The 72,089-nt window shown below is 38.4% G+C and overlaps 1 protein-coding gene across 1 annotated transcript; it reads right to left on the bottom strand.

The window, feature by feature from the left end:
* Window positions 1-12,590: 12,590 nt before the first annotated feature.
* KIF14 (kinesin family member 14) lies at window positions 12,591-69,510 on the bottom strand. Its single transcript, XM_045456570.1, has 30 exons — window positions 69,171-69,510; window positions 65,340-66,567; window positions 63,172-63,426; window positions 62,359-62,446; window positions 60,990-61,088; window positions 60,154-60,206; window positions 58,412-58,442; window positions 57,734-57,841; window positions 56,762-56,878; window positions 56,170-56,285; window positions 54,672-54,844; window positions 52,913-53,060; window positions 52,588-52,651; window positions 49,952-50,136; window positions 46,045-46,147; window positions 44,855-45,015; window positions 42,701-42,848; window positions 42,006-42,158; window positions 40,223-40,346; window positions 37,469-37,562; window positions 36,750-36,882; window positions 35,293-35,393; window positions 29,773-29,867; window positions 25,700-25,924; window positions 25,035-25,219; window positions 22,047-22,205; window positions 21,347-21,469; window positions 17,554-17,628; window positions 15,101-15,239; window positions 12,591-14,730 (listed from the first exon to the last, which is right to left on the bottom strand). The coding sequence occupies exons 2-30, from the start codon at window positions 66,452-66,454 to the stop codon at window positions 14,351-14,353; spliced, it is 4,950 nt and encodes a 1,649-aa protein (XP_045312526.1). The 5' UTR covers window positions 66,455-66,567; window positions 69,171-69,510; the 3' UTR covers window positions 12,591-14,350.
* Window positions 69,511-72,089: the final 2,579 nt, after the last annotated feature.

Raw genomic sequence — 72,089 nt, 5'->3', positions numbered from 1 at the left:
TACCTAACTCATAAGGCTGTAGTGAGGATTAAGTGAAATAACATAGTAGTATCGAGAGTCACCAGAGAGAGTCTTGAGGGTCACCAGAATATTTTTTCCATGTCTAGTCAGAAGCCATCAGGTATATCTGTGGGACAGAACAAAGCCTCTGATTTCCTGAACACCAAAGATAACTATGTGTCCCCTGATTTGGATTGTAATTTATTTGAACCACGTGTCAGCATCTGGTCATTGTACCTCGTATACCTCTGTTCCTCTGCCTGATCGCTACAGTTCTTATCACCAAAGTCTCGTAGAAGTTGTTAACAATGTATGTATTGCAACTGCTGCTTTGTTACCCAAACATTAGGTCAAGAGCAAGATCCTCTGAGAATGCAGCTCCAACCAACTGAAACAGATGGCAACTGAACCTTGCAGAGGCCCACTCACCTCATATTTATTTACCTGGCAGGCAGCAGAATGAGCCCGTTTTGCTTTATGTGCAAAACTTTCCTCCCAGGCCAATTTTCTGGTGCCCCCAATGACTTATCACAAAATGAAATAATAGTATCAAGACCAGTAATTTATTCCTAAAATATATCTTCCAAGAGCTACAGATATCTACCATGTCGACCTCTCTTAGCCTGAACCTCAGCTGTCACCCACATTAAATTACTTTCTAAATCAGAGGTAAACTTTATATCATAAAATACCATTCATAGCCACATCAATCCAACCTGAAATCTGCATTACTCTCCTGACCCGAACTTCTAGATATCCACAATTCACAGATCGACCAGCTTTGCTCTATCAATATGCCTCACCCTGATGGCGTATTACACTAATAGATTCCCGGAGCTGTGGCTCACTGTGTTGATGTATAAGAGCAATACTTTAAGAAGTCCCCCGCTCACCTGGATGATGTATAGTTGAAATGGTCGTCTGGGGGAAGCATGCAGGTGATGTATGACCCTAACAAGGGCACCAACGGGGAGAGAACAAGTTCAAAGTGGGTTGGGTTTAGCTTGTAGAGACATAGAGAGACACCATTTGGATTCCACCAGGCCACATCCCCACTGACCCTGCAAGGCCTCATGATTGCAGGAAAGTAAGCATCTGCACACACAGTTAAAGAGCCAGTCCTTAACCACTTGGGTCTTAGAATTATTCATACATGTGCAATTAATATTAATCTCTCTAGAGGCTTGAATGAAAACAAAGGCATATAGATGTTACTTTTCCTTTTTGGGTATATGATATCTTTTATAATAAAATGGTTAAAGGAAATGGCCTGAGGACCTTCCATCTATTAATTTTTAAAATTTTGAGCCATTGGGAAACTGTCAGTGTGGGCACCAAAAGACCTTCTCACATATGTTCGTATCAACTTTACTGTAATAATAAAGCACAGAATAAAACAAATTGCATCAGATAGACATGGCATGATATGGCAGCACAGAGTGCCAACTAACCGTGGACCCATAATCTCCATGGCAAACAGAAACTGCATTTTTTTAGCTCATAATGGTATGGTCAGGTGATCTAGGCTGGGCTCTCCGAGGCCAGAGAGGAGGCACCGCGTCACTTCTACTAAGACCCTCTTAGGCAAAGCGAGTCACATGGCCAATGCCACGGCAGGGAACTACACCTGCCTCACAGGCATGTGTACCAGGCACTAGCAAACGAACCAACTAAGCTGTATGGCTACAGGGAGGGTGGGCAATATGCAAATTATCCATCGGTGGATAAACAAATTGTAATATGGTAATTGCAATATAGTGAAATACTATATAGCAATGATAATGAATGAATTACTGCTACATACTACACCACGAATCTTGCAAACATAACACTGAGCAAAAGAAGGTAGACCTAAAATGATTCAGATACAATTCTACTTCTATAAAGTTCAAAAACAGGCACAGTTAATGGTGGCGTTAGAGGTCAGGGTAGAGGTCCCCTGTGGGGGGGCAATGACGAGGAGCAGGCATGAAGGAGGGCTTCTGAGTGTTTGGAATATTCAGTTTCTTTATCTAAGTAGTGGCTATATTGATTCATATAGTGAAAATTCTTGCAGGACACATGATTTGTGCATTTTATGTATTTGTTACGCTTCAATTGAAAATCGAATTATTTAAAGAAAATTCAGCCTGCCAGGTAGTGTGTCATGCTTAGGGAAGGTAAAAAAAAAAAAAATTAAAGGGCATTTAGGAACAAGCAGACATTTAAAATATGAATATCTTAAAGTTCACGATTTCATGATGGTATACAGAATGACAAGACAGCTATTCAGAGAAGCAAAGAAAGAAAGGGTCTTCCCACAGGGAGCTGGTGTAGTCCTGCCCACATACAGTCTTTAAAAATGCTTGCTGACTAATTATGGACTCAAATGAAACCAGGGAGGTTCTAAGTCTGGGAGCAGCATTGACATTTGCACAGTAGTGCACTAATTAGCACAGAGCCTCAAAAATTTTTTTTAATTTTTTTAATGCTTATTTATTTTTGAGAGAAAGACAGAGCACAAGTTGGGGAGGGGCAGAGAGAGAGGGAGACACAGAATCCGAAGCAGGCTCCAGGCTCTGCGCTGTCAGCACGGAGCCCAACACGGGGCTTGAACCCACAAACTGTGAGATCATGACCTGAGCCAAAGTCGGTTACTTAACCGACTGAGCCACCCAAGTGACCCTCAGAGCCTCAAAATTTTTAAACAGAGCTGAGTTCTAATCTCAACTCCACTCCTTTCCTCACCCAATAGCCCTAGGAGAATTACTGGCCGGCCCAAGCCTTGGTTTCTCCAGCTAGTCCTGTAGGGATAACAATACTATCTCCTTCATAGAATTGTTTGATGACTAAATGCATAGTTGTATAAACTCTACTTGGCCTGAGCCTCTTAGTTTGAGAATTTCCCCAGAGGAAGTGCTCAACAAATGCAAGCTCTTGTCATTGTCCATCTCCCCATCCACCCATTTATTCACCCAGACAGACAGACAGAGACATCCCTCTAACTATCCATCCTTCCATCCACACACCTGTTTACCCATTCATTCCCCCCATTCATCATCATCCAACCCTCTCTTCATCTCTCCACCCTTCCACCATCAAGCTTTATTTAAAAAGTGTGATATTAGGAGTTTAAAAATCTGTATCTGAGGCCTAATTCTAATTATTTCTCCCTGTGTGATCTTGGACAGATAGTTTAAATTTTCTAAATTTTTTGTTTATTCTTCTGTCAAATGGGAGAAAGCCTTTATCCTTACATTAGTAAACTCCTGGCTGTGAGAACTAAAGGATTCATTAAGCCCCTCAGGCAACATGTCTAGGTAGGGGCAAAGTCTACATGAAAAGGGGAAAGATATACCACAGCACGAAAATATAAAAGACCAATAAAGCAGCATCGTCTCACCCTTCAGACTCATATTGTCAACTTTCTACTGGATAACATACCTTGAATGTGCCAAGATCCCTCAAATCAATGGATCTACAACTAAGCTTGTTATGCCTCCTGTTATGGGTTGAATTGTTGTCTTCCTCCATCCCGTATTCAGATGTTGAAGTCCCAATCTCCAGTACCTCAGAACGTGACCTGATTTGGAAATAAAGTCTTCACAGAGGTAATCTCCTAGAGATCACAGCCTCACCAGCCTCTCCCTCACCAATCTATTCTCCATGTTACAAACAGAGCGATCTTCCTAGAATCCAAATTCAAAATCACTTCCTGGCTTAATATCCTTCAGTGGCCAAACTCTTTGATACAGCTTACAAGTGTCTCCCTGAAGTCCTCCTTCTGAGGATGTCTCCTGCCTCTGTCTCTCCACTCAGCCCTGCCTCCATCAGCCCCAGCCCCACTGGCCGTGCATCCAGCTCTGTCTCCCCTCCAGGTCTTTGTACATGCTGTTCTTTCTGCCTGAGATATTCAGCATCCCGCCTCCTCACCTGGCTGACGCCCCCTCATTTTCCAGGTCTTGCATATCACATCTGAACCTGTGGGCTAGGCACTTCCTCTACATCCCCTGTCCAGACCACCGGTCGCACCATATTGTCATCACTGCAGACTTGTCTGTCCCTCCCCTAGGATAGGAGCTCCATGGGAGGAGGTCCTGGGCCGTCTTCCTTGTCATTCTATCCTCACTGCCTCAGTGCTCTGCCTGCCACACCAACAGCATTCAATTAATATTTGAGTGAGAGGGGTGCCTGAGTAGCTCAGTCAGCGAAGCGTCTGACTTCAGCTCAGGTCATGATCTCACGGTTTGTGGGTTCAAGCCCCGCGTCGGGCTCTGTGCTGACAGCTCAGAGCCTGGAGCCTGCTTCCGATGCTGTGTCTCCCTCTCTCTCTGCTGCTCCCTGGCTCACATTCTGTCTCTCTCTCTAAAATAAATAAACATTTAAACATTTTTTAAAAATATTTGAGTGAGAGATTTTCATAAAGTGAGAGATTCCTTTGAGGGGTGGCTAGGCCTTGATGAAGTGGCATGTCAGCCAAAACTTGGGGCCAGAATTCACGAGGTTCATCTGGGAGGCACTGAGTAGGTCATAGTTCGGAAGAGTATGATTATAAAAGGAGTGAAGTGCCAAGCTCTGTATTTGGGTGCCAATCTGTAAGCAGAAGAAAATATTGAAATTCTTTGTAGAAGGAGATGGAAAAAAAATAAATTCAGAGATTTAAGAAGACTATCCTGGAAATGGCAGGCAGGGGAGAATGGAACTGGAGAATCGAGGAGTAAAATCAATCACTAGCAGCCTCTAGGCACAAGGTGACAGAGATTTAGAGTTCTATCAGTGGGAAAAGAAGGAAAGGGACAAGGGCACCTGACTGGCTCAGTTGGTACAGCATGAAACTTTTGATGTCCGGGTCATGAGTTCAAGCCCCATGCTGGGTGTGGAGCCTACTTAGTTAAAAAGAATTTTTTTTGTTCAATTAAAAAAATACAGAGGCAAATGTGAGAAGCTTTGTTGAAGAAGAGTCAATAGAATGGGTATCCAGTTGGATGATGGGAGACATAGAGAGACAGAGTAAAGACTAAGATTCTGGAATTGTGAGGCAGTGACAAGCAAGTCAGGTGCAAATGAAGTTTGTGGAAGAAAAAAATATGTTTGAGGAGACAGGTGGGGATGAAAAGTTGGAATGTGGGAGCCTGTTGAGCTGAGAGATGTGGAAAACCCACATAGAAAGTGCTTGAGGTCCTTGAGGGAAAGGTGTAGAGAAAGGAGAGAGAGAGAGAGAGAAAGGAGGAGAGAGAGAGAGAGAGAGAGAGAGAGACCAAGCCCCGAGCTTTGGGGACCACAAGAGAAATGTGACAGAGATCACATGGGACAGAAGTAGGAAGGGACTGGAACAGTGTTCAGGGAATGGAAGCCAGGGAGGCATTCTGCAAGGGAGGCAGGGGGATAATGAAAGCATTTAATACTACAGAAAGATCCAGGAGAATTGGAAGGCCCAGAGGTTATTCACTTTTCTTGAGAAAACCTTACTAAAAGCACCACTCTGCAAATAACTCTGAAACTCCTTGCTGATTTGCACATGGGTTATAAAGAGCTTGGGTTGCTCTGCTGTAAATTTCCCTTGATGTCTAGCACGCTTTAGTTTACTTCAGGTGGAATTTCCCAAAATCTAAGCTGTGTGGATACGACCTGAGTGCTTATGCTTTTGACAAGTTTCAGGTCCCATATGCCAGACCCATGTGAACTTGGCAATGGGGATGCATTCTTCACATTTCTCAATCCCCTAGCCTGATGATAAACTGGGGGTGTGGCTAGGGAGGATATAGAACCTGAGGGAAATGAAAAGAACGGAGATCTCTATTATGTGCAAAATTTCAAACTAGTGTGGGACTCTTGTGTTATTTTAAGGATTCTGCAAAACAGTACTCTTGCCTCTAACATGTAATTGGCGTAGGAGTGAGGGCACAGAAGCCAGACTTGAACATAAATGGCCAACTGGAACAGCGTAAGGCAGTGGCAAAGAATAGAGGCTTTAGTAATCAGGAATCTAGAATTCCAGGACTTGTGCCTCCTCCAGCTGTGTGATCTTGTGCTAGTTACTGAACATCTCTGGACCTTAATTTTGTTATCCTTAGAGTGGTGGCAATAACGGTACATTATTTGTTACTTTGAACATGAAATATGATCATGCTTGTGAGGCACTGAGTGCAACGTCCTTACTCACTAAGGTTAGAGTACAAGCTCACGGGAGGCGTTGGCTGTGATTCTATTTGTTAGAATCTGAAACCATGGCCAGAAGGGAAACGTCTAACATGTTGGTGTGTCCAGTGACTTCTAAGAAGAAACAATGACCATTGCACTTTGCAGACAAAGCCAGACTAATAAGTGGCCAGAGGCTGTGAGGAGGTGCCATCAGGGAGGCAAAGAGCCCATCCCAGGCCTGAGGGTGGAAATTGGGTAGATAACATTAATGCGTTCATAATAATGACACTAATAGGGGCGCCTGGGTGGCGCAGTCGGTTAAGCGTCCGACTTCAGCCAGGTCACGATCTCGCTGTCTGTGAGTTCGAGCCCCGCGTCAGGCTCTGGGCTGATGGCTCAGGGCCTGGAGCCTGTTTCCGATTCTGTGTCTCCCTCTCTCTCTGCCCCTCCCCCGTTCATACTCTGTCTCTCTCTGTCCCAAAAAAAAAAAAAAAAAAAAAAAAAAGTTGAAAAAGAAAAAAAAAATTGTTAAAAAAATAATGACACTAATAATAACCGCTTCTCACTGAAACCCATGTACCAGGCCCTGGCCTAACAATTTCAACTAATCTCACAACAGCCCCTGGGAGGAGGTGTTATTATCTGTGGGTGTGATGAGGAAACTGAGGCACGGGGCTACCCACCCCACCCCCACCCCCTGCCGCCCTCTCTTTGTGGGTATTTTTAAGATTGAGGTGTTAGTTTTTACCCTCTGCCTTTTTCTGTCTTTCCTCCTAGCTGTTTGGGCAGCCCAGGCCCTACCCCTGTGTTCTCCAGCTTCTCATGTGTTCTTTTTTAGCTTCTCCCCAAACTCATATATTCACCTTTTAAAGAGTGAAGACAAGGAAGTATTTGAAAAAAATTGTTAAATGCTTAAATCTATGAAAAGTGACTTATGTCAACTTCAGCGTCACCCAAATGACCGTCCAGAATCCTCTCACAATGTCAAAGCGTCGTCCCAGATGGATGATAAGCACATGTCAGAGTTTGATTTCAAAGTGGCTACCAGGGAAGAGGCCTTCGAGCAAGTCAGTGCCAAGAGACCTTTTTGGTGGAGAAATTTCATAGGGAAGAGAATGGTTAAAGAATTACTGGTTTAAAAAAAAAAAAAAAGTCTCTTTAAAGAGGATTCGGTTAGTCAGTCAGCTGAGTAACCCTAGCTTCCCAGAAGTTTATAATCTCATTTTGTTCTAGCACACATTCTTCAAGCACTTTATCAGGAATGTTAATCCCTTCCCAGAAGGTGGTTGTGAATCATATGGAAAAAGTTGTGCCCTAGACTAGGCTTGAGATAATTTTCTTCTGCTATTCTTTTTTTTTTTTTTTTTAATTTTTTTTTTCAACGTTTATTTATTTTTGGGACAGAGAAAGACAGAGCATGAACGGGGGAGGGGCAGAGAGAGAGGGAGACACAGAATCGGAAACAGGCTCCAGGCTCTGAGCCATCAGCCCAGAGCCCGACGCGGGGCTCGAACCCACGGACCGCGAGATCGTGACCTGGCTGAAGTTGGACGCTTAACCGACTGCGCCACCCAGGCGCCCCTTCTTCTGCCATTCTTAAGTGACTTCATTATTCACTTGAACCAACTTCTGTCCTCAGTTATGTGGTGGGGAGGGGGCTTTGTTCCAGAGAAGCAGGGAAAGAATATGAACTCACGTCTAGGAGCTTTAAGAAGTCTTTCTTCCTTCTCTGTTCTTGAGTAGTAAATAGGTTAGGTTTATCTAAGACCCCTCAGGGTTTGTCCTCTGGGGACGTTGCCTGGAAGGTACAGAAGATAGTGTCCTGAGTGCTTGCAGGGGCTGTGGGTTCTGGGCAGGAAGTCAGTGGGCCCAGGAGTGGCACAGAAGGAAGGGGACGTGTGGAGGCACGAGTAGAAAACACAACAGGGACATGGGAAGCCTCGATCCTGCTGACAGGGGAGGCCTAGTGGAGACGTTAATGGAAATGACTTAAAGTCTGGAAGGATAAGATGCAAGAAGAACCCCTTTCAATCCCAAAATTAGAGCTTGAGCAAAGTCCCACCCTGAAATATAGAAAAATAGGAGATCCATGTGGGCAAATAGCCAGACTGGAAAGAACTCCCGTGTCCATCCACAGGGGAAGGGCTAATCCATTCGACACTCCTGAGCTGAAGGGCTGAAGGGCTGAGTCACATTCCAGCCTGGAGGAAGTGCAAAACATTTTGCTGAGTGAAAGAAACCAAACACACACACACACACACACACACACACACACACACACTGTGCGATTCCATTTATACGAAGTCCAAGGACAAGTAAAACTACCATGTTGGGCTAGAAATCAGTTACTCATTTGTGAAATGATGATAAGAACAGTACCTACCTGACAGAGTCCTGGAAGTGAGGGTTAACAGGCAATACAGCTACAGCACTTAACTGGAGAAAAGTCAGACACTATTACTGACTGACTTCATCGACTTGAGCAGTTTTAACCACCATGTATGAGCTGATACTCCCAAATTAACATCTCTTTCCCTTGAGCACTCTTACTCAGCGAGTCTACCTGGTAGTACTACAGCCCCCTTAAATTTAAATGTATCTAGGGGCGCCTGGGTGGCTCAGTCGATTAAGCGTCCAACTTCGGCTCAGGTCATGATCTCATGTGGTCCATGGGTTTGAGCCCCGCATTGGGCTCTGTGTTGATAACTCAGAACCTGGAGTCTGCTTCGGATTCTGTCTGCCTCTCTCTCTGCCTCTCTCCTGCTCGTGCTCTGTCTCTCTCTCAAAAAATAAATAAGCATTTAAAAAAAAAAAAAGAAAAATTATTAAAAAAAATTTTATGTATCTAAAAAATTACCTCATCCCCCTCCCCCTTTTAGATCTAATTCTTCCTATATTCCTCATCTTAGTGGAAAGCACCACCATCCACTAAGTCATCTAGGACAAAAACCTTATGCTCGCTGTATACTTTCTACCTCTGTCAAGGGAGCAGGCAGGAAGCAGGGGAGTGATCGGCAAAGCCTCTGGAACCTGTATCCTCAACAGCTACATTATTCAGCTGTCCTCAGGGAACGCCAGTAGACTTCATAGAGGAGGTCACTGGGCACAGAATCCTCAAGAACACTAGTATTTAAAAGAATAGGTGGATGTCAGAATGGCATTAACAACTCAGGCAACAACAGATGTTGGCGAGAATGCAGAGAAAGGGGATCTCTTTTGCAGTGTTGGTGGGAACGCAAACTGGTGCTGCCATTCTGGAAAACAGTATGGAGGTTCCTCAAAAAACTAAAAATTTAGAACTACCCTATGACCCAGCAATTGCACTACTAGGTATTTATCCAAGGGACACAGGTATGCTGTTTCGAAGGGGCACATGCACCCCCATGTTTATAGCAGCATTATCAACAATAGCCAAAGTATGGAAAGAGCCCAAATGTCCACCGATGGATGAATGGGCAAAGAAGATGTGGTATATGTATACAATGGAGTATTACTCGGCAATCAAAAAGAATGAAATCTTGCCATTTGCAACTATGTGGATGGAACTGGAGGGTATTATGCTAAGCGAAATTAGTCAGAGAAAGACAAATATCATATGACTTCACTCATATGAGGACTTTAAGAGACAAAACAGATGAACATAAGGGAAGGGAAATAAAAATCATATAAAAACAGGGAGGGGGACAAAACAGAAGAGACTCATAAATATGGAGAACAAACTGAGGGTTACTGGAGGCGTTGTGGGAGGGGGGATGGGCTCAATGGGGGAGGGGCATCAAGGAATCTACTCCTGAAATCATTGTTTCACTACAGGCTAACTAACTTGGATGTAAATTTAAAAATTAATTAATTAATTAAAAAAATAAATAAAAGAATAGGTGAAGAATGAGAAATACATGGAGGTGAAAAAAAAGGAAAAACCAATCCAAGAGGTAGAAGCCAGAATTTTCTGTTACAGGGGACACAGAAGGAAAGAATTTCTAAAGAGAGGGAGCAACCAAGTAAGATGAAGACTGAAAAATTGCTTTGGGCTTTGCAGTTAGAAGACGGCCAATGTGGGGCGCCTGGGTGGCTCAGTCAGTGGAGCGTGTGACTTCGGCTCAGGTCATGATCTCGCGGTTTGTGAGTTTGAGTCCCACATTGAGCTCGCTAATGTCAGCCTGTCAGCAAAGAGCACACTTTAGATGTTCTGTCCCCCTCTTTCTGTCCCTCCCCCACTTGCATTCTCCCAAAAAAATAAATAAATATTTTAAAAAAAAACAAGATGACCAACAACCTTAGAGCAGTTTCAGGAAGTGGGGGCGGGGGGGGGGGGCAGCAATGGAGTTGCTGAAAGAGAAGGAAAGGGAAACCGTGAATTCACAGCCCAACATCCAAAATGGAGGGCTTAAAAGACAGAGAAAAGTCAAAAGAAGTGATATCTATTTTCAAAATTTCAGAGATTCCCCGTCTTTTTAGTGGACAACTCAATCTGTTCATCTTGAAAATGAGGCAGGGCAGATGCTTAATGGTGTAGACAAATTCAGACATTTACACCAAAAATTAGCCAGAGAAACAAAAGCATGACTCGTTCCCAAAAAAGACTCAATTTCCTCTTATATTCTTAAAAATCTATAAGCATCTGAATTCAGGGGGATTCAGTGATAAGAAATGTGAATAGCCAGGTGCTTAACCAAAATGGTGTCTTCCTGAATTCTTTCTTGCACCAGTCAGTGGTGTTCTGGTGGTTCTCATGTACTTCGACATTAGTGTGTTGACATCTTTTGCACTGATGAGAAGGCATAGTGTTGTGAACAACTGGGGATCCAACAAACTGGGTCTTTCACAAGTCCCGGATTTGAGGCAATCTAAGCTTTTTTTCACGTTTCTATGACTTTGCACTAGAAGTATGGCTGGCTTTAAATAAATAATTATTGGAATAAGTGGAATGAACCTGGTTATCAGATGATATTAAACTAAATGCCCATACTCCTCTTCTAAAAAGCCCATAAACCAATAATGGCTAAAGGAAGAAAGATGAGAAAATCCAGTCTTGATTATATCCTACAATGACTGTAACTTGCACACTCCAGAGTGCAAGCTTCCCTGCTGAATCACCCACAAGAAGCTGAACGGATCAACCTTCTCTTTTTCTTTTTAATTTTTTTTAACGTTTATTTATTTTTGAGACAGAGAGAGACAGAGCATGGACGGGGGAGGGTCAGAGAGAGGGAGACACAGAATCTGAAACAGGCTCCAGGCTCTGCACTGTCAGCACAGAGCCTGACGTGGGGCTCGAACTCACGGACCGCGAGATCATGACCTGAGCCGAAGTCGGCCGCTTAACCGACTGAGCCACCCAGGCGCCCCCAGATCAACCTTCTTTTAACTGAACCACACTGACACCTTTCCCCCTCCTCTGTGATAAATGAATTCTTACTTTCCATATTCGATAAAGCCACAAAATCATTATCGGCACATAGTTAGGCACTGCAAATTTAAAACTGCTAATTCCCAGGGCACCGGGGTGGCTGTCATTTGGGAGCCCACCTTAGGCTTGGGTCACGATCTCATGGTTTGTGAATTCGAGCCCCGCATCGGCGTCACTGCTGTCAGTGCAGAGCCTGCTTCGGATCTGTCCCCCTCTCTTTCTGCCCTTCCCCTCCTTCTCAAAAATAAACATTAAAAAAATTAAAACGCTAATTAGTTAACTAAACAATATTTCGCTAAACCTTTCAGAAGGACCTCAGGAAGGGCACACCTATGTCCTACTCTACCTTCCTGAAGGCTGGCGAGATCTTGTTTAGTGCTTTCATTATCACAGAACCTAATGGCAGATCTGTTTTCAAGTATGCCATGTTTAAAGCATTGGAGTACAACTCAGTACATGGGCAGAATATTGCAAGTGGCATAGGCTTGCACCAAACGTGATCCTGTATGCATCGTGACAAGGGCTTAGTTGCTAGTAATGGAAGGAGGGACAGACACTAACATTTACTAACAATCCACTACATGCCAGGACTTACTCCTACATTTTTCTCATTTAATGCTCAGGTAGGCTATGAGGAGGGGTAATACTTTTCTTGCTGCGAATGAGGAAATGGGTAAGAAGATAGCAAGCAACTTGTCTAAGGTCATACAGTTACTAAATAGCCTTGTTGGGATTCATACTCTAAATGAATGAAAAATGTGTCAAACTCCAAAGCTCATGCTCTTTCCACTACAGCACATGGGGATAAATCTATTCCAGACAACCAACTGCAAAGAGGCAGAGCAATGTCAAAAAAAAAAAAAAAAAAAAAAAAAATCCAAGTAGTTGTCCTAATATTATTTAGTATTTCCTAATTGTTTGATTTGAGATACCAGTATAAATATAATCACAGTTACAAATAAAACTATTAGGTAACTAGTATAACTATTATCAAGGCAGAGCTACTATAGCAATTTTGAGTCAGAAATAAAGTAAATGAAGAAAACCAATAGACTAAAAATACCTTAGGCCAAGAGATAATTCTGAAGCCAACAAGATTTATTAAAGGCATTCTCTTTATAACATTCTTATCAGTGCACATGATTCTATAGCAAATATACGTTTTATCATTCATTCAAATACTGCATAACAATTTACTTGAAAGTATAAATATATATATATACATATGCAAAATTTTACAACACTAACAGATTTCTGACCAATGAACTTATGAGTTTAGAAAGCAGAGGGTAAAGATAAAGTACCAAACATTAAGATGAAAACTACTGTACTGATACTTTAGAAAATTCTTCAAAGAAGTACAACCTTCAAGAAAAGTTCTTTAATGTACATCTAAGCGATAAACTTTATAAAACTTGATCGCAGAAGTGCTACTTGGCAGAGCATTGACTATGAAAAGTATGTTTAGAACTTCAGAAAGAATGCAAGCTCAAATGCCAAAAATAGAAGGAAAAAAAAAAAAAAAAGAAAATGAAAGCAAACTTTGCTACTCTGCACCATTTGAAAGCACCTGGCAACACAGCACATGGTTTATTAACATTGTTCTGGCTACGATAACCAGTATTTATTTACAGTCTCTCCCTAACAAAGAAATGATCAAATTTACTTATGGTATTAACATCTGATTTTCACTAGTCGTGTCAAATGTGCAAGTGGTACCTGCAAGTGAAAAGGGCAAATGCAAGAATCAGGTTATTTACAAGAATTATTCTCAAGGAACTACTCGTTATCATCTAAGCAGAACCATTAGGTATCTTTCCAAATTACACATATGTGTGTGGTCAAAAACCTCAAGTCAGTTCCTTAATGAAAGATCCCCAAAGTAGAATATTCTCTTTATTACTTGATTGCAAATCAAAAGTGTTTTAAGCTGTGAGATATAATAAAGATCTTTCATCTTTACCAAATCATGTACAAACTCTTTCATTACGTATTTAACAAAACAAGCATTATCAAGAAAAGGCCCAGCCTCTGATTTCCTAACCCCATTCAGTAAGTGTGATTCTGTCAATATTTAATAGGTTTTTAAATTATATTCATACAGCCCTCATTATGGAACAGAGATAACATAGTGAATTATTATGCCAGCAAGTCATATTAATATATAATCATACTATATTTAGGGAGCTACTTATAATTTGCAAAGAAAAGGAAACTATGCCTTGAACACACTATTCAAAATGGCAACCAGTTAACCTTTCAAGAAAAGAGTTTTAGATTTAACAATGTAAGTTAAGTTGCCCTAGTTAAACAAACACATTGGCAACTTGCCCACAAACCTCATTGTAGCTACTTGCAGAGGAGAGAAGGCACAGGCACAAAGGTAGCTGATTGTTCACGTTTCCACTCATGAGAAAATAACTTATAATAACTATAGTAACCATTTACAAACAAGCTAAAGAACCAACCAGAAATAGTACATCAATATTAAAAACAAACACTTAAAATTCAAGGCAATGAAAACTTGGAGAAGAGACCATTCACTTGTTTTCAAACTCCTAATTTCATTCTATTGCCACCATGTTCCAATACAGAACATGTCTATTCGAAATTGTCTCAGAAACTTCTGAATGCACATTCTGAAATCAGGATTCCATGCTGCTTATGCTGTCCCTGCCCAGTGGAAGACCACCAACACACAAGCACTTCTTTGAAACATTTATGCTGGTTTCCTGCTTTTTATATTCTATGTGAGGAAAATTGCCTGCCCAGTGTTCTCTCTCTTGGATGGATGGGCGTAAAGTGCCTACGTAGCAGAATTCATACCCACTGAATCCTACTGGGTGTGCTTTCCTCTGACGCCACTGCTGGGTATGAGCCATGGAGTTCATAGACACGCTTTGGTACACCTTTACTCCTCACGGAGTCAGTCCTGCTTGATTTAGATTGTTGTCCTTCTTCTCCGGTATTCTGATTACAAGTTTCCCAGGGTTTCAACAAATTAGGACTTTCTTCAGATTCAAAACAGAAGAGGAGTGACTTGACTAGAGACTCTAGCCCCCTGTGGCTGCCCTGAGGCATTCTCTTCTCACAGCTGTCAAGAGAAGCAGAGTGAATGCTGAAGTCATCATGAAAATCCTTGGTCAAGTTGCACAGGCTTTCAACACAATTCTTGAGAAGATTTTTGTCACTGTGGCATCCTATGCAAGGAAAAGAAAAAGTTAATTAACCTTTTCATTTTTTATCATGTATTTATTACTGTTATATGACTGTAAATATCTTTTAGGTCAAAGTAACCCTATCAAGACAAATCTAAACTAATTAAGATTACTCAGTTTATCTGCTAACTAAGCACCTGGTTTTTTAGGATCTAATTATTTAGGCAATGTACTTATATATATTAAGTGGGAATGCAACCATTCAAGTTCCTATATTGGTAATTAATGTCAAGGAAGTAGCATTAATTAGACTTAGATTAATGAATTAAACTAGAAATTAAAAGAACAGATGTCTGAGAGTCTTTATACTATAAAATTTTGATTAATTACAAATTCCATCTGGAGCATATACCTCTCAGTGCAGAAATAATAATTTGGATAGTTTGCTCTAAGCAATGTTTTAACTTCAAGAATTTTGGAGCAAGATTAACCATCTTCTTCAAATCTTGGTATCCAGAATTTTCTTGCTGTAGTTCGCTTCTGCAACTTTTCTGTAAATAAAATTGATATTTTTAAAACCACACAATAGACTACATGACAGTAAAGCTTAGTCAATATGATTTTAATCACCAGAATCTTATGTTCAAGAAAGAGTTACTTTCCTCACGAATGCTTAATTCTGTTTCCACAAGCAAGACCAAATACAATATTAATAATTACTGTTTTCAAAAGAAATAAGAATTTTATTTTTTTAATTAAAAAAAGTTGGTTTTTAAATTTTTTTTTATTTTTCTTTTTTTTTTTGAGAGAGAGAGAGAGAGAGAGAGAGAGAGAGAGACAGAGCATGAATGGGGGAGGGGCAGAGAGAGAAGGAAACAGAATCCAAAGCAGGCTTCTGGGCTCTGAGCCGTCAGCACAGAGCCTGATGCAGGGTTGAACTCACAAACCAAGAGATCATGGCCTGAGCAGAAGTCAGACACCTAACCAACTGAGCCACCCAGGTATCCTCCACAAAAAAAGTTTTTTTTAAGTAAGCTCTACATCCAATGTAGGGCTTGAACTCGTGACACTGAGAGCAAGTCACATGCCCTACCGAATGGGCCAGCCAGGTACCTCAAGAATTTTAAATTAATTTTAAATCAAAATCCAGTCATTCTATTACATGGGAATGAAATAAAACCTTAGTACCCTTTATTACCCAATATCATAAACGATAAATTTATTTAATTTTTTAGAGTTCAACTTAGTATCTCCTATTTATTTTTATTTAAGTAAAAATTTTTAGGACATAGATATTTCCCGCCTTTTTAACACATTGATTATATACTTAGTTTATATTTTTCTATTTACTTGTCATATGAAAATAAAATAATTTGTCTAATTCACCTATATTTTAAAATCTTTAAGCATATTATTAAACACATTTTTCTAACCTTTAATGTACTTTATTGTTTTTCTTTATTTTTTTAATTTTATTTTTTATTTTTTAAAATTTACATCCAAATTAGTTAGCATATAGTGCAACAATGATTTCAGGAGTAGATTCCTTAGTGCCCCATACACATTTAGACTATCCCCCCTCCCACAACCCCTCCAGTAACCTTCAGTTTGTTCTCCATATTTATGAGTCTCTTCTGTTTTGTCCCCCTCCTTATTTTTATATGATTTTTGTTTCCTTTCCCTTATGTTCATCTGTTTTGTCTCTTAAAGTCCTCATATGAATGAAGTCATATATTTGTCTTTCTATGACTAATTTCACTTAGCATAATACCCTCCAGTTCCATCCATGTAGTTGCAAATGGCAAGATTTCATTCTTTTTGACTGCTGAGTAATACTCCATTGTATATATATACCACATCTTCTTTATCCGTTCATCCATCGATGGACATTTGGGCTCTTTCCATACTTTGGCTATTGTGGATAGTGCTGCTATAAACATGGGGATGCATGTGTCCCTTCGGAACAGCACGCCTGTATCCCGTGGATAAATACCTAGTAGTGCAATTGCTGGGTCGTAGGGTAGTTCTAAATTTTTGGTTTTTTGAGGAACCTCCATACTGTTTTCCAGAGTGGCTGCACCAGCTTGCATTCCCGTAAACAAAATTTTTTAAAGTTTATTTATTTTGAGAGAGAGAGAGAGAGAGAAGGATGGGGGGAGGGACAGAGAGGGAGGGAGAATGAGAATCCCAAGCAAGCTCTGTGCTATCAGCCTGGAGCCTGACAGGGGCTCACTAGGTCTCAGGAACCATGAGATCATGACCTGAGCCAAAATCAAGAATTGGATGCTTAACCTGCTGAGCCACCCAGGTGCCCCTATTAAACACAATTTTTCAGCCAATGACTATCTCAGCAAAAGCTGACAGTTACTAAACTAAGAAATAGATAAAATACATCAATATTAATCAATTTCTATATAATATCTTATGTATTACTAAAACAAATAAGTTATGACATCCAAGAGGAAGTAGCTAGGGAGCTACTGTACGTGCTTCAACTAAACATGCACAAAGGAATTATCTGGCTAAGGATAAAAACAGAAATAGGGGCACCAGGGTGGCTCAGTTGGTTGAGCATCTGACTTCAGCTCAGGTCATGATCTCATGGTCCGTGAGCTCGAGTCCCACGTCAGGCTCTGTGCTGACGGCTCAGAGCCTGGAACCTGCTTCAGATTCTACGTCTCCCTCTCTCTCTGCCCCTCCCCCGCTCACACTCTGTCTCTCTCTCTCTCTCTCAAAAATAAATAAACATTTAAAAAAATTAAAAAAAAACATAAATAAACATATCATATCTACACTTAAACCAAATGAAATGATAAAATACACCAAGGAAAAGTAAACACAAAAACAATTTAAAGCTTCTCTTACTGTTTTCCACTCAGCAAAGATGTTTTCAAGAGATCCAATCAATCCCATGGCATTAGCTTTCATCTGTTTGGTAACCTATAGAGAATGTTAACATATTTTATTACACAAATAATTATTTAGAAGTTCAGAAATCCTAGAATTCTATGGGACAAGACAGGGAAGAATTTTCGTCTAAGAAGACAAAAGACTCGAGTTCTTTTATTGGGACTATAATTAAACAACTGGGGTACCTAAATCATGTGAGCAAAATTTCTTTCAAAATAAATTGCATATTGATTCTATATTAAATATAGATACCCTCTGATGTTTGTTATAATAATAGCATTTTGCCTTATATTTAAATATTTATAGGAAGGAAATTTCCAAGACTTCCCTTGGAAGAGTATGAGATAACTAATACAAAGCAAATATTATGCTCTAAGAACTACAAATACATTTCCCCAGTTTTATTAAAATATATTTGACAACTAACATTGGATTAGTTTAAGGTGTATAACATGATCCAGTATACTGCAAAATGACCACCATAGTGAGTTTAGTTAACATTCATTACCTCATATAGTTACAATCCTTTTTCTTGTGATGAGAACTTTTAAGATCTATTCTCTTAGCAACATTTAAATACACAATATAGTAGTACTGTTAACTATAGTCACTGTGCTGCATTTTGCATCCCCAGGACTTACCTTATAACTGGAAGTTGGTACTTTTGGACCACCTGCACCCATTTCACCCATCCCCACCCTCTGACTGGTAACCGCTAGTCTGTTCTCTGTTTCTATGATTTAAGCTTTATTTTTAGATTCCACATATAAATGAGATCATATAATACTTGTCTTCCTGTGTCCAAGTTATTTCACTTACATGTTTTATTATTTGCTTCTCCATTACAGCCCTATGCTGCATACGCAATTGTCCTCCTTTTACAAATAAGAAAACAGATCCCGCGCTCCTACGACTCAGAGCCAGGGCCGGAACCCCAGTGTAAATTCTAAGCCTTTGCTTTTGTGCTGCTCAATGTTGCCCCCTAAGGTGTCTTCTCACTTAATTTCTGCCAGGGGATTCTATTTTAAGAATTTAATTGGCTTTACCCACACAGCTCTTCCCTAGGTCTTAGATTTCCTGTATCTGGTTGAAAAAAAAAAATCTTTTTTCCCCTTGACTCCAGCTTTACAATTATAACTCCTATGCCTTATGTTTGAGCCTATTTTCTATTTCTTCAGATTCTTTGCTTTCCTTCCATAGGTTCTTGAGTTTTAACTTCTAAGAATACGATAAGCTAAAACCCCACCATGACTAAATAAATAGCTGCGGCATACCACAGAGAGAAAATGAGAGGAAGGGAGGTAGAGGTCTGCATGAAATGCAGATAATATGAATTTTATGCAAGATGGGCCTGACTCATTTGCTGTTTATTTCCTCAAAACGATAGCAAAGCTAACATCCACACCCTGCTTTGCTACTTGCTACGCACATTCACATGCATTACTTCATCTCTGCTTTTCATTAACTTATTCTATAGCCTCTTGCACTTACTGCCAGCAGACATTCAATCTGCAAACAGTGATAGTGTTTCAGTGATAAATGTGCTGCTGAGCAAAACCAAGCTGAAGATGTCAGCAGTGGCCAGTGGGAGTCCACTTTCTTCAAAGTTGCATTATAGAACTGAAATCAGCCTCATGTCTCCTACAATATGATTAGACCCAGATCTAGTGACAAAATGAGCTCCTTTTGAAGGAGTTTTTATTTTAAAAACAAAATAAAAGCACAAAGTGAGAGAGGCAAACATCCACAGAGAACAAGACCAAGCGAGCTGAGGGACCTGACTTGCCTGGCACATAATCCTCAGAACAATTTTACGAAGTACCTATGAACATCTTCACATTTTAAATGAACAAGTGGGGCTCAGGCAAGCAGCTCAAAGCTACACAGGAAGTGGGAGAGCAACTTAATGTTCAGGGTCTTTCTCCAGTTCTGAGACGGTTCGGACAGTGATTAATCTATAAAGCCCTTTAGTCTGAGGAAAGGAATGGAGATCCCCTCTGGCTTATATGGAAAGTTTCCCCCCAGAAAGATAAGCTAGACATATATTAATGAAAAAAAAAATTAACTTACTCTATGCCTTCCTGGAAACAACTAGCCAGAGGGGTGGAAGCTAACAGTCTTCCGCCGGATTTACTTCCCTAGGTAAATCAGTATGTATGTAAATGATATCCCTCTTAAGGGGGATGATCTCAGGAACCAAAACATCCCCAGAGAGCTCCATCCCAGCTGACTGACTCCAGAAAAAGAAAGGGAATGGGCAGAGATGGTTTTAACAAGAAGTTGTTACAATGTGACTGCTGAACAGACACCTCTCTGAAACTCACTGTGGTAAGATTTGAACTTACCTTCTGAATCCCCAATTCATTACTAGTAACTCTCAGTGAAGAAAATTAGTGCCTGAACAATGGCTTACAAAACTTATTTAGTTAGCGTTCTGAGCTTCGGAGTCAGGTGGGTAGAATATAAAACCCTGGCTCGAGACTGGACAAGGTTCTCCAGCTCAATGAAACGCATAGGAAGACGAGTAATTCCTACCTTGCAAGTGGGGAGGTTCACCACTATTACACATAAAGCATCAGTCCTGTAATTGTCACTGAGAGATGATTTAATAAGTGACTTAATAAATTTAATAAATAATGTCACAACCTAGGACATAGGTATTATTACATAGGACACGTGAGGAAACAGAGTCAGAGCACTGACTTGATGAATGATTGCTGGAGAATAACAGAGACAGGTTTTAACCACAGTGCCACCTCTAAGACAGCATTGCTTTTATGCTTCCATGTTAGTTAGCTGGAGGAGGTGGGGAGGAAGCATATTTTAGGAAGTCACTCAAATCTGTGTTGGTTCTGTGTCTTAATATGAAATAACAGAGGTGAACGCCTCTGTCAAAATATTTAGTTTAAAATATTGGATCAATAAATGGTAGTTTCTATTCTTTTTTTTTTTTTTAATGTTTATCTTTATTTTTGAGACAGAGACAGAGGATGAGCAGGGGAGAGGCAGAGAGAGAGGGAGACACCAAATCGGAAGCAGGCTCCAGGCTCTGAGCTGTCAGCACGGAGCCCGACACGGGGCTCCAACTCGTCAACTGCGAGATCATGAACTGAGCCGAAGTCGGACGCTCAACCGACTGAGCCACCCAGGTGCCCGGGTAGTTTCTATTCTTAAGTGGACAAGTAGAGACCTAACCAAAGAGCAAGAAGAAAAAGACAAGCAGAAAGTGAACACTAGGTGTCAGCGCCACACTCCATTCTGCTCTGGAGTGTATCCACAGGCTGAATTTTCATGGATAATAACTGACAAAATTATACAACAGAGGCTGCAGTAACTCAAGAGTAACTTGGGAAAATATCACCATGACATAATGATAGCATCAGCCTTTTCAATAAAATAATTATTCAACACAAATTAAAATACATAAATCTATAAGAATCCAATTTATTGAACTAATTTTTAAAAAATTTTTTGGTGTTTATTCATTTTTTGAGGGACAGAGAGACAGAGTGCAAGTGGGGGAGGGGCAGAGAGAGAGGGAGACACAGAATCTGAAACAGGCTCCAGGCTCTGAGCTGTCAGCACAGAGCTCGACGTGGAGCTTGAACTCACAAACCGTGAGATCATGACCTGAGCTAAAGTCAAACACTTAACCAGCTGAGCCACCCAGATGCCCCAGAACAAATTTTTTTAAATCCCCTTTACAGACCATCTGGTACTATGTAGAATGTTCTTTCATTCCTCTTACCTCATTTTGGGTACACTGCCTTAAGAGTCCATGCTGAAGTTCTTTTGCTTTTTCTAGTCCAGAATCTAATAGAATCTTCACTCCTAAGTCTACACCATCACAAAGAGCATCCATGAAATCCTCCTAGAAAAAGTTTTTAAGCATTAACTGGAAAACTCGGGTTTTACATTTTTTTAAAAATTATCAAACAACTAATTTTATTTTCTGCTTATTGTAGGATTATAAGTTCCAAGTTTATTAAATTCAGCTAAAGCTGGGATAAGATCTAACAGTCTATAAGAAAGGTAGCAAACCTGTAATTTAGCATTCCACATATAACGTGCTATAAAGAATGTCTATCATCTTAGGCAGGACAATACATTCCTAGAACACAGTAACATTCTATTACTATGTTTTCAATGGCATGAATACTTAAAGCAAGCAAATACAAATTTTCTAGAATTATAGAGTTCTTCATATGTTCATTGGCTAAGAAGGTGGCTATCATGAAAGCAAAGATCCAAAAAGTAAAATGAGGATTTCAGAATTATCCAGTACATTTAGCCAACGCAGATTGAAACCATTTTAAATTATATTGCTAAACTATTAAAAGTATGAGCTTTTTTCAAATAAAAACAACTTATCATGTTTAGTGATACTATTATCAGGAGTCTACTGTTCCCTCAGATGAAGTCTTTCAAAACTAATATCACCAAATTACCTGAACACTGGTAGCCCTATTGCTACTGTTTTCCAGAAAATGTAGCTCGCTCCCTTTAAGAACTGCTAACTGTCCCACATACTTCACCGCTTGTTGTACAATTTGGATAATTTTGTTTTGAGCTTCTTTTACCATTGATGAGATATCTGAACAGCATCCCTATAAAATAAAAATGGACCAGTACATAAGATACATGAGATTACACAGGGTGGTAAAGACAAGACAAGAAAAGCAATTTGAAGAAAACAAATTCTGCATTCATCGATATGGTGACTATGCTTCATAAAAATCTCAGTCAGAGCCAGAAAACATGCAACCCTATAGCTCCTAACGAGGATAAAATGACTAGGATATAGTCTCTACCCTCAAAGACCTTACACACTAATAGGAGACATAAGACAAGCATGCAGTTAACTAATATAAGAAAGAAGTGATAAGTGAAAGTCCCCCACCCCCCAAGAAGGAACAAAACCATGGCGCTTTTGCCTTTCAACTTTTCCTGTCCCGGAAGCCATCTGACAGATGGTGGGCAAAGATATTTTTTTTTATCAGGGGAGAAGGAAGAAGAAAGGGAAGGAAAAGGGGGGAAGACCACCCTCCAAACAAAAGGCTTCTCCTGCACCAGAGTGCACATGCCCAACGAGGAGGTAGGTGTTCCCCGAGCTTTTCTTTCTGTTACCTGCCAACTACAGTGATTCTCTTCAAAATACTTCTCTTGGCCTGCTTTCTGGGACATGCTTATAATACTGCTAAAAGGTAAGACTTCTGACACCATACTTAGCTAGTAAGCGTAATCACTAAATTCAGTTGTGCCAACATAACGCAAGTGTCTCCTGAGCTCTAACTTCCCCTCCAGGTCACCTGTTCTCTCCATCCTCGATTCCTATAAAACATTTCCCATAGAGCTGTAGATCGCAACCCCTAAGTTCAGAGTGGTCTTTCCAGAGAATGAAAAGAAGGAAAGAAACTACACACCAGTTGCTCTAATAGGTACCTTCTTATCACATCCATCCATCTGATCCTCATGGCAATCTTGCCAGACAGGCCTTATTTTTATTTTCCCGGTGACAAAATGGGAGACTCAAAAAGTGAAGCAGCTTGCCCAAGGACACAGAACTAATTCAGCATGGGTTCAAACACTGGTTTTCCAAATGCCAATAGTGGTTTTTTTGTTTTGTTTTGTTTTTTTCTGTTCCTGAACTGCCTCTCAAACCTAAGAGCCAACTAAGTATATTTCAAACTCTCTTTTCCACCACAGACCACCCCTCTGCTAGCTTCCTTTTCCAGGCTCAAGCATAAGTCAGATCCTCAGGTTTTGGCTCCCCAGCTTTCTGGCCAGCGTTCCCTCTCATCTTCATGGCCCTGTGCTCAGAGCATCTTCTTCACCTAATACTTCACCCACACCTGTTTGCAGTCCACCTGTCTGTCTTAGGGTCATTCTGTTTCCTCACCACTTATATCCCAAGTGATCCTTCATCCAGTGTGAATTTTTCATTACCTCAATAACAAGTATCCAAACAAGCAGCTATCATATGATGAGTCCTTGTGAAAAAAGACCCACTGTCCCTCTAACTACTCAAAGCTTACTCTGCCCAATGAGGTATGCAAGCCTGTAAATATGATATATTAAAGGGCATAACAGGTGAAGTACAGGCCTAACAGAAAAACAAATAAGAGAAATGTCTAACCAAGTCATGGGGAGACCCAGAAAGACCTCCTAGGGAAGAATAATGGATAATTAAAAATAAACATTCGATTTCAATTTGACTAGATTACTCAACCAAATAAACATTTCCAAATCCTATCAATAAATAAATAGCCCACTCAGGAAGTATTTGATACAACTAACCTTCTACTACAATAGTAGAATGTAGAAAGTCTCTTGGTGGGTGCTATAACATAAGATTTGTTCAAATATTCTAGAACATTTTGTCAAGAAGCCAAGTTACCCATTTTAAAAAGTGAAACCTATCCCCTTTGGTATTTTCATAACTACTTCCCTCAGACAGTCAAGGAATTCTTAAGGAAGAGTTCACTGATATGGCAGATGACTAGGTATTAACCAGAATCAAATTCTCTACTTCTTCCATGGTAATAGAACTCTTGATTTTTCACTAGGTACACAGCTGTCCAGAATAAAAAATAATTTCCCAATAATACTTGTGGCTAGATGTGGTCATGTAATGAAGTCCTGGCCAAAGATTTATAAAGAGAAATGTCATATGGAAATTTCTAGAACCTACCCTTAAAAGAAGGCCCATTTGGCCTTTCCCTTCTTTGTCACTTCTTTCATCCTGCTGCACTGAATTCAGACAGAGCTCCACCACTAGGGTGGACCATGAAATAAAGGGCATGCATTAGGCTTGGCAGAGGGCACATTAGAAGGAGCTTAGCTCTCAAGGTGTGGAACAGAGCCACCATGCCTCCTTCCAGATTTTATGTGACAGCCAAGAAGCTTTTATCTTACTTCTTCTTCACAGTCATGCCTAATCTCACTTGATATAAGGTAAACAGGAAAAAAAAAATTACTTTTCTTGACCATATACCGGTGGGCTTGTGATTCGACTCATTCAGCACAAGTTGATACCCAATATATAACAAAGCAAGACTCCGCCTTTCTTCCCAATAGCCATTATTGAGGACTAGCATAGTATAATATGTTACTGGTTATAAAACAGGAAAGACTACATATCCTGTGCCTCCATTTCTTCATTTATAAAATGGTGATTAAGAAAAGTACCTACTTCTAAAGTTGTTAAGAGAATTGAATGAGTTAATATTTGTCAATCACTGAGAATTCTCAGTGCCTGGCACAGAGGCAATAAATAATAAACAATCATAGAAAACCACACTTTCAGAATTGCAAAACAGAAATCACCTCTGAAAATCCTACAGATCTAATTTTAGGGAAGATGCAGACAGTAGAAGGTCAATAAATACTTGCTGAATAAATGACTTCTTCAAATGACAATCAGCAAATCAACTTACCTGCAAAAATAACTGTAAGTAGCCTCCTAGTTTTTTGACCTCTTGTCTCAGTTCATCTTCAAGTCTTGCTGTGCTGGTACAAGGTAGAATATCATCCAGCCAGTGTTTGATTAGAACCACAAGCTGCTCAAAAGCACATGTGACCTGGATAGTAAGTGACTGGGTTGCTCGATCAGAAGAGAACACTTCGAAAGAAGAAGGAAAATTATTGGAAGAAATAATCTCCAAATAAAAGATTATTCTAGTCTAGGGGCACCTGGGTGGCTCAGTCAATTGAGCATCCGACTTCGGACGCTTTGACTTAGGTCATGATCTCACAGCTCGGTGAGTTCGAGCCCCGTGTCGGGCTCTATGCTGACAGCTCGGAGCCAGGAGCCTGCTTCGGATACTGTGTCTCCCTCTCTCTCTGCCCCTAACCCACTCTCATTCTGTCTCCATCTCTCTCAAAAATAAATAAACATTTAAAAGAAAAATTTATTAAAAGAAAAAAAAGATTATTCTAGTCTAGGATTCAGGTTAGGGTTAAGGTTAGGATTTAAAATGTTTAAGAAACATTTTACCATAGTCAGAAAATGCATGCCAAATGTGGCAGTCATTCAAAAGCAAATGTAATGTGCAGAAAATAGTCATTCATGTAAGTTAATAAAAGCAGTAAGGTTGCTTACAGTTATCTTGACTTTCTTCATCTTGTTCTTCATGAGCTTTGGAAATGGCAAATAGCCCATGATAAATTTTAAGAAAATTATTAATCAGGCTGTCTGCCATGCTTTTTTCTTCATCATAACTCTGTCCAAGAAAATCTAACGATGACCCAATCAATTCTTTGCAAATTCCAGGAAGAAAAGATTCTGCTGAACTTGGGGAAATGGTGCTCGATTTCTCCAGTAAGCCTATATCGGCAGAAAATAGCCATGTTAAGCCTACTTTTCAGGCACAACACTTTCCAACAAATACATTAATGCAAGCATATTATGGACTCATTCGTCACTAATTTCAAAGCAGGCTGTTCTTATTTCAATACACCCTTACTTCTATATGCCAAAGTGAAAACACAAGTCCATAAAGGAAGTCAATTAATCTTTCAATGGCATCAATCCATAGGTTAGTAGTTCAACAATATAAATAACAGACAATTCAAATAAACTAAATAACCACTGGTTCAATCTCCTTCTTTATTTACTTTTTGGGAACAGCTAAGAAACAGTGAATTGGTGGAAACAATGGCAGTTACATGAAATAAAATAATATAAAAATAATAAATATAAATATCATAATGTAAAGTTAATTTAATTCATAAGCTGGAAACATAGGCAATAATAAAGGAAACTATATTAAGAGGAATGTCTCAATAGCTCTACTTTTAATAGTTCCATCTCTAAGTATACTATAATCAAAATAGGCTAAAGCCAATTATCTACAGTTAATATATCACATCTCTGGGAGACAGACTTTCACCATAATTTTCTAAGCACTATCCAAACCAGAAGTAAATGGAAAAGCTTGAAAGAGCTCATTTGGACCCTCTGGAAATAACTTTATACTAGAATGCTAACTCATGAGTATAATGATTCTCATTTAATAAATAAGATTATTTTTTTGATACAGTTCATAGGCAATACAAACAGCAAACTAAAAGGAAGGTAAGGGGCGCCTGGGTGGCGCAGTCGGTTAAGCGTCCGACTTCAGCCAGGTCACGATCTCGCGGTCCGTGAGTTCGAGCCCCGCGTCAGGCTCTGGGCTGGTGGCTCAGAGCCTGGAGCCTGTTTCCGATTCTGTGTCTCCCTCTCTCTCTGCCCCTCCCCCGTTCATGCTCTGTCTCTCTCTGTCCCAAAAATAAATAAACGTTGAAAAAAAATTAAAAAAAAAAAAAAAAAAAAAAGGAAGGTAAAATGAGGGCAAAGGATGGGGACTCTTAAGAGTCTAGAACAGGGCACGTAGCTGGCTCGGTCAGTAGAGCGTAAGAATCCTGATCTCGGGATCAGCCCCATGTTGGGGGTAGAGTTTACTTAAAAAACAAAACAAAACAAAATAAAAGTATTTAAAAAAAAAAAAAGAGTCTAGACCAAAGATGAATTTGATTTGGGAAGAGAAAAAGCTCTACACTGCAGGGTAATAATATCATGATAATAATGATTATAATCTAGTCATCATAAATAGTTACCAATATATTCTCTGTTTAAGAACGTAATGATGTTAATGCATTCTAAAATCCAGCATCAGGGCACCTGGGTGGCTCAGTTGGTTAAGTGTCCGACACTTGATTTGGGCTCAGGTCATGATCTCATGGTTGATAGAAAGCTACATGCACTGACAACACAGAGCCTGCATGGGATTCTCTCTCCCTCTTCCTCTCTCCCTCCCCCACACATCCCACCTCATGCTTGCATGCTCTCTCTTGAAATAAATAAATAAATATTAAAACAAAACAAAACATAACAGTAGCAGGGAGCCTGGGAGGCACAGTCAGTTAAGCATCCAACTTTGGCTCAGGTCATGATCCCACAGTCTGCAAGTTTGAGCCCCGTTTGGGGCTCTGTGCTGACAGCTCAGAGCCTAGAGCCTGCTTCAGATTCTATGTCTCTGTCTGCCCCTCCCACTCACAATCTGCTTCTCCAGCTCTCTCAAAAATAAATAAACATTTAAAAAAAATTTTTTTAACTGGCTAAAAAGAGTCTCTTATGGTTTGTTTCCTGTCTTTAAATAAATTAATAGGGGCGCCTGGGTGGCTCAGTCGGTTGAGCGTCTGACTTCGGCTCAGGTCATGATCTCACAGCTCATGGTTTCCAGCCCCGTGTCGGGCTCTGTGCTGACAGCTCGGAGCCTGGAGCCTGCTTCTGGTTCTGTGTCTCCCTCTTTCTCTGCCCCTCCCCTGCTCATGCTGTCTCTCTCTCTGTCTCAAAAATAAATAAAACATTAAAAAAATTAAAAAAATAAAATAAAATAAAAGTAAAATAAAATATATAAATAATTTTTTTAAATAAAATAAATAATAAATAGATAAAATCCAGCATCAACATTTTACAAAGCCTTGCAAAACCCTAGTTTAAAAATATGGCCCTGGGTGCCTGGGAGGCTCAGTCGGTTAAGCGCCCTACTCTTGATTTGGGCTCAGGTCATGGATTCACAGTTCGTGAGTTCAAGCTCCACACTGAGCTCTGCTGACAATGCAGAGCCTGCTTGAGATTCTCTCTGCTCCTACTCCACTTGCCGGTGTGCACGCTCCCTCTCTCAAAATAAATAAATAAACTTACATTTTTTTTTCATTAAAAAAATATAAATATATGTCCCTTAAGGTGAGAAGTTAAGACATTTGCTCAACTTCCCAGAGCTGAAAAGTGCACCCTCCAGAACCCGCAGCCCAGACGAGTCCATACTAAATGCAGATGGGGGTTTCTGTTTCCCTCTTTGAAAACTGCGAACAAGCAAAGACCTTTTGTATTTTACTTAATTTTTAAATATGGCCCTTAAAAAGGCAGCTTTAATTCATCTGGAAAAACTACTTTGGTAAAACCTCTTACTCTCAAATAATACTGAATAAATAACGATACCACAGATACATAACCTTTTATTGTGCTGGTAAACAAAAAGCCTACAGCTTATTTTGTTTCCCTTAGATTAAATAAGTATTAAGATAATTATCTTCCTAAAAAGTAATTTTAGGTTTAAAAAGAAAGAAATCAAATTTCTCTATTTTAAAGTCAAGATGAGGGGCGCCTGGGTGGCGCAGTCGGTTAAGCGTCCGACTTCAGCCAGGTCACGATCTCGCGGTCCGTGAGTTCGAGCCCCGCGTCGGGCTCTGGGCTGATGGCTCAGAGCCTGGAGCCTGTTTCCGATTCTGTGTCTCCCTCTCTCTCTGCCCCTCCCCCGTTCATGCTCTGTCTCTCTCTGTCCCAAAAATAAAATAAACGTTGAAAAAAAAAAAAAAAAATTTAAAAAATAAAGTCAAGATGAAATATGATTTCTTTTACGACTACTTGTATCCCATTAGTGCCCTTATCACACAGATTATTAACTTATATAGCAACTTTAAAACTTTTTGTTTCCTAAGGTATAGTTTATCCTTTGTAAAGTGTGCACATCTTAAGTATACAGCTTATTGCTTTCACATATGTGCGCGCCCCCTCTCAGATCAATGTGTGCAAGGTTTCCACAAGCACATTCCAGCAGGTTCCCTCTGGAGCCATTATTCTCTTCCGAACTGCTCTGGCTTCTGTCACCATACATCAGTTGTGCCTGTTCCTGAGCTTCACAGAAATATAATCATACAGTATGTACTTTTTGTTTTCTGGTTTCTTTCACTCAATGGAACGTTTTTGGGATTCATCCAGGTTGTTGAGTGAAGTAGGCGTTTTTCTCTTTTATTGCTGTATAGCCCCTACTACCTGGTAGTAATTTCAACTCTTACAGGTAGTTAGACATGCAAATTTACAGGGTGTCCCCCTTCTATAGGAAAATTAATACTGTCATCCATATTCACATAAAATAATTATTTGCTGGAAAAATTCCTGTAATTTTTTCTCTTACACTTTCCTTCCACATTTGAATTAGGCACTCTATTGAGAGGCTCTGAGCACAGAATTTTAGACATGGAAAGGGCCACCCAGCCCACCCTCTTCACTTTGCAAAAAAAGTGAAAGTTTGGATGAAATGATTTGCAATAAGAACATGACACAAGGTAGTGACTGAGCCAGGACTTGATGCTTTTCTCAGGATATAAGAAAATTCGATGAAAAAATACCTGATGAATGGGAAGAATGCAAATTCTGAATTGGGTAGGCTTGTATATCATGTAAACAACCAGAAATTCTCCTGTTCTTCATCAAACTTTTGCTCCTAAAAAAGATAAACCATAAAATTAGTAGTTATATACTACATGGAGTAATAATATTAATAATATTCTTTTTTTAAAAAAAAAAGGAACAGATTTTTTTTTTAAGTTTATTTATTTTGAGAGAGAGAGAGAGAGGGAGAGGCAGAGAGAGGGGGAGAAAGAGAATCCCAAGCAGGTTCTGTGCTGTCAGTGCAGAGCCTGATATGGGGCTCAATCCCACAAACCGCAAGGTCATGACCTGAGCCAAGATCAAGAGTCAGACATTCAACCGACTGAGCCACCTGGGCACCCCAAGAATGTTCTTAATTCTCTAAAGAAACTGGGTATGCACGTGTGTCTTTTCCATGGAAACCTTTTCATCAAGAAATAGTTCATTTGGTTTACTGAGCACGAACTTTACTATTTAGAGGTATTATTCTAAGCATACAGTTAGTTATTAATTAAACAATATTTGCTTGATATTTGAAGAGTATTACTATTTACAGGCTCTAGATACTGTGGTTAAACAAGCAAACATGGTTTCTGGGCTCCTTTTCTGTAACAAAAGAGAAATTAGGCAAATAATTACAATAAAGTGATGTTTCAAGAGAGCAGAGCATGCCATGGTAGATTCTGGAGAACTCAACCTGGCCCAAGGAGTCAGGAGGGCCTCTGGGAACAGTGACACTGAAGGATGCACAGGAGTTAGCCAAATGAGGAGGCAGGCTTGAGAAAGAAGGAAGAGTATTCAGACACGGGCGCCAGGATGCGGGAAGACGCGGCGATGAGAGAAAAGTACTGCGCGTGCAAAGAGACAAGCGAGGTTCGGAAGGACTGCAGTCTAAGATGTGAAAGAGTAGCAAGGGATGAGGCTGCGAGGTGTGTGGGGGCCAGCTTGAGGCTGACCTCGGATGCCAATTAAGGAAGCTTGGATTTTATCCTGAGAACATCCTGGGAAGGATTCTAAACACTTAAATAAACATTCAAGTAAGTATTTGCTACACAGTGGGAAAAGCATAATACCTGTGAAGTGTAGCAATAGCACAAATGGAGAGAATGACTATCCTTAATCGCTCTTTTGGCTGCCTCTTTTCCCACAGCCCATAAAACCACTCAGATTTCTCCCTTGAGTGTGGCTGGCTGTCTAGCTGTTATTCATTCTTCCTAACTGCTACTGGAAAAGGCAGCCTACTTCCAGATTGCCATTCATCTATCAATTTTCTGAACTCCAACTCCAGCCCTCATTACATCCCTGAAGACACGAGCGGTGACCTGGATCTAAATCTAGGGGATCCTTTGAAGTCTCTTTCCTGACAGAACTCTCTATTACCATCGGCCCCTCAAAGAAAAATGCTGTTTGTTGAAAAGACCGTTAAACAAAAACGAGTTCTATCTGCAGTCCTCTAAATGTTTCAAATTTAATTTTTCCCCATGAATTCCTACAAGAAAAACACAGAAATATAATGATAACAGGGTGAGGAAAAATCAACTCTCAGTATGACTGGTAAGAGGGAGAGGAAATGTCAATTCTCAAAAGTAACAGTTTTTTGTACTTAGGGACGAAAGGAAAGGGTATAACACTAAGTCTAAACTAGGAAAACTTACTCTTTTAACACTATTGTGGTTAAACAATGTTTAAACACAAATAAAATGCTTGTTACGTTCTTTTCACAGAATTTTCACTGAACCTCAGGGGAAATTTTACTTTTAACTGTCCACAATACATATCAAAATTTATAGGCAGCCAAACCAGTCTATTTTATTGCAGAACAGCTGTGCGTATTGTGGCCGGGTAGCAGTTCCATAATTAAGAATCTGTCAGTGTTTCCATTACCTGGAGGCATTCTCAGAGTTTGCAATTCTGTCATAAACATTCTTACAAGGCTGAAACTTCATATACAAGGTCTCTGACCGAGAGCAATTCATTTTTTTAAAAAAATATGATACTTTTAAATTATAGAAGTTATCAAGAAAACCTCTTTACCAAATGAAAACACCTGGATTTCAAAATCTTAAAAAATATTAAAAGAAGCTTTGGCTTTTCAGCAACAATTTAAACTTCTGCTGGTTCCCCAATTCTTTCTTTATTTTTTTAATGTTTATTTATTTATTTATTTTTAATAATTTATTTTTTAATTTACATCCAAGTGAGCATACAGTGCAACAATGATTTCAGGAGTAGATTCCTGGTTCCCTAATTTTTTCTGAAGTTAGCAGAAAATAAGATGTAAATCACCAACTTTCAATAAGCTAAAATTTTGATGTTCATGATTTATTTATTTTTAATTAATTTAAAATTCCAGTCTAGTTAACATCCAGCATTCTATCAGTTTCAGGTGCACAATACAGTGACTCCACACTTCTGTACGTTACTCAGTGCTCATCATGCTAAGTGTTCATCCCCTTCATCTATTTCACACGTCCTGTCACCCACCGATGTCCATTAATTATTAATGATCATATTGTGATCCACAATTCTAAGTCTGTATCTGTTTATAATAAAAGATAATAAGAAACCAGTAATTATAAAATCTAAAAGGATTTATAATTCCCCCCCTCAGGAATTTGTACTTCTGGTTTGAATTTTTGGGAGGCTTATGTTACTCCAGGTTAGTGTAAGTACCCCAAGCCCATCCGCTCAATTTCCCCCACAGGCCATCTTTAGCTCATTTTGGAGAGCCCAACTCTGTTTTGAAGTCCTCCAGATAAATCACCTAAAGATATCACTATCTGTTTATTGGTATTAGATCGGAAATCAGATCTCAGATCATCTCTGAATTCCAAGATTTAATTTTACTTAATACATATTAAGCACCCAATAATAATAAGAGCTGCCATTTATTCAACACCCATCCACTGCAGTGGGAGTTTTACATACTTTATCTCTTTTTTATTTTTTTATTTTTTTTTTAACATTGATTTCTTATTGAGAGACAGAGAGAGACAGAGCATGAGCATGGGAGGGGCAGAGAGAGAAGGAGACACAGAACACGAAGCAGGCTCCAGTCTCTGAGCTGTCAGCACAGAGCCTGACATGAGGCTCGAATGCACAAACTGCCGAGACCATGACCTGAGCTGAAGTCAGACGCTTAACCGACTGAGCCACCCAGGCACCCCTACATACTTTATCTCTTAATCCTTATAACTACTTCACATCATCATCATCATCAGCCCCATGGTGGTCATAGAAGTAGCAGGAGAAGCAATTGTTTTTATATATGACCTCACTTAAACTCAGTGATAAGCTCTGTAGAATAGATACGTATTACTCTCCATTTGGTAGACGAGAACACTGAAGCCTTAAGATGTAATGTCACTTGCCCATGGCCACACTCTGCATAAATCACTATACCTGAAACTAGCATAATACTGTAAACTATACTGGAATTAATATTAAAAACTTAATACAAAAAATTAGAACCCAGGACTGTGACACGAGCCTGTGACTTTCTTATTATACTACATTGTAGGGGATACAGATGTGTTCCCTATGCTCAAGGAATTCAGAATCTGTTTAAAGGACAAGGTCTGTATTTCTTTCAGCTTGAAATACACAGCTGTTGTGTATATAACATATAAGGTAACACGTATCGACTATTAGATCTTGGCTATTTCTTACTGCAGCTTAGGAGCTGGCACACAGCAAATAGGACAAAAGTACAGGGGGAAGAATCCCTATAAAGCAATTACATCTCTCTGAAATTTTACGAGTTTAAAATGAGTCCAAAACAAGAAAGGCCTGAAAAGGTCTGGAAACCCAAACGGATTCTGAGCTGCAGCTGACAGTGATGAAGTGGAAAAAAAAAATTACTTAACCAGAAAGATTCTGTCCTTTCATATGCAAAGGAGGGGCTATCCGGCAATGGCAGTCAAGGAAGTCAGGATCTCTGGAATCACTCAAACCTGGATTTGAGTGCCCATTCTTCCCTTATTAGCTCTATGAGTTTGGACAAGTTACTTACCCTCTTTAAATCTTTGGCCTTTTCATCTGTAAAAGGCAGGTAAGGACAGCACTAACCTCATAGATTTGTTGTAAGAACGACATGAGATAATACTTAGCAAGCATTCAATAAATGTTCTTGATAATGATGATGCTTCTGTTGGATGGATGAATGCCATTGACCCTTATATCCTGAAAATTCCCAAATCCCTCCTTCAAAGTTCTTGACCTGAATATACACTTGGATGCTCCCTGGAATCTCAAACTCATCAGGGTCAAAAATAAACTGATCTGAACCTCCATTTCAGGGAATACCATCTTCCCCTCACCAGTCGCCCCAGTTAGACCAGGATTCATTCTGGAGCCTTTTATCACCCTCAAGCCCACAGCCAGCCAAGTTCTTGCTGATTCTTCCTCCTGAATACGTATAAAACCAGGCTTTCCTCTCCAGTCCTTCTGCCTGGTTTAATTTCGGGTCTTTATCAACTGTTCCTCTAGTTTCCTCAGTGCCTGGTCTTTGAGGACAGAGTATTTTTTATTCATCTTTATATCCTCAAGACATAGCAGATAGTAGTCTTGTTTAAAAACAAACTAAGAAGTATTTATTTAAAAAGAAGTCTTTGTTTAAAAACCAAACTAAGCAGCTAAATTGGTTCCAAGACCAAGGCCTTTCTATTATACCATTTTGCCCTCTGTAATCTAAGTATCTGAGGTCTAAACAGAGCTAGTTTTTTCTCAAAAAGCATCTATTCACCGTGGAAGTCTTTTATATTTTTAGTTAATAAGCAGCCTTTGTCATATACAGAAGTTCTCTATCACCATGATTTATTCTTCTGTGGTGTTCATACTAACTTGACAGCATTTAAAGTTCTATAACTTATAATAACATATCATAGAATATGCCAAGTTCTTGAAAAAGGGTAATTTAAAAGTAATAAACACTATTCATTTTTATAGGAAATTAGATTTAGTTTCTTATGTCTTAAGTCATAAATATGACTTAAAAAAAAGTTATGTTATTTATGTCTTATGTCACTCTTAAGACTCACTGGTGAAATGCCAACCATTTTTGTTCCTATTCTAACTGACTGATAAACAACTTAATGCCCCAAGTGCTGTAATTTGATCAGTAACATACTATTTCTCTTATGTTACTGGGTTTCCTGCACAGACATATTCATTATGACAATAGATAGTTCTTTTAAAATAAGGAAATGAGGGGCGCCTGGGTGGCGCAGTCGGCTAAGCGTCCGGCTTCAGCCAGGTCACGATCTCGCGGTCCGTGAGTTCGAGCCCCGCGTCGGGCTCTGGGCTGATGGCTCAGAGCCTGGAGCCTGTTTCCGATTCTGTGTCTCCCTCTCTCTCTGCCCCTCCCCCGTTCATGCTCTGTCTCTCTCTGTCCCAAAAATAAATAAACGTTGAAAAAAAAAAAAAATAATTAAAAAAAAAATAAAATAAGGAAATGATATATATGTGTACCCAGAACAAAAAAATAAAAATGTCTTTACCTCCTTCTAGAAAGGGAAGAAACTGGTGCATTTATAATGTCAGGTTCCCATTCATCTTCAGGATCACAAAAGATATCTTCACTTTTGTTATTACTATTACTCTAAAAAAAATATATATATATATGGTTTCTACTAAGTCGGGTTAAAAAATGTTTAGCTACTAAGAGAAAAAAAAAAGTTTAAGTTTGTTACATTTCAAATTTTAAAAATTAGCAAATGCATAGGATACCCGATAGAAGTCTAAAAATATCACATTCCTGATAAAACAAAAAATCAAGCACATGATGCTAGAAATTGTATTAAAAGAGCTCTACTAATAAAAGAAACAGAAACCATTAAATGATTCAAAAAAATAAACTTGGGATTTAGAAGACATAGTAAGAACAGGAAAGATAAATCCTCAGAAGGAAAATAATATGACAACATTAAAATTCAATCACTCCCTGGTTAAATATATTAATCCTGATAACCTGAATTTTAAGTATTTAAAGTAATATTAATTAAAGTTCTCAAAAAATACTATACATATAGAGCTTGATTCAGAAATAGTATAATTATATAGAAAAAAATAATCAAAGAATATCTGAACAGCTGAAAGTAGGAAGATAATGAAGGTAACTCACAAACCATACTTTAATGCACCTGTCAAAGCAAGAATGATCAAATGACTTCAATACAGTTTTTTTGTTGCTCTAATTACACAAGCAATCCACATTCATTGCAGAAAATTTGGAAATTATTACATTAATTATATTAATTTTGTATATTCTATTAATCTGTTCACACACAGTTATAATTGTGTGTTTTCAAACTTTTACATTTAAACTTAAGGGAAGAAGAAATTTCATACACATAAAACACTTTGTATCATTTGTAATGATCTTCAATGCCTATAATATACATTTTACATAATTAAATTTGTATTTCCCCATTGCTGTGCTTTTTGGTGTTTCTAATTGTTTGTTATATTAATAGAACTAAAAATATATCTGCGCATATTAGTTTTTAAATATTTTTTATTTTTATTTTTTTGAGAGAAAGAGAGAGAGAGAGAGGGAGAAAGAGAGAGAGAGAGAGAGAGAGAGAGAGAGAGAATGAGCTGGGGAGGTGCACAGAAAGAGAGGGAGAGAGAATTCTAAGCAGGCTCCACACTGTCAGTGCAGAGTCAGATGCAGGGACCAAACTCACGAATCGTGAGACCATGACCTGAGCTGAAGTCAGACACTTAACAGACTGAGCCACCCAGGCGCCCCTACATTCATAACTATATTAAAACAAATCAATAGAAGCCCATCTATAGGCAAAAGTAAAGTAAACATACATAATTGGTAATACCGGTTGGTTTGGGTAATGTATATTGCCTTTTCCTTTATTTACCAATTTTCTTTACTAAGAACATGTCACTTACATATTTTTTATTTCAAAAAGTTTATAGAGATTTTAATAATATTCCAAACCTCATAAAGTTCTTTCATTGCTGCCAGCTTAGATTCAAATTTTTCCAGACTCCAGAAAGTTGAGATCCCTAGTTGTAAGTTACGAACCCGCACAGAAGTGTCCAAACTACTTCCTTTATCTGATACATCATGTCTGAAAGAAAAACCAAAGAAAACTGCTTACCCTAAAACATACATACACATTTATACTAAGGGTTTTCTGAATTAGAATAACTTCCATGAAAATGCAGTCCACTGATTAAATATCTCTCTCCACTGTTAACATTTTTATTAAAGTAAAACTCATGTCTAGTATATATAAGAATAACTTCTTATATAAAAATTTTAAAAATCAAATTCTAATCACATATATTTCTTTCCAAACTTGTAATATTAATAAGTTTGTAACTCAAAAGAAAATTAGTAAATTTCTAAAACATCTAAAATTATTGTTTATAAAATAAGTATATTTTATTGTATACTTAAATATACTTAAAAATGCTTAAAATAAATATTTATTTTATAAGCATACTTAGTACAGTATGGCAATTGTCGAAAGTCTTTTACTCCAGAGTGAGTCCGGAAAGGGGTATCTGCGAGTGTTGTTAGGGATTCTGATACTGTTCTAGGCAGGCACTACAGATACTGTACCTTTATGGAAACTAAATTTAGAAAGCAATCATATGAGGGTCAGTTAGTTTAAAACAAAGAATTACTGTACAATTAAGATAATTGCTCACCTGCCAAAAACATAATATTTTTTAAATTTGTTGCTGATGGCATTCGCTTCCTGAATCATCATTGAGAGTTTCATAGAGCTCCAATTTGGCTGAACTAGTAGAAAGCACAAAGAGAAGATTCAAAATACACATATGAGCCCTAACTTCTATCATTAGGCAGACCAACTCCTGAAAAAAATATATTGATTTCAAATAAATGGCTTTAACTATTTATTGCAGAAAGTAAGGGCAATATGTGAGTAACTTTTCCTCAAGCCTGAAATAAAATACTCTTCATAGAAAATGAGGTCTTTCACCTGTGGACATACAGAAAAAAGGTGCTGAAGGTGACACAGAAAGTTGATACAGAAAAGATTTTGTAAGAGAGGAAATGCCAAAGACAATGCTTTTTCTTCTATCTTTAAAGATTTGTTTTTCTCATTTCTTTCCTAACTTCTAATTTGTTTAAAATTTTAGGTAAAGTATACTACAGCCTTACTTATATAGAACTACAATCTTTTTTTTAGTTTGCCTGAAAATTAAAACAAACAAACATGTTTCAGGACATCAAAACAAAAAAGGGAAATAACTTAGGCCACAATTCCACTTTCCTAAGTTAAATTTCAGATTTTATCATAAATATTTTCTGTTTTACTCAAACTTATAACCAATATTCCATTAGAACACTTGTTTTTGAAAGGATAAAACTCATTATTCACATGGTAAAAAAAATCAAGTATTCATTGCAAGGCACTGTTTTTAGGCCCTAAGAGGAATAAAAAGATTTATTAGTGAGTGTATTTTTTTAACCTCTTGCAACAGATATAACAACAGTTATATTATATAATAGTTTTAAATGTGTTTAAAAATAGAAGTTATAGAAAGTATACAATACAACTACCAAATATTCTGCTAAAAAACTGAATCTGAGTCTGACAGGCCTGCAGAAATAACAACTACTTTATGGGGAATCTAGGGGCAGAGGAACCTGTTAGGCAACACCATGGAGATACAACAGCAAAATCCAGAATGTGGGAAACTACAGGATAAATAACCTGATTTTTTCAACAAACAAATTACAAGGGGAAAGAGGAAAAAAAGAAGAGCAAATTTACAGATTAAAAGAGACTTAAAAAGGGACACTTGGCTGGCTCAGTCAGTAGAACATGTGACTCTTAATTTCAGGGTGGTGAGTTCAAGCCCCATGTTGGCGTAGAGCCTACTTAAAAAATAAATAAATAAAATAAAAATAAATAAATAAAAGAGACTTAAAAGGCATATCCACCAAACACAATATGTGGATCACACTTGTATCCTGATTCAAACAAACAAGATATAAAAAAAAATTATGATATAATCCAGGAAATTTGAATGTAGACTAGAAATCTGATGAGTGTAAGAAATTATTATTAATTTTTTAGGTTTGATAATAATATCATGGTTGTGGTTAAAGAGTGACAGCGAAAGAGAGAAAAGAGAGTCCTCATCTAATTCAGAGATACACAGTGAAGTGTTTATAGATCAAATGGTAGAATGTCTTAGACTTGCTTCAAAGCAGTCCAAGGAGGCCGGGGGACTGAGTATAACCAAAACAAGACTGAACATGTTGGTAATTGCTAAAGTTGCATGATAGGGATATAAGATCTGTTGTAGTAATTGCTCTACTTTTATAGTTTGTTGAAAATTTTCCATAATGAAAAACATTTACATTAAAAACATGCGTGTTCTATACAGCAGTGTAGAGGTATACATGAAAAATAACATCCGAGTGAAAAAGAAGATGAACTACCCAATGATTAGGTTCCATTTAAATATAAGAACTAAAAATTAGAAAAAGATTATTTTTTTAATGTTTATTTATTTTTGAGAGAGAAAGAGAACACGAGTGAGGCAGGGCAGAGAGAGAGGGAGACACAGAATGTGAAGCAGGTTCCGGGCTCTGAGCTGTCAGCACAGAGCCTGATGTGGGGCTGGAACTCATGAACCATGAGATCATGACCTGAGCTGAAGTCAGACACTTAACCAACTAAGCCACTCAGGTGTCCCAGAAAAAGAGATTGTATTTAAAAACACGTTACATGGGGCACCTGGGTGGCTCAGTCAGTTAAGCGTCTGACTCTTGATTTTGGCTCAGGTCATGAATTCATGTTTTGTGGGATCTAGCCCCACGTCAGGCTCTGTACTGATAGTACAGAGCCTGCTTGGGACTCTCTCCCTCTCTTTCTGCCCCTTTTCTGCTTTCACTCTCTCTCTCTCAAAATAAATAAATAAGCATTTAAAAAAAATAAAAACATCTTTTTAAAAAATTTTTTTTTCAACGTTTATTTATTTTTTTGGGGACAGAGAGAGACAGAGCATGAACGGGGGAGGGGCAGAGAGAGAGGGAGACACAGAATCGGAAACAGGCTCCAGGCTCTGAGCCATCAGCCCAGAGCCTGACGCGGGGCTCGAACTCACGGACCGCGAGATCGTGACCTGGCTGAAGTCGGACGCTTAACCGACTGCGCCACCCAGGCGCCCCTAAAAAAAATAAAAACATCTTACACATTAAAATAACACTTGAAATTTTGTTTACTATTTGCCTTTGTAAATAAATATTCTAAAATATGAATATTCTAAAACAATCATGCCTACAAACTTATTTATTTAGATCCAAAAGGTCAGCAACATCTAGAATAAACCATTTGTAATATACAAAGGCAAGTAACTTTTTAGTAATTATATGAAATAACATAAAAAACTTGAAAATGCCTGCTAAAATCATCATATACTCACTTAAAGTTTTATCCCTATTACTCTGATTTTGCTGTAGGATTTGTACTTCTTTAGCAATTTTTTGCTTCTCAGTTTCTAAAGCTTCCAGAATTCTTGCATGGCGGATGCTGTGGTCTTCTAAAGCCTAATTGGTATTCATTCACATAGACCCACACATGAGAATATATAAAAAGAGAAATTATAATTGATAATGGTAACACAGTATAATTAAACCTCATTTTCATACAAGTTTTGTATATTTTATTAAGCAAAAAATGTTTTTAAAAAGTGATTTATAAAATATCTTTATGAAATTTGCCCCATAACAAAATCATTAGGAATTTCTGATGACATAAATTAATCTTGTTCTTCCCATTGATAGGAAGTAAAAAAAAAAAACCTTCAGGAAAAAAAAAGAGAAAAAACTTGCTCAAAAGAGTTCATTTGTTGACTAAATAGACTTACATTTAAAAGACACCAAGAAAACCTCATTTGATACAAATAGCCCATTAATAATTACTGTTTTCAAGATTTAAACAGCTTTTTTTTTCTTTTAAGACTCTCAAGTGATTCACTAGGCACTTTGTGTCCTAGGGTAATGTACCATCACTATATTATTGTATCAGAACTTCGGGGTTACTAGAGGTATTTTCTTCTACCCATACTCTTGCCACAAAACTTGGAAAAAAGAAAAATAAAATTGCCACTTGAGGATAAAACTTTGAGGTTAAGATACAAGGAATCAAAGCAGAGATAAAAACAGCACTTCTCAAACTTTAGTATTTGTCAGAATTCCATGCAAGACTTGTTAGAATGGATTCTGGGCCCTGCTTCCAGAGTTTCTGATTTAGTAGTTTCTGGAGTGGGGACTCAGACTGCATTTCGAACAGTAATGCTGATGTAGCTGGTCTAGAGACCATACTTTAAGAACCACTAATGTAAGAAGAAAGAATAGCCAAAGGTTGATTAAAAGGTAATTGAAGATATTAAAATACTGACATTCTGGTTTTATGCTTCAGTCTTGTGAACTTGATTAATGTGAGTCAGCGCCTGGAAGATGCCTCTGTCCTCACTGAGATGACAAAAGTTTCAGTGATTGAGTTCATACAACTGGGATAACAAACACCCTACTGTGAGTTCTCTCAAGAGTCACTCAGGCAAGGAGGCTGCTGGCCACTCTTTTCACAGATGGAGAAAGCTTCATTCTGACATTAGAATGTGACCCAGTATTAGAGCTGTGCCTTTCTTCCTTCCACATATTGTGCCCTAGCACTATTTCATTCACTTACCTTATTTGGCATGACTGATCACAGGATAGTTGTGGAAGCATAACAAGGAAAAAAAAAAACGGTAATAGAACCAGCTAGAAATAAGAGCTCTGTCCCTTTTGAAGTATTTGTGTGATGATGTGAGAGCAGAGCTGTGAGCATTACCAGGATGTAAGCTTTCAGGCAAGAAAAGCCCTTCATTCATATATATATATATATATATATATGTATATATATATATATATATACACACACACACACACACACACATACATATATATATATGAAATGTATATATTTATATATAAAATGTATATATATAATGTATAAAATGTACATATGTATAAAATGTATAAAATTTTATACATATATGTATAAAGTGATCTTAATCAAAACAAAAAGAAGAGCCCTTCTCATCTGGAGACCCAGATTCAGCCATCTCCTCTCAGGTCCCTTAAGTTCTTAAAAAAAAAAAAAAAAAAAAAAAATCCAACTGTTGCTCAGAATACAGCCAAGTACCTACAAAATGAAATTACCTGTTTTGCAGCCAAAGTCTCCATTTCTAATCGCTTTTTGTTGACATATATTTCTTGTTCAAGACGCTGTTTTGCCTTTTCTAATTCCTCGATTTTGTCATTAGCCTTTTGGTTATTTATTTCCTGCATTTTCTTCCTTTGAGACTCTTCTTTCTTTAAAGAACAATAATAAAAAATAACTAGGGCAAAAATACACAGCATTTTTCCAAAAATAATATAAAAGTGTACAAGAGTCCATTTCTTTAATCAGTGTGTAAGAAATCCACTCACCAATAGAAAGGTGCCCTGTAGTTCCTCTACCTAATTCAGCCTGACTAATCTAACTTAGAATAAGTATCACAAGTCAAACCTTGTAGAGCATTCTCCTCTAAAATGGGTTGTGGGAATGCAAGATGTCCCTTTTGAAATATTTGTGTGATGATGTGAGAGCAGAGCTGTGAGCATCACCAAGATGTAAGCTTTCAGGCAAGAAGGGCCTTCTCGTAAAAAAGAACAGAAGCTTTTCGATTTTTCTTCGTCTTCCAGCAGCCATTTGTCTACTGCTAACTTGCTTTCTAAAGTAAAATTAAAGAAAGCTAGGACCCACTGTGGTTTTATCTCTAATCTTTGATATCTAGGGATACAATCAATTTTACAGCCAATACGTTACTTGGGGTGCACCCGCAGAGAAAGAGAAAACCAGTTCTGCCTTTTACCAGTTCTGCTTCCAATGCTTTTATTTTGTTTTCATATGCAGCTTTTTGAGAGGAAAGCTCTTGCCGAGCCATTTCTTTTGCAATTTGGATTCCTTGTATCATTTCTTCCTTCGCTCTCAATTGTGCCTCTTTTATTTCTGCTTCAAGTCTACAAAGTAGCAAGATATTCACAGAATATATTAAGAATCCTCTATATACCATAGTTCTTAATCAATTTAAAATGTTTCCACTAAACAAAAATTTTAAACTCAAAATTTTCCGATACTCAACCAACAGTATTCTTAAACTTTTACTGCTCTTAGAATTGTTTACACCACACAATATAAAAGGATAAAAATTTGCTTATTTCTAATTTGGTTACTAGAGCAGATACCTGATATTTAAGTAAATATATTTTTCTAATCTTAAAGAAAATAAGTCATATAAAAATATGATGTCATAGTGAACACTGCAGTAAATCTTATAGCTAACATTACAATAAACATAAAATTTTATGTTTAATAATGGTTACTACAAAAATTTTATTTCAAATATCAGTAACTTTTAATTCACGTTTAAGTCATAGATTAGGAAAAAATTGAAATAACTAAAAATAATATGAGAGCTGATAAAATAGATAGTATAATATGTTTTCAACCATCTATAATAATTTGACATTTTGATAAGTCAAAACATTAAATTAGCATTGTCATCTTTCAATATGTAAGGGAAAAAGCATCAAGAAATACAGAAAACTAAAAGTTTCTTTCTTCCCAATAAAATCAACGCTTTAGCAAGTACTGTATAGAAATTTCCATTCCCAATTTTACTGGAAAAAAGAATAGCAAAAGAAAGGAGGCTAGCAGTGACCAGGGCCCAGGGCAGGAGGGGGGCCAGAGGGAGAATGGAGAGTCAGTTTAATGGTACAGTTTCATTTGGGGGTGATGAATAGTTTGATGGTTGTACACATTGCAAACATACTTAATACCATTGAAATGTACATTTTAAAATGATTAAAGTAGTAAATTTTATGTTACATATATTGTACCATAATTTTTTTTAAAAAGAGCAAAAGCAAGTTCAGACTTTTAAAAGATAAACAAAGTAGGGGGATGCTTGGGTGGCTCAGTTGGTTGGGCGACTGACTTTGGCTCAGGTCATGATCTCACAGTTCATGAGTTTGAGCCCTGCATCGGGCTCTGTGCTGACAGCTCAGAACCAGGAGCCTACTTCAGATTCTGTGTCTTCCCCTCTCTCTACCTCTCCTCTGCTCATGCTCTGGGTCTCTCTCTCAATAATAAATAAATGTAAAAAAAATTTAAAAAAAAAAGATAAAGTAGGATTAGCCCAGTCCATAACAGTCATTCTGATTCCTCCTCTTTTCATCTTCTTTGTTCATCAAGCCTGGTTGATTCTTCCTCCTTGATACTCTCTCTCAGATCCCACCACACTGTACTTCTCTGACTTCGACAATCTCTGAACTGCATTTGCAATCTACACTCACTCTGACTCTAATCCATTCTCCAGACTTGGCTCATGGTGAGCTCTAAAAACGTGATTTCTGATCATGTCTGTCTCTTGTCTGCTTAAAATTCTTTAATGACTCCATATTCTTTAAGATAAAGTCCAAACTCCATAGTATTTTATTTACGTATACTTCACCAATTAGTTTACTAGGATACTGCTAAAATTAGAAATCCTACAATATTGCAGGAACTAAAAATGGGGCAAAGAAAAAAAAGGTTACACTCTCCCTGTTCTGCTGGCTAACTTCTAACAGTCTCTTGGGACTCCATTCCATTGGATGTCTTCTTATCACCTAGAAAACTTTGCTGATTCCTGGTTGGGGCCAGGAGTACCCCTCACTCCATAAACTGCACACAGTGTAGGACTCTGTCATGGAACTCTATCACAACTATGTCTCAGACCATGAGATGATAAATTCCTCCAGGGGAGTAGTTAACTTTCAGCTATGTTTTGTATTTCCTAGTATGGTGACAGATACATAACATCTGCTCAATAAATGCTGTTAAATGAATGAATGTGCCAAGAGAAAGATCATATCACCAGAAACTAACACCCAAAGAATTAATACTGGAGACACACAATAGGATTAACTCTCTCTTGTAGACTGCTCTCATATTCTTACTATTTCTTATTAACAATAATACTTACTGTGATCTCTGTGCCATGAGCAACTCATTTTTTGCAAATTCAAAGTCTTTTGGACCCTCACTTATAAGAGTATCTCTACCAGATGGCCTTTTTCCTTTCTGGACTTCTACTGGATGATTAAATCTAAAATAATGATCTCCACCAAGAATCACCCGATCACCCTAAAGCACACAAAAAATTTACTACTTGAGGTGAGTTTGAACCACAAACTTACATGGGACAAATCATTAATCTCAACAATTCAATATAATCTAATATGGTAATAATAAAAATAAAAATCATAGCAACTAACATTAAATATTTTCTATATGCCAATCACTGTGTTAAACAACTTACATATACATTATCTCATTTATGTCTCACAACAACCCAATGAGACACTACTGTTATTTCAACTTTAGGAATGAGGAAGCTAAAGAGCACAGAACTTAATTAACAATAAGCACTCGCTGAGCTTACAATTTGCAAACACTGTGTTAAGAACTATACATTATTTCATTTAAGCCTCCCCTACCCCGAAAAGTAGGATATATATGAAGTGACCAAAGGTCTTGCTTTGTCTGCAACACACTGGTTTATGCCTGTTCTCCCACTGTAATTATTGAAAATGTTCTCGGGGTACCTGGGTGGCTCAGTCAGTTGAGGTCAGGTCATAATCTCATGGTCTGTGGGTTCAAGCCCTGCATCGGGATCTGTGCTAACAGCTCAGGGCCTGAAGCCTGCTTCAGATTCTGTGTCTACTTCTCTCTCTGCCCCTCCCCGGCCTATGCTTTCTCTCTCTCAAAAATAAATAAATAAACATTAAAAAAAAAGAAAAGAAAAGAAAATGCTCTCAAAAGTGTCCCGCTTTGGGTGATATATAATCACCCTAGTTAAATAATTTTTTTCAAAGATCACCTAGCAAATGACCAGGGCTTCAACCTTGTCTGGCCTAATTCCAAAGCCCAGCTCTTTACTGGACATATAATGATGTTATCAGTGGTCAGCTCTTCAGGTACGGGTTTACAGTGATACAACCTGTGTCTTTACACAAAGGCAATTAGTAAATTAATAGAAAAGATAATTTTAGAACTAAAAAATCCTTAATCTAGTTCATTACCTTATCTTAGGAGAAAACTGGGATTCACATGAATTAAAAAACTTACCCAAAGTGAAACAATTTGTTATATTTTTAGCACCAGCTAACTTACATGATGTAATACTGTGGATTCCAAAATATGTTTTCCATTTATATATGTCTTTGCCTCTCCGACTGGGATGATACTCACTATCCCATCAGAATTGTTTATAATACTGTTAAGATAAGAAGCACATTGTTATAATTACAAGACAGATGAAAAAGTAAGAAATGGGCAATATGAAATCATCCTGCTTGGGCTATTCCTTTGGTGTTAAGGCTCATATCAATTTCTGACTAAAAAAACTTAAAATTCTTTTATTTTCCTCCAACTATATTTTGAACTTTTGGTGAAAAAAAAGCCTGGCTTATTTAGAAATTCTGTCCACCAGTGGTAGGAAGGATGTTCACTGTATATATTTTGATAACAACTACTTTTAAAAAATACCAATCCTCTCCCCCAAAATAAAATGAAATAAATTCAAGGAAAAAACATTAGAAGATTGACAATAGTGACCTATGAATGAAACAGTTTTAAGTGTTTTATTTTTTAATTTCTGGTTTTATGTAGGAGTTCTAAAGATGCATAGGAAAACAAACATTCTCTTCTCATGAAAAGTAGGGTAATACAGAAGGAAAAGCATGGAAGCACTTAGATGCTTAGATTAGACTCCTTAAATCTAATTAACTGGACCCTGACACTATGGAAAATCAGCTATAAATGCTACATGTTCCTTTGAGTCTTTTTATTTAGAGAATAGGAAAGACACTCCAAAGTCATCTTTGGATTAACTTGACAGAGAGGAAAAAACAGCAGCAAAAGCTGAGTCCTAACCCAAAACCTCTAGCTGTTGATTCGGCTCCAAGATCTATAATTAAAGAATAACAGTTCAAATGGAGCATCTAGAGAAAAGAATCTGGAAGGAATAGCTCACCCCTAAGCAATACATCCTTCCTACCAGTCTAGGGTCTTAGCCAGGTAAAGATTTAAACAATATCTACTTGTTCTGATTCCTTCTCTCTCCTAGGTCTATCTACTCTAACATCAAAATTCCTTGGCCTGGCATTCTGAACTCTCCACAATCTGGCTTCAACCACCAACATTCTTTACCCATCACTGTTTCCCCATAAGAATCCTATCTTATACTCAACCATCCATATCAGAACCCTGAATTTGCCTTGACATCAGCTTCTCTCTTTTGAGTCATTTCTTCAACATAGGAAGAATGTTATCGCTTCCACCCTTCAAGGACCAACTTAAATGCTAGAAGCTTGGAGTGCCTGGGTGGCTCAGTTGGTTAAGTGTCTGACTCGGTTTTGGCTCAGGTCATGATCTCACAGTTCATGAGTTCAAGCCCCACATCAGGCTCTGTACTGATGGTATAGAGCCTGCTTGGGATTCTCTCTCTCCGTCTCTCTCTGCCCCTCCCACACTCTCTCTCTCAAAATAAATAAACTTAAAAACAATTTTTTTTTTAAATGCTAGAAGCTTGTCTTTAGGATTCAAACTATAAGTGGACTTTACTTCTAAGCACTAAGAATGCAAGACCCATGTAACATTAATACACATTGATAGCTACTGAAGTTCTTTCATTCATTAAGCCCCCATGTACTAGATATGTCTCAGCAATGAAGACAGACACAAACCCAGCTGTCATAAAGCTCACTGTGTGGTGAGTAAGACAATAGTGATGAGTGTACTAAAAGGGGAAATACAGACTGCCAGGCAAGCAGGGGACTTCCTAGTCCCCTACTGGACTATTAACACTTTGGGATTATGTCATGTATCTTTGCCACTGGTGTAAATAATAGTAGATTTATTTGTTATAGAAAGCAGTGAACTAATAGAAGAACAAAAGGACCTGAAGAAGGGGATTTGCCATACTAGATACAAAGACATTATAAAGCTCAAACAATTAAGACTATGGAGAGTATTAGTGAGAAGAAAAAGATTCCCATATTTTTGGAAATTTTTTATATGAACACTACAGATCACAAAAGAAGCAATTATACTATTTAATATATGATACTGGGAGAATTGGTGATTCACATGAGAAATAAATGAATTTAGATCCCTACTTGACACCAAACAAAAAACCCCAGAACTACTTAAGGACTTAAATGTGAAAGCAAAACTTCAAAACATCTAGAAGAAAATTTAGAACATCTCTATGACATCAGCGTGGAAAGGATTTCTTAAAGAAGACACAACTGTTGTAAAGGGAAAAGATTGATGCTATGTACTACAATAAAATGAAGAACTTTGATCCATCCTAAGGCACAATAAGAGAGTGAAAAGATAAACTACACACTGGAAAAAAAAGATACTTGCAACACACAAAACAAAGGCTTGGCAATGAGAATATATAAAGAACTCTTACAAACTACCAAGTAAAAAAACAATCCAACTAAAACACAGACCAAAGACATAAATAGGCAAGTCACAGAAAGACAAACTAGTGGCGCCTGGGTGGCACAATTGGTTAAATGCCCGACTCTTGATTTTGGCCCAGGTCATGATCTCACAGTTCGTGAGATGGAGCCCCATATTGGGCTCTGCGCTGACAGCCCAGAGCCTGCTTGGGATTCTATCTCTTCCCCTCTCTCTGCTCCTCGCCCACTTGCTCTCTCTCTCTCAAAATAAACATTTAAAAAATAAAAGAAAACTAAAATGGCCAATACATGAAAGACGATTAGTCAAAGAAATGCAAAAAGAATCCACAATGAGATACCATATCATGTCTACCATACTGGCATAAATTAAAGTCTGAGCATACCAAGTGTTGACAAGGATATAGAATAATAGGTACTCTCAATGCCAATGGAAGTAAAAACTCATAATCATCTTGGAAAACAAATTTAGAAAACAAATTTTGGAAAACTAATTTGGAAAACACTTTGGAAAACAAATTGAAAATTATTTTGGAAAACAATTTGAAATTACTTTGAAGTAAAGTTGAATAAGAACATATCCTATAATCTCAAGTATTCTTAGATATAATCTAAGAGTGTTTCCCAAACTTTAAAAATTAATATTATTTTAGCATAATTAGACCATCATAATATTTATACAGCAGATCAGGGTAAACGGAAAGGCTGCTCACAGTTAAACATGACTGGTCTGGTAGGTCAGGCCTCCCAAGTTCCTACTGGCTACCACTTGAAGGCTCGCATCTCAGTTTATCATCTGAGAAACTTACTCTAGAGAAACTCTCCACATTTGTACCCAGAGGCATGTATAAGAATAGACACAGCTGTAACGTGGTAACAAAAAATTAGAAACAATCCAAATGTCTATCGACAAGAGATATACTGTAATAATATAAAAGATAGATAAATACACCTAATAAGATACTTCACAGCAGTAAAAATAAAAGAACATCAACATGAATGAGTCTTGAAAACAACATGGAGCCAAAACAGTTTACGTACACTGTCATCCCAACAATATGTATATAATCATTCAATTCATATGAACAAAATTCACATCGAACAAAAAACTTTTAATTTGTCAATCCAACCAAAAATCTTGCCATGTAAGATGGATAGAAGTTTGGGGTGTCTGGCTTGCTCACTCAGAAGAGCATGTGACTCTTGATCTTGGGGTCATGAGTTCAAGCTCCACATTGGGTGTAGAGATTACTTAAAATAAACTTAAAAAATAAAAAAAGATGGATGGAAGTTTAGTTTAACGTCAATGATTATCATTCCAAGAAAAGAAATGATCCCTCAACCAAGAGATCACATACACCAAAACAGAAATAGCATTACACTGTACCTCACACTGAGAGTAATTAACCTATCTTCCTTGCGAAACACGCAGAATGTCAGTTTGCCTTGGCTAAAAGATGCATTTGAAGAATTATACCAAAGAATCAGTATAAATGAACTCCTCACGTGAAGGAAACCATACATTACCAAGATACAGAGCCTATTTAAAAATGAACAGGTGCCTTTTTATTTTTAGAAGAATGACATACCAGTGATCATCAGCAATCAGCACTCCAGATAACTGAATATCATGGCTTGAGTTTGGTCCATACTTTCCAACAGTCGTTGTTCCTTCTTTTATCATATATAACAGCATCTCTGATAGCTGAGGATCTTCATTGAGATTGACAAGGTTTGGCAAATGGTTGTCCATTTGAAATGTAATTCCTGCTTTCTAGCAGAGATCAGAGAAAACAAATGAACCTTAATGACAAGCATCAAATTATTAAATCCACCTAAAATAAATGGTCTATGTTAAACATTAAAATCACCGTATGTGAAGTCTCAATAAAGGTTTCTTAGACTCCCTACTTCATGACTTCTCTATGACTCTTACCATCATACTTCTTAGACTTTTAGAGCTATGCTAACCTTTCTTTGATCTTCACCATCCTCAGCCCTCTCATACAACAATCCATCATCCCCAAACTGTGCCTATTCTTATTGACTGATTGTCTTTAGAATGGGTCAGTTCCTTTTGCTGTGTCTGCTGCCATCACCTTAGTTCACACCCTTATCACCTCATACTTGAACGACTGCAGCAGCCTCCTGATCGCCCTGTCAACAATTCCTCCTGTCTTCAGTCCATCTTACATCCTATACCAAATTAATGCTCCTGAGAGAGTATTCTCAAAATGTCAACTCCCTGGTCAGTTTCAATCACTTTCCGGTTCACACAGGATAAAACAAATTTCTTAGCTTGAAAATCAATAAACTAACCATAACATATGCTGCCAATTTTATCTCCCTATGACCTTATAGAAACTGCCTGCTCCCATAAAACTGATCTACACATCCTCTTCTGAGCACACCTTAAACTTTTATACCTTTACTCTCACATAATTTTCCTTTCCTAGAATGCACTCTTCCTTTTTTCTGCCTATCAAAATCTTGCCCAAGCTTCAAAGCCAAATCTTCAAAACTCAAATCTCACTTCTGTGAAGCTGGACTGACCACTACCAAGGAATATTCCACCCTTCTGCTCAATTCTTATGATACTCTGCCTACCAATCATTTGAAATGTTTCCTTCACTGCCAATACCTTTGCCCTTGACCCATGCTCTCCCATCTCCCTTTAGAACCTCATTCCATTAAGGGCTTTTGATTCCTATAAAAAAGTTTAAGTCAGGGTGCATGACTCAGTGAGTTAAGCGTCTGACTCTTGTTTTCAGCTCAGGTCATGATTTCATGGTTTCTGAGATCAAGCTCTGCATCAGGCTCAGAGCCTGACAGCATGGAGCCTGTTTGAGATTCTCTCTCCCTCTCTCTCTCTGCCCCTCCCCTGTTCAGGCTTTCTAGCTCTCTCTCTCTCAAAAATAAGTAAATAAATTAATTAATTAAAAAAAGTTTAAGTCTCTTCCATCCTTTAAAGAAACAAAACCAAAAGGAACAAAATAAAACTTCCCCACAATCTCATAGCCCCTTCCTGATTCCTTCAATTCCCACTTGAGGTTTTCAGGTTTACATGTATGGCTCTATTTCCTTAGTCATTCTTTAACCCACTGTCGTCGGACTTCTTTGACCACACTGATGACTTCATAATTTCACAATGCAATGCACACACTTCAGAAACCTGGGATCATTCTTTACTTTTCCATTTCTCTCAACACACACATCGAAAAACACCCTCTGCGCCTATCAATTTTAACGCCTTTCTATCTCATGAATCCAGCTCCTCCACTAGACATTCCCCCACCACTTCTTTCCTCCAAGCTCTTACCATCTCTTGCCTTAAACATGGTAACAGGCTCCTACATGAATAACCTCCCCACACATCATCAGTCTTTCCTCCGTCAAATCCACCATTACCAGAATCATCTATTAAAACACAAGTCTACTCATGTCACTCCCTTTCCATTTAGAGCCCTTCAGTAGCTCCTAGTCACCTAAATTCAAATTCGTAACTATGTCATGATCTGAATCTTGCATCTCCCTCCAGTCTAATCTCTGTCACCAGCATTAATATACAAGTCAATTCCGTGAACATCCACACTGTGTTGTCCCTCCATGATTCTGAATATGGGACTTCCTGCTTAGAAATCTTGACTTTGGTAGCCTAACAAAATCTTGTCTCTTTCTCTTTAAAGTCCTCCTTAATAACCATCCCCATCAAAGTTAATTACTCCCTCCCATCTCCTGCTCTCTACCTTTTATACGCTTTTCATTGCATTAGATTGAACCACATGACCCCATGACCCTCCCAGTGTTCAACCATTTTTTACCTAAAAAATGGCAGTGTCATATGGTTCAACTGAGTCAAGTCAAACTGCATTTCTGTCATCTATTTACATTTTGTAAACCTCCCTTCAGATCACATGCTCTCTGAGGGCCAAAACTACATTTTATTCATCTTGGGCCACCCCCATGCCCAGCACAGCACAAATATTTAATATTTGTTGAACCAAAGTAAATAGAATTAGATGGTTTGTTTATATTTTAACTTTCCAACACAGCCATGGGCTCTAACTAATCACAATCTTTATCTCGACACTTCTTTACACTAGTTCTGTTTATGGTATTGCTTTGTACAGAGTCAGTATGCGATGAGCATTTGAGAAATTAGATTTGCATATTTACTGTCATCTTTATTTAATTTTCAAATCAGTTTAGAGAGTTGAAATGATACCTGTAACTCCTTTGTTTCTTGAAGTTTTCTTTTTTCGGCTTGTTCAAATTTTTCTTTCCAGGCTCTTTCCAAAGACAAAAATAATAGAGTTAAAAATATCCAGACACGTAATACTGAGACTCAAAAGACCATCAATAAAGATTAGGAAGCCACTTCGGGATATTTAACAAATGACAGTCTGGGATGGACTGCTCTGTTCACACAGAAAGTAGAGAAACAGAGCTGCAGACCCCTCCCAAGGTCCTCCCTCTCCACCAGCCCCAGCCCCACCAGTCCAATGACTCCAGACAACACCCTGACATCTGAAGTACTGACTACATTCCACCTGTGCATCTCTGCCATGTCTCTTTCCTGTTGATGCAGTTTCATTCTTAAGGATGTAATTTCTTGCCGGCACAGCCTATATCGTTCGGGGTCAATATTTCGGCTGTTTCTTTGAGCAGCTTTTAGCTTTTCAATTTCCGCTTTCAATTCTAAATATTTGTAAAAAGATGCATGATTAACAACATCTGATATGTAATAACTACCACAGGAGGCTTAATCCTCCAATCTTACTTGAAATTTTAAATATTATTAAATAAAACAATATTTGCAGAAATCAATTTTACTTTACTTACATTACCTATAAATCCCTACTTAACCTGAAAAAGTGCTCCCATGTTAATGAATCCCCCCCCCGCGCCCCACAGCCTCATAAACACTATGGCCATATAATGTAGTGTCCAAAGTGGGACACTTGTGAGAAGGAAAGGCAGAACTATTCATCACACTGAGACAGCAGACATAAACCAGGACTGCCCTGGCAAACCTTACTCATAAAAACATGTTTGATAAAAATCAAAGATTTTTCAAGCTGGAATTCAGAATACTTATTTTTAATGAAAACAGCCCTATTTGTGAAAGAGAGGGGAATCGAAAAGGGAGAAAATGGACTGTGATACAATAAACTCGTTCTTCTCTGGCCTTCTCCTCTGAAGTAGCTATTCACCCTCTGCTGCTCAAAAGGACCAGAGGACAAAGGACTATGACAAGATGGTAGTTCCACATAAGCCAAGAGAAACTGTACAAATCAAGGGTTCCTAGCAGGTGTTCAAGCCCATCCTCAGCAGGTGATTCCCAAAAGATAAACAGAATGTAGTATTTAGCATAAATGAAGTTAGGCCTTTGCTAGAAACTCAAGCCTTTAGATCACTATCGTATGTATGTATGTATGTATGTATGTATGTATGTATTTATTTATTTATTTTTAATTTCTTTTTTTAATCTTTATTTATTTTTGAGAGAGAGAGAGACAGAGCATGAGCAGGGGATGGGCAGAGAGAGAGGGAGACATAGAATCTGAAACAGGCTCCAGGCTCTATGCTGTCAACACAGAGCCTGATGTGGGGCTTGAACTCAAAGACTGCAAGATCATGACCTGAGCCAAAGTCGGACGCCCAACTGACTGAGCCACCCAGGCATCCCTGTATTTTATTTTATACATGGAGAGAGTGCATGAGCAGGGAAGAGGGGCAGAGGGAGGGAGAGAGACAGAGAGACAGAGAGACAGAGAAAGAATCCCAAGCAGGCTCCACACTCAGCACAGAACCTGATGTGGGGCTCAATCCCACAACCCTGGGATCATCACTTGAGCCGAAATCAAGAGTCAGACGCTCAACCGACTGAGCCACCCAGGCACCCAGGATCACTATCCTTTAGATCAATGAACTAAGCAAGAGTAGAGCTGATAAACAGAATGACAATGGAGAAAAGGTCATAAGAGAAAAAATAATAAATAATATTATTGTTATTTTGCTGTATGCATCTATGGCTCAGTCTGTAAGATGATTTTGCTATGCTTGCTATTTCCCCTTTACCCACTCTCTGTTTTCTACACAGTTTTCCTGATGGTTTCTTTATTCTCTTTCCCATTGTCCTTCCAGTTCACTTCCACCATCACTGTAGAATGATGACTAAAATCTATTATAAATAAGTATGAAAGAAAAATCTTTAATTTTCTTAAATTGCACATTTTCATGACTAAAATTAATATTTGAGATTTAACTGTTACAAAATAATTTTTAAATTTTTAGAAACATAGTCACCTCTAATTAACTTAGCATTCATATCTTCATTTACTTTGGCGATATTGATTATCATGCGGGCTTGGCTGGCGTATCTAAGCGTGCTTAATGTTTCCTCAATGTTGCTGGCAGCAGGACTGACTGTAGCAATCATTGCAGTTTTTGAGTTTCCACCCAGACTTTCTTTTAACAGCCTTCAAGGGAAGTAAGTTATAATTAGACTTTGCTTCTACAACAACTTAATAGCAGTGATTATCTAGAAACCACAAAACAAGCTAATAGGGTATAAAACACAGAATTATACTCTTCACTCAAACACCATTCCGAACTTTTTTTTTTTTTTTTTTTTTTAATAAGCTCTATGGCCAATGTAGGGCTTGAACTCATGACCCTGCGATCAGGAGTCGCATGCTCTGCCGACTGAACCAGCCAGGCACCCCACCATTCAGAGCTTTTTTGATATTTGTAGCTACTTTTAGATCTCATGAACATTTTATTTCCTTTTATACTTTTTATATTGTTTCGTGAAACAATAACCAGTGCAAAGATTTTAAAATATGGCTAACCATCGAGTATTTAGTAAGGTAGCTCTTCCCTCTCCCCAGGCTAGACTCTGAGCTACTTCAGGAAACAAACGATATGTGTTGCTCATCCCTGTATTTCCAGTGCTACCACAACCTTTCTGAACAGGTGCTCATATTGAATATGATGAATGGACATATAAACAAAAATTTTGTTTTCTACTATACGCAAAAGCCTTATTTTAGAAGAAAAAAGGTAGTATGAGACTAAAATGCCTATCTTTATTAATGCAGAATGAATTTCACTATTCTTTAACTTTCAAAAGGCACACACACAAAAATCAGATTTTCCCTTACGTGTTGTGAGGCGACAACTACCTTCTAATAAGCCAATTGTAAAGACATGTTGCTGTCAAGTAGAGATACAGTCCTTACCAGAATTATTATGTATTAATGCTTGTCACAAGTAGATATTAAATCTATACAGATGTAATTTGAATGTAATGTATCTGATTTATGAAAACATATTCATTAATGAAAACACATATTGAACGCTTAAAATGCTAGCCAAATAAACAAGACAATTTCACTTTACACACGTACCAACATGTTCGGTGATATCATGTATGCTCAAACATTAAACATTAAGCACTAAAAATAGTAAGTATAGTAACAGGTGCTTACATGGATATAGAACATACTATGTATTAAGAGTTTTACATTAATTATTTAATCTTCACTATAACCCTAAAAGGTAGGCATTGTTATTATCCCATTTTACAGAGGAGGAAACAGACTAGAGTAATAAGGATTTGACCAAAGTCACATAGTTTATAGGATGCAGAGCTGAGATTCAAATCCATGTAGGCCGGCTCCAGAATTCACACCACTAAGCACTTCTGCTCTGTCCCAAAGCTACATGAAGTCAGTCAATTGTTCTTTTCCCCACAGTATTCACTATATTTTATACAATTCTTTGTACTTCAAAAGATACTTGCCATGTAAGGACAGATTCACGGTAAGGAACAAAACCTCTCTTCCGGTTTGCTTGTTCAGAAAGCGCAGATATAACCTTTCCCAATGTGAGCAGGGACTTGTTAATACTCACACCTTCCTGCATACAAGATAATAACATCTAATTTAAAATAACTGCTCGGCAATAACTTTATTTCACAAAATATATTCCTTCCCTCATATAATTATTGAGTAAATATTTTCTACCATAAACTACCACCTTTTTAAAACTCAAAATTTACTAATTTTCTTTAAAAAGTAAACATAAACAAAAAGTAAAGATCTCTTTTTAAACCACAGCAATGCAATCCATAAATTGCACGTAAAGTTTTTTGTTTTTGTTTTTTATTGTTGCTGTTGCTCTTGCTAAATATATTTAATATTAATCTCCTAAAAATAATGCCATGGGGAATAAGTTTTATCAAAATCAGAAAAGCTTCATATTTTTTGGTAAAGATTTTACTTCTTTAATTAATCTCTACACCCAACGTGGGGATCGAACTCACAACCCCGAGATCGAGTCACATGCTCCACTGACTGAGCCAGCCAGGTGCCCTACCAAAGCCTCATATTTACCTTCAGGCGCTCTCCACTAGTCTGAGCTGTGGAGCAGCGTTCACTGCCCGCCAGATCTATCAAGTTTATCCGACTTGTTATTCTGTGATCATGTTCTTCACCTTCCACAGATTCTATCTGTAGCAAAATGATAGTAAAATAATGTCATAAATTCTTCTATGATTTGCTATCAATGTAAGTCTTGAAATGGAAAGTTATACAAGATTACAAACGACTCATTTATTTTTGAAACTATCCCTTCATGAATCTGTGACAACTTATAATGCATACATATCCAAGAATATATGGAGCAATGCTTGCATTATGCCACAAAGAAGTGACTTTAAAGAGAGAAAAACTCACAACTTCTCTATTAAGAAAACAGCCATAAATAGAGCAAAAGCTTAACGAACACAAAGGTGTCGTTTATCCCAGCATTAAAGGAGCAAGGTATTTAAAAGCAACATAAATGTCCAACAGTAGAGAAAAACTTGAGGAACTGGAATAGTCAATGGAATATTTCACAGCTATGAAAAATTATATTTGGCAAAGAATTTTAATAGCATAAAATTGTTGCAGATCTTGTAAATGTGTTTAAGTGTGACTGTAAAATAACTAAAATATGCCAAAATATTTAGAGATGTTTTATTTGAGTAGCGGAACCTATGGCTGAATTTTTTAAAATCTCTGACTTTCTGATAGGTTTTTCCAAATACTATACAGTTACCATATATTGATAACCTATTATCATATTTTGATATGATAACACCAATAATATAAATTAATAATCATGTTGTTCACTTTTTAAACAGCAAAAAAAACCCTGCCATATATACTAAAAGTCATTCAGTTATTGTGTATACTCAATTCCAATTATGTTATATATATAGATTACTATACTCTTACCTTTGATTTAAAGAATAAAATAAGAAAAACATAAAACCTGAATACAGTCGTTATCTTACCTAAGAAAATAATCAACAGAAAGAATACCTTGGTCTGGGTCATCACCAGGGTAAAAACTGAATGCGATCGGGAGCTTTTATCATTCATACCAGTAGCAGCCGTCGCTCTTTGTTTATTTCCCAGTTCTAGCCAACTCTTAGAGGAAAGAAGAGAGGGAGGTCAGAACTGTAAACTAAAATTTATCAGAACAAATTAAGGAACAAAAAAGTTACATAAGCATGTTTGGCAACATATATGCTTTATAATCTGTTTATAAAATGAAATAAATACATGTTTATCATTTAATAATTTGTATTCCCGTTGTCAATTTTGTTTCCATCACAGATATCTGAAACAGGAAATCACACCTTTATTTTTTTTTTTAAAGATTTTATTACGTTTGAGTAATCTCTACGCCCAACTTGGGCTCAAATTCATAACCCCAAGATCAAGAGTCACATGCTCTACCAAGTGAGCCAGCCAGGCAAATCATATTTTTAAAATGCTATTTTAATAACTCTCAGCTACTATGATGGTCAATTTTTATTTTTAGTTAAGAAGAGTAATTCTTTTGATTAAAGTTTAACAAACAAAATCAGCTCATAATGAATTAACAAGATTAACTTTTTACTTATGTAAGTAGTAATTAAGGAGAAATATTCTTATGAATACTTAAGATTATGATCTTTATCTAGTGGAAAGAAAATAAAACACAATCAATCTTACCTGGATATCAGAGTAAGAACTGACAACATTCCTATTTTTAAAAAGTAAGAAGACAAAATCAATTTAACTGATTATTACACTCTTATTCTCATAATATAATAACCTCTCAATTATATAATTACTCTCTAACGACCACAATTGAATAACTCATAGGTATTATTATACTGATTCTCACAGAATCTTTCACTATCTCCATTCTTGAAGGGTAGAAAATAAAATGCTTTAATTTTACCAAAAAGCATGATTTTAATTAATGAAGCAGCTTAGCTCTTAACATTATAATTTTCAAGTCTAATTCATGAGACCAAAACATACACTTGATGTATACATGGGGGTGGATATGCTGGTATGTATGGATCTTAACATAATCCCAGTTTTATTAAATGGAGCTGAATCCATTCCTAATCACTTTCCCTTTCCCTTAAGAAAGCATTAATGCAAACTGGTGCAGCTACTCTGGAAAACAGTACAGAGGTTCCTCAAAAAGCTAAAAATAGAACCACCCTACAACCCAGCAACTGCACTACTAGGCATTTATCCAAGGGATACAGGTGTGCTGTTTCAAAGGGGCACATGCACCCCAATGTTTATAGCAGCGCTATCGACAATAGCCAAAGTATGGAAAGAGCCCAAATGTCCATCGACGGATGAATGGATAAGGAGGATGTGGTATATATATACAATGGAGTATTCCTCGGCAATCAAAAAGAATGAAATCTTGCCATTTGCAACTACGTGGATAGAACTGGAGGGTATTATGCTAAGTGAAATTAGTCAGAGAAAGACAAATATCATACAACTTCACTCATGAGGAATTTAAGATACAAAACAGATGAACATAAGGGAAGGGAAGCAAAAATCATACAAAAACAGGGAGGGAGACAAAACATAAGAGACTCTTTTTTTTTTTTTTTTAATTTTTTTTTTTTTTTTCAACGTTCATTTATTTTTGGGACAGAGAGAGACACAGCATGAACGGGGGAGGGGCAGAGAGAGAGGGAGACACAGAATCGGAAACAGGCTCCAGGCTCTGAGCCATCAGCCCAGAGCCCGACGTGGGGCTCGAACTCACGGACCGCGAGATCGTGACCTGGCTGAAGTCGGACGCTTAACCGACTGCGCCACCCAGGCGCCCCAAGAGACTCTTAAATATAGAGAATAAACAGAGGGTTGCTAGAGGGGTTGTAGGAGGGGGGATGGGCTAAATGGGTAAGGGGCATTAAGGAATCTACTCCTGAAATCATTGTTGCACTATATGCTAACTAACTTGGATGTAAATTAAAAAATAAATAAATAATAAAAAGAATAAAATAAAAAATAAGAAAGCATTTGGAGTGTTGAAAGATGAAGTAAATGATTCAGTATGTTTCACACTCTCAGCACTGACCTTATCTTACTACCTTCTCCCCTCTTCAGCTTCAAGTGATAGATATATAAAGCAGCTCAAGAGGGAAGGCTTAACTTAATAGGGAAAAGGCGGGGGGTAGGGAGAAAAATCAAGTATTTCACACACAGCATAACACTCTATGCTCGACACTTTACACATGTTGTGAAATACACAAACAAATACAAAAACACGCAGCCCACACTCTAGTTGGAAAGAGAAGGAATGGTTATTTGAATAATATTAAGAGTAGAAGGCTAAATAGTTATCCAGGGTTTCAAAGCTGGGGAGGCAAATGAGAACAATATTCACTCTACTCATTTCTTTTCTCCTTGCTCTTGCTGAGCCAAACACTTACATTGACAGAGCTTCAACATATGGTCCAGAAACAGGATGCTCCCTTACTCTCAGCTAGTGGAAGCAAACATTAGCACTATTAAGGGCATGACAAATTATTTCATATAAAATATAATTTTAAATGATTTTTTTGTCTATATTTTGAGTTTAAGGCAAAGAGATTTGCCTTTACTTGACCCAGGGGTAAATATAAAGGTTCTCACAAACACAAATCTGTAAGGCATTAAGACAATTTCAATATCCAAACTGTTTTCTAATCGCACAATATGCCACAGTTGACTGTAGCATCAAATATCTTACTAGTTCTATATTCTTAAGATCTGCAGTAACTAGTATCTCTATGCTTCTAAATATGTCTCTAAAATATGTTCGATAAATTTCAGACCGTTAAAATTGTTTTCAGTTTTACATTATACATTTTAAACTTTGTAACCAGAAATGTTATCAATTTGCTAAATAATCTGGTAAGATACATATTCTATAATAACAACACAGTTTTTAAACTTCTGGTTTTTGGCTTTATAGACTTTTAGGGATTTGGCATTTGACTTAAGTGGTCCAACTCAACTCTGGAACAAATATTTTATCTTTAATTTGTATACAATATTTGCTTTACAAGAGGCTAAATTTGATACCTAAGTTAATTTCCACTAACAATAACATTCAGCTTATTTACTATTGATTTACTTATTTAGACTGTAGATTCCAAGCATTTGCTATCATTTAACAGCAACTTTAGTCAAAATGTAAGCTCTCTAGATCATCTTGAGAACCAATATAACTACATGCATTTACAAAAACAAATTAAGAGCAAATTATAAATTGTTTCAATCTTACTGGTTGCTTTCTCTGCCCATTTTCACCTTTACAAACCAGAAGGTCATGAATTTTTTCATTATATACTTCAAAAAAGCTCATTTCAAGGTGGTAGCTGACCTAGTAGGAAGAATAGAGACACAGCATGCAAATTATTTTAAATTTTTTTTTTTTTTTCAACGTTTATTTATTTTTGGGACAGAGAGAGACAGAGCATGAACGGGGGAGGGGCAGAGAGAGGGAGACACAGAATCGGAAACAGGCTCCAGGCTCTGAGCCATCAGCCCAGAGCCTGACGCGGGGCTCGAACTCACGGACCGCGAGATCGTGACCTGGCTGAAGTCGGACGCTTAACCGACTGCGCCACCCAGGCGCCCCTTATGCAAATTATTTTAAAAACCCTTGTGTTTTTTTTGCAAATCATATATCTGATAAGGTTCTAGTATCCAGAATATATAAAGATCTCTTACAGCTCAACAACAAAAAGACAAACAACCCAGTTAAAAAATAGGCAAACGACTTGAATAGACATTTCTCCAAAGAAGGTAAGTTCTACTTACTAAGACCTCTCAAATGTTTAACCCTACAGTCACTGACTTAATCTAGCTCCTTGTCATGCCTTCCTTACACAGTTTACAAGTCCCACAGCTGATCTCTTTGCATCCAGTTAGTTCTACTTCCTTTCAATCCATTCGCCAAACTGCAGCCAGAGCTATCTTTTTTTTTTTTTTTAAGAACAAAGATGATCCTTTGACTTCCCTGTTGACCTTCTATAGCCTTTTAGACTCCTGGAAGCATGGCTCATAAAGTCCTTCACAAGCTGAGTTCTGCCTGCTTCTTTAGTTTAATCTCTTGTCACCCCACACCCTCAGATTCCATGCTTAAAGTAAACAATTTATAGATTCCCAAAGTCTACTTTTTTTTTTTTAATGCTTATTTATTTTTTGAGAGAGCACAAGTGGGGGTGGGGCAGAGAGAGAGGGGGACAGAGGATCTGAAGCAGGCTCTGAGCTGACGGCTTCTGTGCTGACAGCAGCTAGACCGATGTGGGGCTCGAACTTACCAACGGCGAGATTATGACCAGAGCCAAAATTGGACACTCAACTGACTGAGACACCCAGGCGCCCCCCTACCTTCTCGTTTTCAAATCTTTGCACACACTGCTCCCACTGCCTAGAATGTCCTTCCCCCTCTTCACCAAGCTAATAACTGCTGTTTCCTTCCAAAATAAGCTCAGTTGTTCCCTCATCTAAGAAAACCTATCTCCCTCCTATCTTGTATATTCTCTCACAGCACATCTTCCATTATTTCCTTAGTGGCGAGGACTCTGATTTTAATTTGATTTGACTGTTTTCTAGTCTGATATGAAGGTTTACAGATGAGAACATACCTCTTGGGTTTGTTTTTTGGCTACTTGAGCAAAAAGATCTTCACAAAACCTTGGAATTATTCCTGGTTCCTCACTAAGTCCCATCATCCTGAAAAATAAATAATAAATGGGGAGGGGGGTGCGGTGGAGAAGTTACATAAAATTAGCATTTTTAAAATTCTTTTTGGGGAAAAGGGTTTGGGAGTGAATGGGAAGCAAGCTAATTAAACCTCATTAAAATCTAATAACACAGGCTCTGAAGCCAAATCTTCCGGAGTTCAAATCTTGATCTCACCACTTACTAGGTCTGTGACCCTGGACAAGATACTTGACCCCAATAAACCTCAATTTCCTCTTCTGTAAAATGGGAATGAATAGGAGCTATCTAATTCAGAGGGTTGTTGTGAGACAGTATAAGCAGAGTCTTTAATACAGTTCCTGGAATATAGTAAGAACTCAGTAAACGTTAGCTACTGTTACAATTCCGAGTATCTCCTTCTAGGACAGGTATACCATTACCATTTATCAGATGACTTACTTTTAATTCTCACAAGAATACTTACAAAATAACCTCTCAGGGCTTTGGCTTATACAAGAAATATAATGTACAGTCAAATGGGCCATTGACACTTACAAGCTAAACAGTATCTTCTGCATAAGCTGAAGCCCAGAGGTTAAGTAACTTGCCCAAGTTTGCAGAACCAGTATATAAAATGGATGAGATCTGAGCCCAGATCTGTATGGTTTCAAAACCACATTCTTTCTATCAAACCATGCTGCTTCTCACCAAAGACTTAAAGGTTTCTCGATAATTGTACTTGGAATAAAACTTACGTATATGATTTTCCAGAGCCGGTCTGACCATAAGCAAAGAGACAGGCATTGTAGCCTTCAAAGGCTCGTTCCAGGAGCGGAACAGCTAGGGTCTCATAAACAGTTGTCTGGCTGGCATAGTTTGGATGGGATTCATCAAAAGACCAGAATGCAACATCATAAATAAAATTATAAACTTGTTTCATGTCGGGATGTTCCACAGCTATTTCCTCTCCATTCATGAAGACCACCTGGGATGCTTTTTCAACCTTCTCTCTTTAAAAGAAGCACAAAAAAAAAAAAAAAAAAAAAGAAAGAAAGAAAGAAAAAAGAAATAAGAACCTCAAAACCAGTTAAATATAAAATTCCTGTAGGGCAAGAGAATTCTTTAGTTTTCCGTGGACAGTGCAGACCAGCTAACATAATTATGGTGGTTTTCCAAAATATACTTCCCCTGGCTCCAGTTGCCACCACTTAAAGGGCAAATGGAGTTCCAAAAATGTTATCTGAAAAGTTACCCTTCTTTTACAGGATTTTCCATCTTTTTCCTTTTTCTCTTGAGCTCTCCCTTCTCTCATCCCACCTACTATAATCTACCTATACTCTTCAGTTCAAATCTGGAAACGTTTTAATATAAATAAATTTTGTAGGTGCAGATCTATACAAAGCTGACATGAAATGCAAATATAAGTGCAACAAACGCAGTTAAGTGTAATTTCAATCATAAATCTCTTTTGGCCACTAGCTATTGTTACTGTTAATCCAAAGGCCCCTCCCTCTGTTAGGTTATCTCCCTTAATATTATGGATCTTCATGTCCACCCTCCTTCCATCTCAGACCTACGTAGAAATCTTTCACTTACGCTACTTTTGCAGGAGAACATTATCAGTCCTTGTTTGGTCCCAGATACCCCTTTTTGTCCCAACTCTGCTTTAGATCAGAATTCATCCTGGAAAGCACCTGCCTCATCAATTTGACAAATGCCCCTCCACCCCGGCTATAAACACAGTTTACAGGGCTTGTCTGATGAGTCTGGAATCAGGCACTGGGGCCCTTGCTAAGTTCTCTTCGGGGTAGTCCTCCATCATGGGGTTTGTTCCTACCAGCTCTGTTCTTTCTTTGCCTCTCATCCTATCGTGATTCTGGAGGTCTTTTAGGTTTCCCCACCCTCTCTCTCTCCAGTCAACTCACCCTCAGTTCTCTCACCTGTCACTAACCCCACATTTTTACTAACAGGCTTTAAAGCACTGTGTAACTTGCCTCAAACTACTGATTTAGGTTCAAACTAGAGGCTCCTTCCCCTTGCCACCATATCCTCTCATATCTTGCTTAGATATACAAGTCAAAAACTCTGAAGCTTTTCACGGTCCCTCCGTAAAACATTCAAAAATAATCAGATGCCACATTCACGTCCATCTTTTTCAGCCTTACCTGTAATCTGTGACCATCTCATTCCCAATCACTTTGGAGACAGATTTTTTTTTTTTTTTTTTTTTGCCATCAAAATCAAATCTAATATATCACTGCATTTATAACTATTATAGAACAGAGATGATGATGGGGATGATTCTACACTGGAAGGGGTTTTGGAAGGGCCTTTATGGGGAGTAAGTGAGCTAACAAGTGCTCTTTTTAAGAGAAACAGAGAATAGCCCACCATATCTTGCAGATTTGAAAGCAGACTGCATTAGAGACTTAAGTATTTCCGACTTTTTAAAAGCAGTATATCGAAAGAAATTTACATTTGCAAACTCCAGTGACTTCAATGTTTTAATTTTACAGCCAATCATCAAAAATAATCAGGGTACTACAACTAAACCTAAAAGTCCTCTCTACATAGAAATGCCACGCCACGCCTGAAGATACACGAATACGCTCACTTTCCAAAAGCAGAGAGGAATCACACACATTACGTGTCACTAGCTCAGCCTTAGACATTAAAAGGTGAGGAGCGTCTGGGTGGCTCAGTCGGTTAAGTGTCCGACTTCAGCTCAGGTCATGGTCTCAGGGTTCGTGAGTTTGAGTCCCACGTCGGGCTCTGTGCTGACAGCTCAGAGCCTGGAGCCTGCCTCGGATTCTGTGTCTCCCTGTCTCTCTGTTCCTCCCCGCTCACACTCCGTCTATCTCTCAAAAGTAAATAAACATTAAAATAATAATGATAAATAGAAAACATAAAAGGTGTAACATACCTCTTGCTGAAAGGCCTCACCCGTACTGCCACTGTCACTTGACTGTTCTCCACCTTTAAGGGGTCTGTCTCTGCAGGGGGGTTCCGACCTGCGGTTTCCTCTTCAAGAGGGAGTGTATTTTCTCGTGACCTTTCCCTTTCATTTGCAGGCAGAGAACTTGTTCGCTTTTGTGTAGCTTGCAGGCTAGGCACCCTCTTTTTCAGCAGTGACGACGCAGCTGGGCTCGTCAGCTGTGATGTGTCACACTTCGGTGTCAGTCGGTGTCCTGCAATGTATTTTGTAGGTGTTCTTCTTTTTTCTAAGCTTTCAAATTTATTTGCAGATTTTGCAGTATCCTTCCCAATACTTCTGTGAGGTAAGTTCCCCGACACTTTGATGTTCACCTTGCTCGGAAGAGGTTTGGTTGCCAAGCGTCCCGATGGAACAGCTTCAGTCTGACCCTGGGAACCAGTGGGTGCTCTGTTACTTAAGTACTTAAGTGCGACCTTTTCATTTGCCCCAGGGAGGGCAACAAATGTCTCTTTGTGGTTTTCAGCGGCCGTCATTTCAATGCGTTTTGGGTCTGCTAAAGGTACAACCGGTGCAATACAAGGGTTTTTATCTTTATGTACAGTCCTTACATTTGTACTAGCTTCCAGTGAAGCACCATCATTTTCGGCTGCACTGCCCACATTCTGTGTTGTTTTCCACTTTTCCCCACAATCTGTTTGAGCTGTTTTCCGCTTCTCCACTGATTCTGGTTTAGCACGCCGCCGCAACGTAAGACGCGTTTCTGCAGTGTTTTCGGCGGAGTCTCCCAACTCACTGCCAAGCAAAGAGGATTCTTTGTTCCTGGTGACTCTTCTCTGAAGTGCCAATCTACCTACAGGGTTAGGGGTCAGAGGTACATCTCCTGTTTTTTTACAGGCAGAAATCACATAAGTACTGTTCATGTCTCTGATTTTCCTTGCCGATCTCAATAATGGATCATCGTGTTCACATTCTGTCATATCCGACATCACATGCAGCTCAGGTCTGCTACCATGGGTGAGGACATTCAGCGAGGAACTCCCTGGGGAAGAAGGTATACCAAGGATATCGCTGTTGTTTCTATTATGTGTGGTGAACACTGACATTGTGGCAGCAAGTCGTCTTAAAAAAGGTCAGCGAAGCAACTAAGCTCTTCTTGAGACATTCATTTGACTTCCAGCCATATTTTAAGTATCAGTTTCCAAAACTATCTCCTAAACTGTAAAAAAAAAAAAAAAAAAAAATGAGATTACACAGACTCCAAACAGACTTTAAAAAATATGAGAAACTTAGGGGCACCTGGGTGGCTCAGTCAGTTAAGCGTCAAACTTCAGCTCAGATCATGATCTCGTGGTTTGTGAGTTCAAGCCCCGCGTTGGACTCTGTCCTGACAGCTTGGAGCCTGGAGCCTGCTTCAGATCCTGTGTCTCCCTCTCTCTTTCTGCCCCTTCCTTGCTCATGCTCTGTCTCTCTCTCAAGAATAAACATTAAAAAAAAAAAACCATTTTTTTTTAAATATGAGAAACTTCCATTGTGAAAGTAACTTCCCAGAGGAACACATTAGAATAAACCATGATCTCCTCCTCAGATACTATTCCCAAGCAGTTTCAGACAAATCTCTGCCTTCAAAGACCTTACAACCATTGTGCAACAAATATTTACTGAGTCCCCATTATGTGCCAGGCCCTCTGACAGATACTACGGATTTCAAAAACAAGACCCTGTTCCCATTTCCTCAGTCTAGAAAGAATACACAGATAACCACTATATCAGGCCAAACGTCCCAAACGACTTAAAAGATGTAAAAAGTGCATGTCAAAGAAGATATATGAATGGCCAACAAGCACATAAAAAAGATGCTCAACATCACTAATCATTAGGGAAATGCAAATCAAAACTGCAATGAGATACTACATCACACCCATTAGGATGGCTACTAACAAAAAAACAGTCCTGGCAAGGACTGGAGAAATTGGTACCCTGGTATACAACTGGTAGAAATATAAAATGGCACGGCCAGTGTGGGAAATAGTATGGAAGTTCCTCAAAAAATTGAAAAACAGAATTACCTTTTGATCCAGAAACTCTACTTCTGGATATGTAACCTAAAGAACTGAAAGCCGGGTCTTGAAGAGACATTTGTACACCCATGTTCATAGCAGCATTATTCCACATGACTAAAACATGGAAGCAACCCAAGTGTCCATGGGCTGGCGAACGGCCTTACCAAAATGGGGTATACGTGTACAATGAAACATCATTCAGCTTTAAAAAGAAATTCTGTCATCTACTACGACATGAATGAACCTTGAAGACATAATGCTAAGAGAGATAAGCCAGTCACAAAAAAAAAGACAAATATTGTATAATTCCACTCATAGGAGGTACTTAGAGAGGTTAACATCATAAAGACAGAAAGTATAACAGTGGTTGCCAGGGGCTGGGGGCAGGGGACAATGGGAGTTATTGTTTAATAGATATAGAGCTTCAGATTTACAAGATGACAGAGGATTATGGGAATGGATGGTGGTGATGGCTGCACAACAATGTGAATGTATTTAAGGATATACACGTTAAAATGTGTACATAGGGGCGTCTGGGTGGCTCAGTCGGTTAAGCTTCTGACTTCGGCTCAGGTCATGATCTTGCGGTCCGTGAGTTCGAGCCCCGCATCGGGCTCTGTGCTGACAGCTCAGGGCCTGGAGCCCGTTTCGGATTCTGTGTCTCCCTCTCTCTGACCCTCCCCCGTTCATGCTCTCTCTCTGTCTCAAAAATAAATAAACGTTAAAAAAAAAAAATGTGTACATAAAAGTAGATAAGATGATAAGTGTGTATTTTAACACAAGCAGCAGCAGGAGGAGGAGGAGGAAGAGGAGAAGAAGAGGAGAAAGAAGGGAGGGAGGGAGCGCCTGTCAGCAGAGATTTTTATTTAAGTACTCTGTGTTTGCAGATTAGGAGAAGGACTAACAGAAACCCTAGCACCTAAATCAAAGGCTGGAGTAAAGCACTTTGATAATACCTGTTGCATGTATGTTAAATACAGGAACAGTCATGGAGATTAGTTTGAGTGGTGTCACAAAACAGAGTATTCCCAAATAAGTAATGCAGACAATAAATATAAGTACTGTAAATTAATTACTTGTGTTGAGAAAAATTATGCAAGATTAGATAAGTGGACAGCTTGCCCTCTAGCAATTAGACAACAAAGTAGACAGGTGTGTGAGTAAATATGTCAACAATATCTATCCGGCATTAATGTTTAGAAGAAAAAAAAAACAGCAGTGACAGCTAAAAGCCCTGGCTTCTACTCAGCTCTGCCCCAAACTGGTTATATTGATGTAAACAAGTCTTTAAATTTGCATGCCGGGTTCTAACTTGTAAAATGACACTTGCTCAATTCCGTAGATAATGCTATTGAGGAACAAAATAATAGTTAATCTTTAAGTAAGTCTTTTAAAGTTCTAAATGAGTAACAGTCATTACCTCCACCCCAAAAAATCGTCAGGACATAAGCTCCTCCCTTCAACATTTTCTCTTAAAAAAGTATAGAGTGTTCCTATTATGGAAAGAAATGTAAAGGCAAGAAGATTCCGGAAATTCTAGGGCAGCCAAAAACTATTTGCTACTTAACGCTGATAGACACGGCTTTCTGTTTGGTGGGGGGGGGGGGGGGGGGGGGGGGGGCAGGAGGGGGTTCGCCATAGAGTTTTAAAAGGAGTGGAATGAATAGAAGGGGGAAAAAACTGTCACAACCCAAACCAAAAGATCCCCGTGGATGGGTTCTCAAGCTAGTCACTCCGAGGGCTGGGACAGCGAGTGTACCTCTTAATGTCAACCGACTGGGCGAGACTTCGGTGGGTGAGGCTGTGGGCCGAGAGGCCCTTAAGTCCGGCTGCGCTGTCCCCGCAGAGGCGCCGCCCGTGCGCGTCCTCCGGGGGCCCCTTCGCCGCCGACCAGGATTCCGGGGTGGTGGGGGGACCCGAGCTAAGGCCTCCGCCCACACCTCAGCGGTCGCCGGTAAAGAAGACGCCCTCTCGCCCCCACGACACCGATACTTCGCCCCTCCGCAGGGTTCGCCACTCTCCGAGACCTCCCCGAGGAAGTCCCCACACCGCTCACAGCCCCACAACCTGCTCCCTCTGCGGCAGCGGTTTGAATGGGCGCCCTGCATTTTGATTGGCTGCTGGACGTGGCGTCGGGCACCGCGCCCTCGCTTCCTCCCACCCCCAGGAAGCGCTGTTGTTAGGTCTCAAAGAGTCCAAACACTAGATCCGACCGCCCACTTCTCCTAGGCAACGGGGCCCGCCCCTCCCCAGTCTCAGCTACCGCGCGGAGCTTCGGCCCCTTTAAATCCGGCTGGAGGGAGGAGCTGGATTCTGAGTGACATATGGCAGCTCACTAAGGTGGATTTTTTTTTTTAATTTTTTTTTTTAATGTTTATTTTATTTTTGACAAAGAGAGAGGAGGTGTGGGGAGGCGGGGTGAGCGGGAGAGGGCAGACGCAGAATCGGAAGCAGGCTCCAGGCTCTGAGCTGACAGCCCTTTGCAGGGCTTGAACCTACAGACCAGAGATCATGACCTGAGCTGAAGTCAGAGCTTAACCGAGTGAGCCACCCAGGTACCCCTTAGATGGCTTTTAAATGAGAAGAGTTGACTTTTGTCGATCCATAGTATAAAAAAAACATGGTCTGTCCACCTTAAAATGAAGTTGTAAAAATGGCTATTTGTCCTCAAGCTAAGCACAATAACGCGTTTCTAGTGCTGTATTTCCTATGCAAAGCGTGTAGGTGGAAAGTATACTAAATGTCTTACAAGGGATTTTTTCCATTTATTCCTGAATATTTTATGAGGTAACTATTAATATTATCCCCAGTGTCCAGATGAAGTTTACAGTTAAACGTTTTTCTTTTAAATTTTCTTTTCAAAATTTTTTAAAGCAAAAGTATCTTTTAAAAGGCAAAAAGTGCACCATTTGCAACTACATGGATGGAACTGGAGGGCATTATGCTAAGTGAAATTAGTCAGAGAAAGACAAAAATCATATGACTTCACTCATATGAGGACTTTAAGAGACAAAACAGATGAACATAAGGGAAGAAAAACAAAAATAATATAAAAACAGGGAGGGGGGTACAAAACAGAAGAGACTCATAAATATAGAGAACAAACTGAGGGTTGCTGCAGGGGTTGTGGGAGGGGGATGGGCTAAATGGGTAAGGGGCATTAAGGAATCTACCCCTGAAATCATTGTTGCACCATATGCTAACTAATTTGGATGTAAATTTAAAAAATAAAAAATAAAATTAAAAAAAAAAAGAAAAGGCAAAAAGTGCAGGTAATAGAAATGTATTCAATGGGATATAAAGGGAAATCAGAAGTGGCTCCAACTATATAGAAACACTGAATGGATGATAAAGTACTCATTCTAAAACTAACTTTAAAAATCATCTAGGGGTGCGTGGGTGGCTCACTCAGTCGGGCATCTGACTCTTGCTTTCAGCTCATGTCATGATCTCATGGTCCTGAGATGGAACCCCACCAGGGGCTTTGTGCGGGGCATGGAACCTGCTTGAGATGCTCTCTTCCTCTACCCCACTCGCACACAGGTTCATTCTCTGTCTCTCTAGAAAAAAAGATTCTAAAATTTAAGGTTAAGTTATAGAGAAACCATCAGAAAAAAGAATATAATATTTATCAGATCTATGGGAAAATAGTCATTCGGTTTGTGGGCAAAAGATATAGCAAAGGAAAGACTGACAATCTCAAATATATAAAAATTTGAGAATTATGTGTAATTCAAAATAGTAACAATGAAATGACAAAATGCAAGTTAACGAGAAAAATATATTAAATATGACAGAAGATGGAAACATTTCTTTCAATTTTATAAGAAAAATAAGTTTATAAGTAGAATAACAAAGCAAACAATATGAAAATGGGCAATAGTATTTCTCACAAAAGAATCAACCTATACACAAAATTAATTCATATAAAAAATAGAACGTAAACACCCAATCATTAAATGCAAGTGTAAAAAAATTAATTACAAGTAAAAAAAAATGTGTTTTGTTTTTTTTTTAATTTCAGTGCTGGTGATTTAGCATCAAAAGTAAAAGTATAGAGGCACCTGGATGGCTCAGTTGGCAGAGCATGTGACTCCTGACCTCAAGATCGTGAGTTCAAGCCCCATGTTGGCTATAGAGATTACTTAAAAAAAATCTTTAAAAAAAAAAAAAGTATACATTTCTAGTGACAGAAATTGGTATCTTTCTTGAAGGCGGAGACCATAATAATGTATGGGAAGAACCATAAAGATATTCACATCCTTTGATCTAGTAACTGTACTACAAAAATGTATTCTAAGAAAATATTTCCATGGGGTGCCTGGGTGGCTCAGTCAGTTAAGCGACCGACTTCGGCTCAGGTCATGATCTTGCGGTCCATGAGTTCAAGCCCCACGTCGGGCTCTGTGCTGACAGCTCAGAGCCTGGAGCCTGTTTCGGATTCTGTGTCTCCCTCTCTCTGACCCTCCCCTGTTCATGCTCTGTCTCTCCCTGTCTCAAAAATAAATAAAACGTTAAAAAAAAAAAAAAGAATATATTTCCGTAGAAATCAAAAAGTATGCAGGAAAATTGTCAATCCATATTGGCCCCAAACTGGAAAAATTCTCAATGCCCAACCATGAGGGAATGCGGTAAGTGGTTAAAAATGAGATATAAATCCTATTAAAACTATTAAGTG

The sequence above is a fragment of the Leopardus geoffroyi genome, chromosome C3 (assembly GCF_018350155.1).
Source record: "Leopardus geoffroyi isolate Oge1 chromosome C3, O.geoffroyi_Oge1_pat1.0, whole genome shotgun sequence".
NCBI lineage: Eukaryota > Metazoa > Chordata > Mammalia > Carnivora > Felidae > Leopardus > Leopardus geoffroyi.
Note: the sequence above shows the minus strand (reverse complement) of the source record. Positions and strands in the feature narration are given on the sequence as shown.

Excerpts from the sequence above, each read along its gene's own strand:
- KIF14 (XM_045456570.1), bottom strand. The coding sequence starts at position 66,454 with ATGTCAGTGTTCACCACACATAATAGAAACAACAGCGATATCCTTGGT. Across the intron at positions 25,925-29,772 it reads GCATTCTTCCCATTCATCAG|GCTTACTGGAGAAATCGAGC; the intron begins GTATTTTTTCAT and ends CTGCCGATATAG. Across the intron at positions 14,731-15,100 it reads TATTATTTCTGCACTGAGAG|GATGCCACAGTGACAAAAAT; the intron begins GTATATGCTCCA and ends TTCCTTGCATAG.